Below are 70,779 nucleotides of genomic sequence, written 5' to 3'. Positions count from 1 at the left end.
CGGGCGACAGGCGGGACGCCCCAAACCCGCGTCCTCGGGGCCGGACACGCGCGTCCCTCGAGGCCCGGGAGGTGCCGAGACAGCCGGGTCGGGGCCGACACCCCCGCGGCCCCGATTCGAAGCCCCCGCTCCTACCTGCCCTGGGCCCCGACGCCGCCCCCGCGGCCGGGCTGCGAGGCTCTCGTCCTCTCCTCAGCGGAGGCGCTAAGTCCCGTCTGTCCCACTCGGGTCGGCTCCGTCCCGCCCCCGCAGGCCCGGCCGAAGGCCCCGCCCCTGCCCGGCCAAACAGGTTTCTGATTGGCTGCTGTTTCCTTCCCTCACGCTCGGCCCGCCCCGGCGTTGCCAGGCTCCGTCAATAGGGGAACCGCCCCCGCTCGGGTCCGCGTAGGGGCGAGCACCTTGCCCGGGACCTCGGTGCCGGGACGCTGCGCAGCTGGCGACCGTCGCCACTGTCGTGCAGCCGGAACCTCTAGGAAAGTTGCAGGGCCCTCGCGGGGCCTGCGGACCGGCCCCTCCGCGACGGACCTGAACTTGACCCGACTTCGCGGCCGCAGGTGATGCAAATGGCACCTCGCTCAAGGAAACCATGGGCGTGTCTCCTGCCGCCCGGCGCCGGAGGCCCGGGGTCACCGTTTCCCTGGCGGAGCTCGAGGAGCAAATGTCCCGGGCGATGGCGGTGTGGTGCGAATTTGAAACGTAGTTGCAAGTAACGCTCCCAACACCGGAGGCTTGAAATCCCAGAGCAGGGAAGCCTTTGATACGCCCAGAGCCCGAGGTCGGCCCCACGCCCTGTTGTGACACAAGCAGAAGCACTGCGCCTGCAACACGCTCCTGCTCAGGTATGTGCAGGGCGCTGCGCCTCCCGCGGGCAGCACCCAGTTTCACTGAAGCTGCGAGACGAGGAGGCGTGGAGCCTGTTTCCCAGGCGCTCGCTAACCACCCCACCCCACCCGCCGCGCCCCTCCCCCAGCCCGCCCACTCCGCCAGAGCCTCTTGGGTCCGGTGCCCAAACTCTTCCCACATCTGTTCACATAGAGGTACCAAAATAGAAGCCTGCCAGAAAGAGAGGTGTTTGGTTACACATCGCCCATGACGGTCACAAGCCAATTTAGCCACAGCAGTAAAAGCTGAACGTCCCAGACCGTCGTGAAACCATGAGTTGTGGACAGTGATACAGGAGTTACCTTCTATGATGGGGCAAAAAAAAAAAAGTCATGACAAGACATTTTTAAAATCTGACTCAATGAGGAAATAAATGTATTGTTTGTAGTAAATGTTGAACAGTGATCTTTATGGGCAATTCCCTCTCCCCCCGACTCTCCCAAGTTCTTACATATTTAGAAAACTTCCCCAAAGTCGTTTAAGATGAAATGTTGGGCTAGAATAGTGTGGATTTGAATTTTATTTCAAAAGGCAGATTTATTTCAGAGTTCAGAGTTTGCACTCCAGAAGGTTATTTGGCAAAAATGAGGCCGATTGATTACGCATACCAAGTATGAAACCAAAGCTGAGTGGGTTTCTATGGGTTTAATAAATGCATAACCATGTATGTATTCTACTGCCCTCTCATGGGTAAGATGGAGATATACCTAGTGGTAGTGTCTTTTTAAGTCTGAGATTAGGATGTTAAGTTTAGTGGTTTCTATTATTTTGATAAAGTAAAATAAAATCAGGTTCTCTAAGGGACCTACACATACTCGGCTAACAGAACTTCAACTTCAGAAAACAGGGAGGAGACTTAACACTAGGGCTAGTACAAACATGCTGTTGGGATCACACCTCTGCTTACGACAACCTGTATAGAATGTGGAGACAGACAGGAATTTGCTATTTTTAATTTTTTTTCCATTTGAAACGAACGTCATTTCTTTCTGAGATGTTTCATCAAATTCTCTTTTTCACGTTTGTATCCACTGATCCTATAACTTCACGTTGTGAACTACTTGAGAGTAGGGATGAAAGCTTATTCCTTATACCTTTGCTATCTAGAATAGTACCTGATGCTTTTGATATTCTATCAGTAATTGTTTACTAAGTAATATGAATGAAGTATCAGCCCAACCACTAGATGGCAACACAGTTGTATGTGCATAAGTATAGTCTGGCTAATTGGAATATGACTTCAGCCTGAGTAATAGGCAATTTCTAGAAACTTATGTCTTGTTTTGGTAAGTGACATCATTTAAAATGTATCACTATAAGTGACTATAACTTTATTGTCAATGAAATCCTTAAAGCTAAGAATCCTTTTGTAAGATAAATTCTCACTAAGTAGAGTAACTCATAAGTATAGATTTTCTATATTTACACCTGTTCTACTTTTGTCTAAGAAAGCCACTCTTCACTTATATCTGGTCAGAAGGACTTTTCAATGATCCAAGTGCCTAAGCAAGTTTTATTCTATAAACCAAAAGTTCTCCCAATAACAAGTCATTGCTTTTATTCCCGCCCCCCCCCCTCCCGCCTTAATAACTGTTTTGCCTGAGGTCATAGAAATTCTGGGATCAGACAAACCTAGGTCCCCACTGCTACTGCTCACTTAGGTGTATCCTTGTGCAGGTTATTAACTTCACTAACTTCAGTTTATTCATCTTCCCCGCTATAGAGATAGTAACACCTTCTTTATAAAGTTGTGAAACGAGTTAAATTAAATGATGTCAGTGGAATAATATCTAATACAGTCCTTGGCTTCTAGTAAGGATTCAAGAACTGGTAACTATTATTATTCACATGAAAATCTCACCCGTATATTATTTGGTTTATTTATTTTAGTCTCCTGACTTAAGGCCTTCGGCAATTAAATTAAGTTCATAACACCAGGTTTCATAGCGATAGGCCATGCGGATCTGGGCGACATTTGTCCTCCGGATATCATTTCCCATAGGGCCTTCCTCTAGGTAATTGTTGCCCAGGAACTTCGCTTTCTCCTATAAGAGAAAAGTAAGGAGAATGGTTGTTATCTCTTTGTACCCTGATATAGACAATCATTACACCCTCCACAAGGATTCCTTCCTTATGTTAGCCATTGGCAAAAGGGGAAAAAAAAGAAGAAGAAGAAAACGATTAAAAGCACTTACCCAGTGCCTCAGTGTGCATGGTCAGCTGAGACACAAGTGCATTTTATTTCCCTTGCCCAAAAGGCATGGCCAGAGAAATAGAGTAATTCTTTCTAGTCCCTGTCCATAGCAACTGCATGTGATTTGGGGGGATAATTTTTTCCCACGTGTATTTCCAACTCAGCTTTCAATATTCAGGTGACCAGATCTAAAATCCGAAGGGCAACCAGGCAAGGACAGGTCTACCTCGTGAGAAATTCCACATTGCAGAACGCTGTTCCTTGCCACCTCACACATGTCACAGGTACTCAGCTTGAAGACTTGCGCGGCAATGGCGTACTCTTCCATTAGGGGCTCCTTCAGTTATGTATTTAAATGAGGCAAAAAGAAAGCAGGAAAGAAAGGAAAAGAATGCATTAAAAGAATGGCACCTTGCACAAAAAAAATAGTGAAAGAAATCAATGTAACTTTTAAAATTTCTGGGTGGGAAACAACAGCCCAACAAAATATGCTTGTATCGCTCAAGATTCCATATGAGTACCTTGGTGAAGTGGAATTGCATTGGGTCATCGGTAGACAGTGAGATCATTAGCCCTTTCTGGAGGAAATCTAAGAAAGGATTTTTGGCATATTCTAGAAATAAGCTGTTGTTACTTAATGGCGACATAGCGATGGGAATCTGAGCTAAGAAAAACAGATACTGTAATACAGGAGTCTGAAAAGGAAAAGGAAAAGAAAATTATTTAAGGATGTTGGCAAAGGGATACAAATGAGAAATGTTAAAACCCCATGGTCTACCTCAAGTTTTAGCTTTCAAGTAATTATCACCTGTCCTTTAAATCCCCTTGTGAAGAAGAGGAATAGTTTTTAAATATGAATACTATTTAGAATAAAATGATGTGGGATCATCAGCTCTCAGAAGCGTTGAGCTGGATGGCTGTCTCTGGCAAAAGACCTCACCTAGAAACTTCTTTTTTTCTCTACAAGGAAGTTCTGACTCTCACGAGAGGCATTTTAAGACGTGCTATAACAAGGAACCTGGCAAACACTAGCGTAAGGTGGGCCAAGCTGCCTCTAAATTATCCTTTGTCAGAGTCCTAAAATGGAAGCCAGGCCACCTGCTAACCCATCTCGGCCGTCAATAGCGGGGTAATCTTGGGCACGTTCCTTCGCTTCTCTGGGCCTCTGTGAAATGAACGGCGCTAAATAATCTCACAACCAGTTTTGTTCTACTTTAACCTGATGTCAGTCCTGATAATGACCTGTGACTAGCTCCAATAAAAAGTCATTATTCTTTGTAATTTTGTTTTTCAATAACAGTTTACATTCAATCTTATTTTGGATTAGCTTCAGGTATACAGCATAGTGATTTGACATTCATATACCTTACAAAGTATTCTTCCCAATATTTCCTGTACCTACCTGGCATCATACATAGTTATTACAATATCATTGACTATATTCCCTATGTTGTACTTTACACATAGGTAGTCACAGAATAGTCTTAATCCCTTCACCTTTTCACCCATTCACCCAACCCGTCTCCCCTCTGGCAATCACCAGTCTGTTCTCTGTGTCTAGGAGTCTTTCAATTTTGATTGTTTAAAAAATGAACTATTATTAAGAGAGCCTCCGCCTCACCTTTTTTAAATTCAGGCCATGAGAAATGTTGTCTGCTGTCATGAATGCTGTCAGGAGATGGGTGAGCGCTCCAGCTTCCCCACAGTGAGGTCGGAACAGAAACGTATTCATGCCTCGTTCCCTAGGGAAATGGAACTGCTATAGAAGTCACAAGTGACTGACTAGGACCTGGCAACAATTCTGGGCATAGAGCAATTTATGAGAAAATTTGATAGGAAAATGAACTCTCTGGAAGGGTATTCAAAGGACATGGCAAAACCAGCAATTCCAAGTCACGATCTTAAGTCTTCCTAAACACAGACTTTTGAAAAATAGGCATCAGAGGACAGGAGGGTACAGAGGAGAGTCAGGATTTGATTACCTGAACAGAAACATCTTTAGTTTCCACAGGAAATTCAGCAGCATCCCCATATCATCATTTCTCCTACTCACACTTCAGGGGGAAACTTTTTCCAGAAAGCCCCAGAATAATATTCCTCTATTTATTCTTACTTAGATCTATCAAGAGGGGGGAAATGTATGGGGTTTTATAATAAATTGCATAGTTACTACTGTAAATTACTGTAAACATCCAAAGAAAATGAACTGTGAATGTTACTGGAGGCTCCAAAATGTCCATTCCTGCCCCTAAATAAATATAAGAAACTGGAGAAAAAGTCAAGGGGAAGACATGTCTGATTTGAGCCAGCTGGAAGCATCCCACCGGTGCAGGTCAGGCCCTTGACCGCCACGGGTGCCCATGCACCAGGAGAGAAGTGTGCCAAATAGATTCTCCTCGCTCCAATTCTCGTCTACTTACTTTCTCAGGCTGTTGAGCACCATGATGTTCGCATACATGTAGTAGGCGTAGTAAGTGTAAGATGGATTACTTCCCGTTGTCCACTCCTGGGGCTTGGGGCTCTTGGAGGAAAACATGTGGCCACTGTGTTTGGACTCATCATCCACACTGTCAAAGCCAGTAATCTGCCAGGAAAAGCAAACCAGGCCATGGGTTCAGTCTGACTTCAGGGTCCCAGCCCTCAGACAAACTTTCAGCTCCCAAAGGCAAGGACCAAACATCAGAGATAAGCCCCAGGGAGTAGTCCCGGCCAGGTAGGTGGGCTTGTTTGTGCGCAGCAAGATGAAGGCCGACAGGTCATGCTTACATGCTTGAGGAAGACACTGAGGTCTGGGTGAGCCTGGGGGTTGACGGTGGCCTCAAATATTGGCATGAAAATATTCTCCAGCATCTTCCCAAAGTGCGGAAGGAAATTCTTAGCTCGAAACACATCGCTAGAGGCAAGAATGAAGAGAATTTAGGAGGACAGGAAGATTTTTAGGACTGATAGCCCCAATTCGAGGGAACCAGAGGACCAAATGCCAGGTTCAGGAAAAGACCTAGTATGTCCATCTGGTACACTCTTCTTGGTTACCCATAAAGAGGGATTCAGTTGTGGTTGGGCATAGAAAGTATCAATTTCTTGCCTGATGGCCCCATCTCTTCTACAAATCCTCAGGTGGTGAGAAAAGCGAACCTTCACAGCTAAATCTAGGTAGAGAATGAGGAGTATAGGGACTATAACATAAAAGGTTCAATTATTTATGTGTGTGGTGTACAAGATGGTGCACATGGGACAGTTATCAAGAACAATCCCGATGTGTTGCAGCCAGGGGCAGTCTAACAAATTCTTATGATAGCACTCAGCATATGCCAGCCACTCTAGTAACGGACCAGAAATATTAGCTAACTTAATCCTCATAACAACTCAATAAGTTAAGTACTGGTATTACCCCATTTTAAAAATGATAAAACCAAGGCACACAGCTAAGTATGTGGTAGGGTCAGGATTCAAGCACAGCCAGTCTGGGTCCGTGCTCCTAAACACCACACTTACTGCCTCTCTGCTGTAATGATATTAGACAGAAAGTACTAATTCCAGCCCAAAAGTTACTTTTCTGGCTAAAGAGAGAGGATAAAATTCTTGTATTGCCACAGGGCACACAGAACATGAAGTAGGTGGCCAGAAAATATATCAACACTTATGTTAGATAAATACTCAGTGACACGGAACATCTCTGAGGGCAATGAGTAATTAACAGGTGGTAACACCATTGATAAAGACTCATTGAGCCCTAACTGGTTTGGCTCAGTGGATAGAGCGTCGGTCTGCGGACTGAAGGGTCCCAGGTTCGATTCCGGTCAAGGGCAGTACCTGGGTTGCGGGCACATCCCCAGTGGGGAGTGTGCAGGAGGCAGCTGAATCGATGTTTCTCTCTCATCAATGTTTCTAACTCTCTACCCCTCTCCCTTACTCTCTGTAAAAAAATTAATAAAATCTATTTTTAAAAAAAGACTCATTGAATATGGAGAACTTGAGCACTTGCTGATGAGACAATCAGCCGAGACGTGGTTCTGATACAAGGAAGCTATGTCCCAGTAGAGATGAGAATGGGAAAGAGTGAACTGGACACAGAGAGGAAGAGCAGGAGAAAGAAAGTGTATAGTAAAATGCATATACTTTTTAGTTAAGTTTTAATGATTCTCAATAAGTTACTTTGTGATCTATGTGAAGTCCTGTGTTTTTAAAAAACAAAACCAAAAAGCCTTCTGGTTAGAAATTTGAACTAATAGGATCTTCCTAACTTCTGTCTCAGGCCAGGCGTGCTGCACCCAGAGGGAACAGTCAGGCACCCAGGACGCAGGACCCAGGACGGAGAGCGTATTCCTGTCTTGATCTGCTGCCCGTTTCTTGTTTGTGTAGAGGAGGTGAGGCAGGTACGTACTAGATCCTGGGGACCTGGATCATCCACGTCATGTTGGGGCAGTGGATGCGGTTGCGGACGAACCAGGTGGAGAGTTTGCTCCACTCCTCAGGACTTCGGCCGTAGATGGACAGGCGGGGCTCGGCGTGCTGGTACTTGGCCTCCACCAGGTCTGCACCTACCTCCTGCAAAGCCAAGAGAGGAGTCCAAAGCCAGGAATTCCTACAAGTAAATCAGGGGGCTGAGCCTGTGGGGTCCAGGAGCAGGAGATGGGTACGAAGAAGAATGGAGGAAACATGAGAAGTCAGTGATAAACTGTCAAGGTTAAACTCTAAGCCTTAGGCTAAGGGAACAGAGTTGAGGGGAATCCCACGGGGAGAAAAAGGACATCATGGAGTCTAGAGAGTGAAAAAGTCAGACTAGGCATGATGAGATATCCCAGGCACCTGCAAAAGAAATCCAGCTTTTCATAGGCCCCCTACCTCCCAAAACACACGTCTCCCAACTCCACATGTCATTCCTGCTCCCTAATGCTCAGGCATGAAAATGAGGGTGGGTTCCAATCCCAACTCTTCCTGAATTTACAGCTCCCAAAGCCCGGGAGAGCCAGGTCCCTAATCCCAAATCTAATCCTAGGAATAGAGGTCTTTTAAAATCATCACAGCGGACATTTCAGAAGAAATTCTTATATTCATTTATGTAGTGCTTGATTCCAAGGATAGCCTGCTTTTTCCCTCCCTCCTTCCCTCCCTTCCTCCCTCCCTTCCTTCTTTCCTTCCTCTCTCCTCTCTCCTTTCTTTCCTCCCTCTCTCTCTCCCTCCTCAAGAGCTAGGCCAGGCACCATAGATCTGGTGGTTCCTTCTCACCTTGATGATAGTGGCGAAATATTCCCCGTCAATGTAATTGTCAGTCTTAAGGTAGAGGTCCCGCAGCTCACTTGCTCCTACAGGATTGTATTTGTCATTGAATTTATCAAAGCGCTGGAAAGTCTGGCGTCCCTGAATCAGGAAACAGGAACACACGTGTGTCGTTACCAGAGTTGCCTGGACACAGAGAGCTAGGGAATGGGCATGAGGAATGGGCCTGGTGGCAAGGGAAGGGGCTGGGCTCCAAGAATGGAATCTGAGACAGTTGATGAGTGAATAAACCTTAACATTGTCTGTGGTGCTTGCGGTCAGCATGGTAAGCCAGCATGGCTCTGAGAAGGGAGAGTCTGTAGGAGACAGGCATGTGGGGTTCTTCAGTGTTCGAGTGAAACTGACGTTATCTTTTCAACCTACAGCATGAACATCCAGAGAATCAACAGTCAGGTCGTAGGGATGCATTTTTAATTTAGCGAAAAGCTCCTTTAGGGTCAGCTTTTTCTCCTTGGTGCTATAGACCACTCTGTCAGCGTCAACGTGGTAAGATTTCTTGATAAAGCGCAGAAGGTGTTTCTGGTTCATGCAAGCAGCTGCATGGATATGGGTGTCCACCTGAGTGTACATTCAGAGAAAGAAAACCAGCAGTCAGCTTTCGTTATATTCCTCTGTTAGAGGCTACGGTGCCTGCAAATCCCACTGTGGTGGGAGGAAGGCATAAGTAACAAGGCTGTGACTTGACAGCTGTTGGAAAAGGCCCAGCAGAAAAACCAACCAAGCAACCAAACAAACAAAAAACCCAACCAAACAAAACACCCCTGGCACCTTTCTATGTCCTTGCAAGGATGTGAAGGTTAGGCTGGATGGAATCACAATGCCTGCTTCTGTTGTAAAACGTTACATCCAATTTACTTCCCCTTTACATCTGATCCACACAAAATTCTTGGGGACCATTCTCTACCCCTGAGACACATCCAGAAGTGAAGTAGATACCATAGTTTTCAGCCCCCAAGAGAGAAAGGATTGAAATTATGACAGCACGTATGAGCTATTTTTATAATTACAATTTTATAAGCTGAAGTATTGATAGGTTATACAGAATTTGGTCCCAAATCTCTGCCCATATATTTCCTATTCCCACTTCCTTGCAACCACTTAAATGGTCAGAACACACCTTGGAAGTGTTCCCAGTTGATGTGTTTTCCACAATCATTAGTTCATTGAGTGTCCATAATCCTTTTGTGAGCTAGACTGAGCAGATATGCTTCTCAATGAGGAATATGAAACTCCGAAATATTTAATCCCTTCTCCAATGTCTTCTAGTCAGGAAGTAGAAGAAAAAGGACTAGGATGAAGATCTTTCAGATCCTGAATAGTGGGTTTGAGGTTTTATTTGCTTTTGTTATTTCTGTGGTTGAGGATTATAACTTTTTATGACAAGAATGTGGTAAACCTTTCTATGTGGAACCCATACAAATGGCTTTTAACCTTTTGGACATAATCTGTCTGCTTTTAGTAAATTCCACTTAATCTACAGAAATCTCACATTAATCAGAAAGATGGTATCTTTCTTGTCCTGCTCAGAAAATACTAATTGGGTTAATGTTTTTGCCCAGGGACGACCACTGAGCAGCGAAACGCTTACCTTCCTGCAGTTGTAGAAATCCCGGTGGGGGTTGTTCTTCAGCTCCTTTAACTCATCCATCTCGTTGAGCATCTCATGGACCTGGAACTTGGAGGAGAGGAACTTCAGGCGCCGGTGGGTGTAGGTCTTTCTGTGAAAAATTAAAGCACATGATTCTAAAAAATTCCAGACATTTAAGGAAGTCACAATTTCAAAACCATCAGGACCCTCAACAACTACAGGAAACAATTATTAGAACAAACATTTCAGTTTACTCTGGGTCCCAAGGGCTTAATCTTTTCATCAAAATTGGACATAATGATGAGGGAGGACTTAGGAAGGCATTTCAAGGCAGGGGAGACCGTGTGGCTCAAGGTGAAGGCCCTGGCTTTGGAGTTGGCATCTTTGGGCTCGAAGCCTTTCTCAGTCAGTTGTGTGACTTTGGGAAAATTACTTAATGCATCAAAATCTCAGCCTGTAGAAGTGAAATTATAAATAAATACTTCATAGAACAATTTTGAGGAGTATAAGAAATGTACATGGAGGGTTTAACACAGCTTTTTAAACATCATAAGCACTTAATAAATACTTATGTTTCCTATCAATAGTTGGAGTAGTAGGTTAGATCTCACTAAACGCTTACACGGGTCCTTGGGCAATCAAAGCAAGTAAAAAATTCATATCATCTACGAAGGAGTCCAGGTTGGGGTAGGGAAGCGGCTTGGGCTCATCCTTGCTGGCTGCCGCTTCGCTGGGGTAGACGTAGACCACGCCGTCCTTCATTGTGAGGTGATAACCCAGGTTTTCCGGGAGGTTGTCTGTCCGGAAAGGGTCTTCTCCCTTCTTCACAGGAGGGGTGAAGACTTTCAATGAAACACAGAGGAATGTGTCAGCACACAGGATGAATGACCACATAAAAACAACCAACATATGAAGTACTGTAAAATCTCATTCGTTTGGAATGCTGTAATTGTAGATTGTTGTTATCCAGAGCTGATAAAGTTTATTTTTACGTTGTTGCTCAAAGGTGACTAAATTAGTAGTATGAAGTAACTATCATAGTTTTTATCTGGTATAAGAATAATTTTCAAGTTCTTTAGAAGTACTGTTTACATAACTGATATGTTATTTACAAATAATTTTAATTATTTACTAAAGTTGGTTATCAGAGGCTTCCTGTTTAGAGTGTTTTCTTAGCTTATGAAATAATTGCATAGAAATAAAAATAAAATGACAGTTAGAAAGTAGAGTTTGGACCTTTTCCTTAGTTAAACTAACCTTCTCTGTCAGTCTTAATGTAGAGACGATATTTTTAAATAGGCTTAATTATCACAGCAGTTTTAGGTCCACAGCAAAACTGAGCAACCAGGACAGAGTTCCCATGTACCCCTAGCCACCCCCCTCACACACACACACAGAGCCTCACTATCAGTCCCCCACCAGAGGTACATGTGTTACAATCAATGAGCCTACACTTTGTTATCACCCAAAGTCTATAATTTACATCAGGGTTCACTCTTGGTGTTGTACATTCTATGGGTTTTAACAGATGTATAATGACATGTATCCAACCTTACAGTATCACAGAATAGTCTTACTGCCCTAAGAATCCTTTGTGCTCCATCTCGAGTAGTTTTAATATACATGGAAATATAAAATAAATTTTTGTTGTAAGAATGACAATTCTAATTGTAATTATATTTCCCACATTTTAGAGCACATACACTTTCTGCTCAAGGAGGTAAGAAGGGATTATATGGATGAATGACCCTTCTTTCCACTGCTACAGTTTCAACCTAAGAAAGCCAAGAACAAAGTCCACACTGTCGCAGCCTTGAAAGTAAGGGGCCCAACAGGGGCTGGGATGGAACCTCCAACCCATGTACGTGCCCTTGACTGGCAGTTGAACCCAGGACCCTTTGGTGTGTGGGCTGACACTCCAATCACTGAGCCACACCAGTTAGGGCAGCGGTTCTCAACCTGTGAGTCATGACCCTTTTGGCGGTCGAATGACCCTTTCACAGGGGTCGCCTAAGACCATCCTGCATATCAGATATTTACATTAAGATTCATAACAGTAGCAACATTACAGTTATGAAGTAGCAACAAAAATAATTTTATGGTTGGGTCACAACATGAGGAACTGTATTTAAAGGACCAGAAGGTTGAGAACCACTGAGTTAGGGCATGACTCTGGTATTTTTAGACTGGATTATTTTTAATCTAGGGGCATATTTAATAGTTAGTAATTGAACCTAAAGATATATTCCATACATTGAAGAAGAGAATTACTTACCTGGATAGAAGTTCTCATTTGCTACCCAAGGCTCCCCATCAATGTTCCGCAGGTACTTGGAGGGGGTTTTAGGGAACCTCTGAAAGGACTTCTGCATGTATTTCTCCCGTATACACAGTGCCCGATACAGACCCTTACATACTATTTCAAAATCTTCAACTGTAACCTGCCAAAAACATTTCAGGGCATCAGAGTCATTCCTGTGGAAATCCGAGATGTGGGGAAAGCTTGTCGTTGGCACCTCCCAACTGACCTGAGTATTGCTGAGCCCACCTGCCCACGTGGTTGCCTCCTAGCTGACTCGGGCCCTGGGTCTCCCTCCAGGGGCAGGTCCAGAAGTTTTCCTCCCTCTTCCATTTCTACCAAAACTTACCTGTCGGACGAGTCTTTCCCTACTGTCCTGTGTTTGTTTTTGTTATTTGTTAGATAGCAGTGATTATATAGAAAAGATGATGAAAAGAACCCATTCTAACATGAAAAATCCTCCCTCTTGCCCTTCCTTCCTTCCTTCCTTCCTTCCTTCCTTCCTTCCTTCCTTCCTTCCAGGTAACATATAAACATTTTAAATTTGGGCATATGGAGAAAATATCTCAACTGAAAGGCAATGTGACTCTCATTGGAGAATTCCAACCACTTGCTGGTCAGTGAGGGCAATATTTTGGGATGAGTAGAGTGTCATGCATCCCTCAAATCCTAACATGCCTTCTGTAGCTTTAAATGGATCAGAACATCATCCTGTGAGAGCTCATTCTTTTGGATGATTTTAAAGAGAACTTTATCTGCGGCTAAAAGTGGAGAGATTCTGGAGTGAAATGGTCTTGGAATTGCTGGAAATTTCCTAGACCGGCCTATGCAGGCTTGTTCCCAGTGGTTCCCAGATATTGATTCTAATCAGTTGGACTCTTTAAAGAGCTGCTGACCTTGGCCAAGCGAGTCTGGCGTAGGTGCTAGGTCTGAGGGTCTGCTTTCATGGCGTGCTTGTCTCGCCACCTAATGGGTCACCAGTTTATCAGCTCCTCAAGGGTAAGATCTAGATCTTATTCACCTTCGTGTCCTCAGCACACCATACCTACCACAGAGTCGGTGCTCAGTAAGGACAGATTAAACTTAATCAGTTGTTACCAGAGATCAGTGACCTTGAGAACTTAGCCCTGGTTTCCCTCTACCTCTCTGTTCAGTTAACAGGGTGAAGACGGATCTGGGCACAGAAAATGAATAAACAACAATAGTGGTCATTGCACTGCTCTGTGACTTTCCAATACCTCAGGACCAACCCTAAGTGGGTCAGTTGCAGAGAAAGGGGCTGAGGACTGGTCAGGAAAACTATATTTGGAGCATAGACTGATGACTAAACAGCACTTTCATCGATACGATGCTGATTCTGCATGTCCATGTGGCAGAGATTTATTAACTGACCAACTGTTCTGGGTAGAGCAGGCAGGTCAAGTTGTTTATGCCACGAACTTACTGTTCCTGTGGCATCCTAGAGCCTGTTCCAAGCCACCCTCTATTATGTAAGCATCTGTAATGAAACTGGAGAGGACAGTTGGTCAAAGGGTAATAGCCCCATTAGAATTTTCTCACCTGTCTCTCATTGTCCTGCTTTTTTCTGGTCTCTCCACTCTTCTCTCTCTTCCCTTCTTTTTCCTGGATTGAGTCATGCTGCCTGTAGCCCTTCTCCCTATTCTACGTCTGTCCTGGGTCCATCTTTTCCCAGGAGCCCCCCTGTGCCTCCTGGAGGCTCCCTTTCCTGCTTGGTGATGCCCTCAGTGAGAACAGTCCACCAGCTGGTTCCTTTGGTTCTTTTGCTCAAATCTGTCCACTATATTGTATAACACACACACACTGCATTCTACTGCATATTCCCCAGGTGCAAGAAATGAGATAAAGGAGAAATTAACAAAAATATGAAAGCAAGACAGAAATATAAGTCCTGGCATATTGTTTTTGAAATGCAGTCATGTATAACACAGGGCAGGGGAGCTAACACCTTTCTCAAAAGGAAGGGGATGAAGGTAAGAAGCTGAAACAATCAAGCTGAGTGTCTTCCCAGCAGTTAGGGACCAGGAGCTACTCACCCCCGAGGCATAATCCCCGGTGATCTGCACTCTCTGGAAATCGGGCACCTCCTGGTAGGTTGGAGATGAAGAGATGTATTCGTCGATTTGGGACATTTTGGTGGACGATGTTTCACTTTGTGGAATAGACAGGTTAATAGTCTTCCGTCCGAAGAAACGCTTTTTTCTGGGTTTAAAATGAAAAAAATAAAAGGATTTATCTTTGTCTTCATTGGAAGTTTCATTGTGATAAATTGATGTTCACTATGCAATTTCATTTGGAGAACAAAAAGTGAAAACTAAATTGTGGGTTGGGTGTCAGAAACAGGATCCAACCATATGGGAGGAGATATCACATGACTGTTCCCTTCCTCCTGGAGCAGTGGGCTTGAGGGAACATTCTAGAAGGCTTTCAGCATGACGTTGTTCCCAGGTGCCCACCCCTAGCAGAACAGGCAGTCTGGGGACTGCAGTAAACACAGGATGCATCAGTTACTACCTGTGCATATTCTTTCAATTCTGTGAGCTTCTGTCTCCCATCTGCAAAAAATTGTGTACTGATGCCTTCCTTATAGAATTTCTGTACGATTTCATGTACATAAAATGCCTAGCACAATACCTGGAACTTACAAGTTGAATAATCAATATTACTTCTTCAAATCAGCAAGTACTTATTGATCCAAACCCGATGTTGAGTCCTATGGGGGATGCCAAAGAAGGTGGATTGTTGTTCTCTTTACAGACATAGAGCCAAGAGGAAGGCAGCAGAATGATCTCTCCCCCGTGGAGCGAGGGGTGGAAGGTTGGGGGAGTGCTATGAAGAGGAGGTTCCAGGTAAGTGGTTGATATAGGTCTGAGTTCTAAATCATGGCAGACACTGAGTAGTGGAGTCGCTCAAATAAGGGAAAATAAACAGATTTGTGGAGAGGGATCTATGGAAGTTGTTGGGAGGCAGTAATTCTGCATTATATGCATAGGGTAGGAGGGCAGGGAGGCAGAAATGGAAGGCTGTGCTCCTGGGCCTGGAGGAGGTCCGACTGGCTGGAGGGCAGGATTCATATCAGGTAGCAGAACACTAAGGCTGGCTAAGGTTGGAGTCTCAAGATGAGGCTCCCGAGTTCCAGTTCCTGAACCCATCAGGCGTACGTTGAGTGTGTGCACAGCGGCCATCAGCCCACTTTGGTTTGGAACAAGCGCATAGTAGCTCATGTCCTCTTGCTCAGGTGGATATGGCGTCTTCAACTAAAGGGAGTTGTGACTGAGGGTAGGAGGGCCACTGTTTTCTCCCGTTTTAGTGATTGTTCCCTTGCCCTAGTGTATATAAAGGGGGTTGGAGGAGAAATTTTAAATTTCTGGCAGAATTCTTCCTTTGAGTTGAACCATCATTCAGACACACTGAACCACCTGTCCTGACATTTCCCCTTCTTTGCGTCCCAATGTACTAAGTACCCCCCTTACACCACTTACCTCTTGCCTGCTGTGGAGGTGGACAGAGACTCCATGTGGAATATGTGTGCTTGCATCTCGAGATGGGAAATTGGACAGATGTCATCCACATCAAAGGGGGAAAGCTCTTGACGGCCCCCCTCATCTTTGACTTCAGAGGCAAACACTTTTTCAGCAAAGCTACGCATGGCATCATCCATCTCTGAAAGAGGTGTTTGCGTGTTAGTGTTCAAGCACTTCCGCAGAAGTCATCGAGGGTTTCTGCTATGTGTGAGGCACAGTGCTCAGGACTGCCCGGGGTGCAGGGCTCCCCTGCTCTCTGACCAGTGTCCCAGAAATGTGTGCGAGTTGCTGCTGCTCTCTCTTGAGTGGCTTGGTGTGGGTAGCTTGGAAATCCATGATCAGAAACACAGGTCCGATTCTTACGACACTTTTCAGGAGGCTCCTGAAGATGGGTTTGGGCTCTTGTAGGACTAGCACTTAACGTAAGATCACCTTACCTGACAGCGCTAAGTTTGATACCATGGTAACCATGCGGCATAGTCCTTCAGTTAGGTTGGAGGAGTGTTTTATTTATTTATTTATTTTTTTTTTGGGGGGGGGCGGGGTGGTTAAAGATGTACATAGAGTTGTTGGTCCCTGGAGTTTTTCTTCCTAAAGAGAACCAATGATCTGAGTACTTCTGGAAAAAAAGTGTACTTAGGGTCTTTCTTCCTCATAGGATAGATATTGTGTTTTTCTCTTATATTACAACCTCGTTTGTTTTCCCCCAAAATCCTGACAACTTAGGAAAATGCTGGCATAGGGGGGAAGGAGACCACTAAAATTTACTACCTAGTGTTGGGAGTCCCATTTCTGAGTGAGCCTTGGAAAGCCACTGTAACGTGCTTTAATTTTTCCATTCTTAAAACGGGTGGAAGGGTGACCTTTAGCTCGGCAATGAACAACCCCAAGGCTCTCAGGATGTAAGAAAGGGTGGTGATGGCGATCAGCATCCCACCGTATTTTCCAGATACCCAGTTGTTTCCATCTAAAGAGTCATTACCTCTAATACTTCTAAATGTCTCTTGGTTTTTTCCAGCAAAGCCTAGGTAGCAAATAAGGAAAATGGCAACCAGCTATTTGGAGCGACAGTAGAAGACGAACATTCTTCACACGATGACAAAGCAAAGTGCATGCAAAGAGGAAGATCCCCCACTCCCGCCCCATCAGCGTCTCTACAGGTCTCCAAAATGCCCCATTTCAATTCTATCTTAAGTAAGTGTAACGTGTTCAAGTCTCTCTTCTGCACGTACCAACTCCTTCACCTTCCTCTGTTTCCGTTTCCTTCTCTGTACCGTGGGGATACTAATGCCTACCAAACCTCGCTCACCAGGCTATCGTGACACAAGGTGAGATAATGTACGTGGAAATGCTTTAAGGGAAATAAAACACCAGAATAGCTGATTGGTGTCATTTGTAGCCTTGGTCAGACAGATATTTGGCATTCTGAGTTAGCTTTGGGCTATTAAAGGAATGATAAGTGACATGACTTAGTACAGGCTGAAGCACACATTAGAAATGACAGTCATTGATTCATAACTTCAACACCACGAACAGTCAGCCACTGTTCAAAACCTGGCCTGTCACAGCTGAGTAACAGAGAAGCCCTCTATGTTGGCTGAACTTCACACATCCATTTGCTCCATTAAACTCAAGCACTTTCTGAAACTGCAAAGCATCTTAAAGTGCTCTGAGTAGTTCTTTGGCAAGCACCACAATCCACGAAGGAACAAACAAAACATTAAATAGGTACATTTGATGGTTTGAGAATGCCTCCCCCACCCCACTGCCCACTGAAGGCGTATCATTTCTCCCTGAGCATCACCAACAAGCACATGCACCTCAAGAATGAATGGCAAGCAGATGTTAGAAGCTCCATGCATCACGAAGGGCCAATGGTAGCAGGCCAGTGGGTTATGATGATGAAGAAGAGGATGAGGATGAGGGTGCTGGGTCTGTGGCGATGCTGTTGGAGGCCTCAGCAAGGACGGGATGAAATGGATGCCCAGGAGCCAAGTCCTAGGTGCTTGAGATCTGGCTCTTCCAGATAAGCATTCATTCTCTGGGACTGCACACATCTATCTGTTTCATATTTTAAAATATGATTGTTTTTACTAAGATTGTATCTTCCTAAGCCACTAGAGACAGTTGAAAAGCAGAAATTCTACTCTCAAGAAGTAGTTTATGCATAACCCCTGGACACAGACAATATGCGTCAACGGGGGAAAAGAAGGAGGCATCTGTAATACTTTTCAACAATAAAGATGAAATTTTTAAAAACCAACAGCAAAACTTTAGTATCTAAGTGAAATATGCATGGTTAAGTTATTTCATAAAATCAATAAAATTGAATCAACTAAAAAAAAGTCTTTTACAAAAATCATATGGTTGATATTTCCTTCCACTGAATCAACCAGTTGTTTTGATTTCATGTAACCACAGCTGAAATTTGACTCGTAATTCAAGAGCTCTGCCTTTCAAAAATACTTCAGGGAGTGGTGGTTGCTGAAAGGAAAGCGTGAGGCTGGTGTTTGAGAAGAGGAGCAGATAAGATTTGGTGACAACCTGGATTCATGGCCTGAAGGACAGATATGCCCATGGATTTGTGCAGATCATCGCTGGGCTCTTTTCTGAGCATGTCGTGTGGGAGGGGATGGAGCATCTGAGTCGAACTGCCTTGAGGTTAGGACATCTATGTTCAGAGAGAGAACAGACAAGAGAACAGAAACAAGGAGTAGAGGGCGAAGCGGAAAGAACAGTGGCCTAAGGAGTGAGAAAAAGTGTCCGTGACCATGGGTGGCCTGGGGCAAACCACACAATCGGTGGTGTCTCAGTGTTCATCATCATAAAAGGCAAGCATTAATAATAATAATGTCAACTTCAGAGAATTGTCATAAAGATTAAACAAGAACAGAATAATATTGAATGTAAACTGTAACTGAAAAAAAGATTTAAAAAAGGAATAATTTTAAAACGACACAGTCCTAGCCAGAAGTTGGGGATTATTATTATTAACATAGGAAATGCAAGACTCGAGAAAAGGAATACCATGCTTGCTCTTCACCCAGCAGATCCAGAAAAGCATGCTTATTTCTCAGCAGTGCTTTGTCAATGGGGAGGAAGGACAGCTTGTAGGCCCTTCATCGCCCACATCTCATCTCACAGAGGAACTCAGAGGCAGACCTACCAACAGTCAGCTAAAGGACAAGTCTCATTTGAGCTGGAGGGGAACATACATGTAAAGTTCCAGTTTTATCTAAAACGGGCTTTTATTTTACCGGATCACAAAAATTCACCATATTATATTTTGCTTTGGAGTTGAGAGTTTACGAAAGCAAGACTCAATAGATCCCCTTGGCTAATCTATCTCTAAAGGAGAAAATGATTTCATTTCAAATTTTCAAATGAATGTCCCCTGAGATTCACTTTTTTAAAAAGAGGAATTTTTGGGGGGCGGGGGGGTTTGGTCTGGAAAACCCGTGAGCTCATTTGCTATGCTATGGGATATCTCTGGTCATTAGAGCTAGCTTTGCTGGCTCTCAGTGGTGTCATTTAATAAACACTGCTGAAAAACACCCATGTTTCTGGGATAGTATCTTTTAAAAATTGATACTTTGGCAAATGCCGGGGAAAATAGTCCCATATACTCACGTTTTTCTTCAGCTGTATGAAGTAAAATAAAACAAGACAATTTATATGAACAACTTTCAGAAATCATAGTGGCTATTCCTTAGTGCTTTGGAATAGAAATATGTAGAGTGGTACAAAAAGGGGTGTGGTGGAATGTGTTGTTACAGCTCACTCTTCCATTAACCTGCAATTTGCTGCCATCAAAAAAGACCTGGAAACATAGTCCTTATACAACTCTTCATTTTATTTTATTTTCTAACGTCTCTTTAAATTTTTGTTTATAATCATAAAGAGGTACTCTTTATAAAAATGTCATTTTAAAGAAAACCTGATCAAAAGGAATGGAAACTCTTACGTGATGCTGGTAGCAGGTAAACTGAAACAGCTAACACCTACCAGCCATTTCCTGAGAGTCTATCCTACTAAAATCATTCTTAAACACGAAAAAATATTTAGTGCAAATATCATTCTCAGAGCATATTCATACTTATAAAAAACTGTAAAGAACCTAAGGGATTACACAGCTTGGAATTATGTAGCTATTTAAAATTATATTTAGGTCCTGGCCAGGTAGCTCAGTTGGTTGAAGTGTCGTCCTGATACACCAAGGTTTCAGGTTTGATCCCCAGTCAGGGCACATACAAAGAACCAGTGAACTATAAATCGTGTGTGTAAAATCAATTTTTTAAAATGATGTTTAGAAAGGGTTTGGAGGACTATGGCAAATGATTAAGTTACAATGTTAAGCAAAAAAGAAAAGAGGCACCATATAAAATGACATGCAATATAATCACAGTTGTGTGTGTGTGTTTAATCTTTACATTTACAAAGAAAATAGATTGAAAAGAAAAACACCAATGTGTTAAAAGTGATATCTTTGGATGATGGGACTGTGGTGGTTGTTTTTTTCTTGTTACTACTTTCCCTAACTCCCCAGTTTCTCTAAATGAGTGTTTATTACTTTTACTTTTTGGTAGAATTCCTCTCTTTTTATTTCATGTGAAACATGTATTACCTTTTTAATGAAGAAGACATAACTTATTTTAAAAATTACTCTGTGTACAAACCTGGGTTGAACCATCAGAATACAGAGATTGGGTTAGTATTTCCATTATGGTCCTGATTTCCAGCTAATCCTGTAGCTGGAGACATTGTACACACCCTTCTCAGAAGCGTGGCAGCACAGGCTTTGCCTAGTAGCAGAGTAGATATTAAATACCTTACACAGTTTCCTACCGGGATCGTCAAAGTTGCTACCACATGATAGTTTTAGAAAATTACCTCCCTCCCAAAACTAAGGGGGAAAAAAAATCCCAAACTTGAAAAACCTTGTCTTGCCTCTTCCTGAAATGTATTATTAAGGCTACTATAAATCCTAAATAAAGGATCACCAGAGCTGATGTGATAGTTAAAGGAATGGTTGCCTATTAAAAGAACTGTGCTCTCCAAACACTGTTGCACACCTACCTGTAAGTTTCAACAGAGGCATTGTTGCTGGGATCCTTGATTCTAGGATAGCACAGTAGGAAGGAGGAGAGAGGAGAACGTGGGGAGGACTGCCCTACAGTAAAAAGGGCCCTGACTTTTATTTTATTTTTTTTGCTTTGCTCCTGTAATCTGACCCGTCTCGGCTAAAAGGAGCGAGATGAGCTTTAGACCTATTTATAGCTTTAGGCAATGGACAGTGAAAACCATGTGAAGCTTCCGATCTTTACTGTGGGATTTTAGAAGAGGTCTCAGTGGTAGGCCAGGAATTGCGTTCCAGTCCTCTCCAAATCGTCCTACAGAGTGAATGCTCTTCAAGTGTCATTTTCTTGTATGAGTTGATCCTGAGATTATTTCCCACCCTAGTGAAATACAGGGAAGTCTTCCAGGCATCTGGAAACTCGAGGTCCTCAAAATTTCAGGGATGAAAACAACTTTCTGAGGTTGGTGAATATGCTGGTATATTCATCAAGCCCTCAAGAGACTCACTTTCTCTCTCTCTCAGAAATATCCCTGACTTAGCAGAAATTCACCTGGCAGAATTTATTTAATTAATTAGCTAGTAGTTTACTTCAAATCTTATTGAAACTCAACTGCCATCTACAGTGCTCAATTACCCCTACTCTATATATTGTTATGAAAGAAATATACCTTTCTTTTGTATAACATTTTATAGCATACTAGAGGCCCAGTGCACGAAATTCGTGCACAGGTAGGGTTCCTAGCGGCTGCCAGCTGCCTGCTGGGGCCTCCCTTTGTTCCGCACTGCATCCTGGTGGTCAGCGCACGTCATAGTGAGTGATCAAATTCCTGGTCGGTCCAACTCCTGAGGGGACACTTTGCATATTTGGCATATATATATATATATATATATATAGTCACTTTGCAAACATTATTTTGACCCTAAGTACGATCTTGTAAGGGAAATAGTACCTTAGTCCTGCTTCCCAAATAAGAAAACCAGAGCTCTGGGAAGTGAAGTGTCTTGCCCAAAGTCATTCTGTTCGTAAATGGCAAAGCCAATGGTCTCTGGAGCGAAATATCATGCATTTCCCACGATAAAACAGAGCCTTAGTTATGGTTAAATAGGTGATAGTTACTGTTAGGTAAAGAAAGACTCAGCAGAAATGATGAATTATTAACATCTTATGTTCAAGACAGTAGCAACAGGTGGGAACTTCAGATTTGGAGGAGAATTATGGGCATAGGCTGGCTGACCTTTTTTTAAATAACTATTTTATATTGAAAATTGGGGCAAGCCTTTCTGTTGGCAAAAACTGAATATTTTAATGCTTAGCTTTATGATAATTATATTTCAATCAGCAATATTGGAACACATTATAAAGTGTTACTAAACCAAAATAAATGTATCATTCCTTTCCAAATCCTTTTTGTGACATTTCCACCTGGATTGCCCAATGGTATCTACAAATTGATTTATCCAAACCAAGCATTTTCCTCTCCAAACCTGCTCCTCTCTTATTGTGCTTTATCTTTATATGTTACCCTTAAATTTTCCCATTCCATCTGTGGCAGATACCCTAGTTATCTACTCAAAACTTGTTTTTCCAACATTATAGAGGTTCCTCAGAAAATTAAGATTAGGACTACCATATGATCCAGCAACACCTCTTCTGGGTGTTTACCCCTAAATATGAAAACATTTATTTGTAAAGATAAAAATGAAAATATCTTAGGAGACTGTTGTTTTCTTGGGAATTCCAGCTGATGCAGGTTAGAAAAATTATTGATTATCCTATGAAGAGTTCCTAAGATTGCATATAGTCTACTATGGTGTTTTTAAAAAAATAATTCAGTTTATTTATTTTTCCCATAAAATTTGAAGTGTATTTGATTCTAAAAAAAAAAAAAGAAGAAGCAGTTTCTTGATAATACTCAATGTTTAGTATATGGGGAAATTAGACACTCATATGTGGTTGGTAGAAGTTTAAAATTTTAGCTTTTCTGGAAGGAAATTTGGCAATACATTTATCAAAAACCTTTAAAATATGCATATCTGTTGATTCAACTTCATTTTAAGGAAATTACTATACAGGTACTCAAAGATGTATTTCAAGAATATTAATAGTAGCCTGGCTGGCATGGCTCAGTGGTTGAGCATTGACCTATGAACCAGAAGGTTACGGTTTGATTCCTGGTATTACTTTCTGTGTCTTTAAAAAGTTGTTCATGTGACTATTTCAGCTGTATGATAGACAGCATTGGTTGGAGCTAACATGGAGGCCTACCCATTATTTAGAACATTATGCCAATGGAAAACATTCAGAGTTCCGGGTAACAAATTTACAAGTGTGTTCTTAAAAAATGTTATTGAATTTATTGGGGAGACATTAGTTAATAAGATTACATAGTTTTCAAGTGACAAACGTTTTTAAAGGGGGAGATTTCTTGTATCTCATCCAGTTAGAGATGCCTGTAACCTGAAGTTCTCTGGGAAGACGACACTTCACAGCCATGAGCTGCACACGGGTCAGGGCCACCGCTGCCTGCCTTCTTTTGTTCAGAAAGCCCTTCTGCCTGGCTACTGGCTGGCGGAGGTCTCCCTCCCGCTGTGAAACCTGGCTCCCTCCTCTCCGAGCTGCTCTCCTCCACCCCCTCAGCACCCTGTCCCACATGGTTTTATGTGGCTCCTGGTTGCCCTTCACATACACTTCCAGGATCCGCTTAATCCTTTGTTACGTTGCTTCAGTGGGTGGTAGTCCAAGTTCATGACAACTTCTGGTTTGGGAATACAACCCTTTGCCAGCAGCAGCTAGGGACTTTTTTCTCTCAGTCTGTTAGAGGTGTGTAACGGTTATCTTATCCCCAAGGAATGAGTTTGAGTTTGGAGTATAACTACACCTGTGGGATTTTATGGTATTTTTTCTGGATTCAGCTTCATTTTCCTGTCAGTAATAATTTCCCATGCATGCCTAAAAATAAAGAAGTCAAATTTATAAGACTCATCCTTTTCCATGAGACAAACTGACTTTATTTCCTGTCTCTTGAATGGAACTGAAATTCAGCAGTTTGCTTTGAAAAAAACAATCTGAACTTCAAGCTGTGTGGGAAGAGAGAGAGGGAGGCATGCTATGGGGTCCATGCAATAATAACTGTGCTGGGCACTGTTCCAAGTCTGAAAAACACACACATATTATTTCATCTAATTTTCACCATAGTCTTTTGAGGTACTATCATTATAGAAATTGAGACACGGTTATCTGCATGTTACAGCTGAAGAAATTCAGGTACAAGAAATTGATTTGTGCCCAGCCTGTCTGGCTCAGTGGTTGAGCGTGGACCCAGGAACCAAGAGGTCACGGTTTCCCAGTCAGGGCATATGCGGGGTTGCAGGCTTGATCCCAGTGGGGGGCGTGCAGGACGCAGATCATTGATGTTCCTCTCTCATTGATGTTTCTATCTTTCTATTCCTCTCTTTCCTCTCTATAAAATCAATTAAAAAACCCCAAACATATTAAAGAAGAAATTGATTTGCCCGCGGTCTCACGGCTCGGAAGTGGCAGTGGTGGGATTCCAGCCCAGGGACTGCGGCCCCGCTGTGTCATGTGCTGCCTCACTTTGGTTAGTTGTGCACTAACCATCATTGTGCCCAGAGGACAGGGGATTCTGGACTAGACATGAGGAGGCGGTATAGTGACTCCCAGCTTGATAGATGGCTGTAGGAGTAGATTGGTGAAGTCAAGGGGTACTTCAACTTATGAAATCTTCAAACTAAATCTTGAATGGAAGCCTCAGTGATGAAAGTGGAACTGCTTGTTGAAGGGGGCGGGGCTGGGGAGGAAGAGCAGAGTCCCTCCCTCCCCCCAAAACACACACACAGACTTTCTCAAACATCTCCCTTAAGACAATCCTGGGGCTTTGAGCAGCATGGTTTGAAAACTACTAAGGAACCAAAAAGAGCACGAGATCTGAAATCATAAGACCTGGGTTCAAATTTGAGTTAAATACATCTATTTATAGTGGATTCAGTTTCTCATCAGTAAAACGGAGACCATTCCTATTTTATATGGCTGTTGTGGAGGATTAACTGGGGTGAGGTATTTGCGCACTTTGAAATTGCAAAGCAATAGATAATTTCTGTTTCCACGGAGCCTTGACTTGAAAAGCAGAGGCCCAAATGGCCATGAGGCATGCGTCAGGGTCTGGTGCATTGTGGGTAGCCTTGAGTATTTTCAGAAAAACTGGGAAGGAGGTGACCCTCGGGCAGTGTCAGAAGGGCGGCAGTTGGAACACTAGGGTTAAATAAGTTATGTCTCAGAGAAAACAGTGTCCTTTTCCCTTGAAACAATCACCAACCTGCAACTAAAAAATGTTGTTTTAGAGACATCTTCACTGAATATAAAAGATGAACGAGGAACCACTGGCTATCTGGTTCACTGCTGTATGCCCAGAGCAGCACGTGTCTAGGCGTGTAGTAGGTGCTCAGTAAAAACCTACTAAATGAATTGGGAAGAAAGGTCATAAGGAAAATTCACTCAGCCAGCGAGACAAATGTATTTTGTTAGGGCATGCGGCTGTGCCTCACAGCGAGATCTGAATGTCATAGCAGCTCCAGAATGATGGGGCGACAGGGGCACAGGCCTTGGTCATTTCAGTTCATGTGCCCTGTTAGAGTTTCACTTTGGACTTTAATATTGTCAAACCCCTCCAATTTATAAAACAAGCATAAACTGAGATTTCTTTATCTAACTTTCAAACTGTATTTCAACTTCATTCCACTCATTAAAAAACCCCACCATTCACTTCAGGGATGTTGGGTCTCAGTTGTAAATGTGAACTGATTTATTTTAAGATGTTTTAAAATAACACGGAGTTTCTCTTTCAGACCTAAATATTGATGTAATTCATATATGTCAAGCTCCTACAGACTGTGTCATTAGTGCCAGTTTTATTGCTTCCACAGCAGCCATTCTAGAAGATTGCTTTTCCTAACCTGGATAATATTTCAGGCTCCCCCATCTGAAAGACCCAACTGCTCAGTTCCAATCATGCCCTCCCCTTGGGCATGTAGCTGCCTCTATCTTTAGAAACATTTGGTATGAACCCCCAGGATAGCAGGTGCTTGCTCTCTTTATACGCCTCCAAAAACTTCATGGTAATCTGCATTTATGCAGGTTTTAAGCCCCCTCCAGTAGGTTAACAGATAAACTATTTTGGTGCAAGCGTGAAGCCATGAGGACAGTCTCCAGATAAGAATGATCAGTTCACTAGGTCTACGTCCAGCTCACAAACCTGAAACTTTTGTTCCTGTTGGCACTGCAGAGGGGATCTGAGATCTGCATTCTGCATGTTCCCAGAGTCCCCGTCTGCTTTTATTGAGGTACAGGACCACATTTCATTGCCCAGCGGTATTTTTAAAGCACCATGAGCATACCCTTCCCATTTGGGTCCTGGACCTTCTCTCTGTGCTCTCAAGTCATGGATCATTCAGCAGCTCTGCAAAATGATCCCCGCACAGCCTCTTGGCCCCTTTCCGTGTATTTATGGATATCAAATAACGATGCAACTATGCTGGCCTTTTAAGGACCTTCAGTATTGCCTGTGGTGACAACAGAAACCATTATTAATAGCACAGACACACAGGAAGTCCCCTCACATTCCAAATAAACAAGCTTCTTAGCTTTTTCATGTCTCTCTGCAGCTTCACTATTTTGTAATCCTCACCCAAGGAGATTTTCCCATTGACTTTTAGAGAAAGTGGAAGAGGGGAAAGACAGAGAAACATCGATGTGAGAGAAAAATGATTGGTTGCCTCCTGCACAAGCCCCAACCAGGGCCCAGGCCAGGGAGCAGACTGTGACCAAGGTACAGGCCCTTGACTGGAATTGAACCCGGGGCCCTTCTATCCACTGAGCCAAACCAGCCAGGGCTGCAGCTTCATTTTGCTGAGCAGAATAGCAGCTCTTATCAGAAGAAAACCTTTACTTTCTCAGATATTGTGGGGTCAAGTATCGGCAGAAGAAAATATCTGCTATGTAGCATCAGTGCTTGATTTAAGGGGGAAATCTGTCCTACATACACAAAGTCCATGATTGCTTCTTTTTCACATGCATTTTATACTCTTCATGGTAGCCTCCTGTATAAACAGTGTTTGTCACTTACATTTGGTTTTCTTAAGTTCAATTTGGCCAAATATTAACTATCGCCTCCCTATTCCCCTTTTAAGGAAAAAAAATAAAACAATTGAAGCCTTTGGTAGAATAAACCAAGGTCCTAATGATCAGTATTCCAGGGTTAGGTGGAGAAGCCCAAGTTTGATAGCATTCTTTTATAAACATGTCTCCTTAATTCGGGTTGGGAAATCTGAGATATCCTCATTCAACTTCCCTATTTTATAAATGAGGACACTGTAGGCTGGAATAGAAAATTATGGTTGGAACCCATGTTGTCTGGCTCCTAGCCCAATGCTCTTCCAACTGTACCAAGATGGGTAGACTATGCAGTAATGCAGATGGGACAAAAGATTTCCAGTGGTAGTTTTAAGCACTTCATATTAATGTGAGAGAATGTGACATATAGCTATGAATCATTGGGCTGTGAATCACCCCCAAGTAATCATTTAAAGCACGCTTTGACATTTTAGATTGAGATCAAATGAGGAACTCAGGTCTTCCAACACTGTCACATTCAAAAGTTTGCAATGAATATTAACTTTCAATAAAGGCACTTTAGTGGGGAGAAAAATGATAACTGAGCAAAGAACTTCCAGTTTTTATTTTTTAAACATTTGAAAAGAAAAACATTCAACCAAAGATTTAAAAATTAGATGGATTAATTTACAATAAAATAGGCAACTTAAAATATCAGCCCTTTCATTTAGGGCCAAGGAGGCCAATAGTTGCCGTTTAAACAGCAGAATTGCACAATCAATCATTTGACCTATATTTGATGGCACAGAAATATAAAAGTCACACAACACCCATTGAGATCCCTTCCCTCTAGAGTAGAAGTCATACAATTGCTTCTTAGGTCAGTACTCAGGCTTTTAAAAATCACCAGTTATATTTGAAATATATCTACAACTACTTTTATAACAAGAACACTTTTCAAACAATTCTCGTAGGGAACACCTTCAAATAACTGTGGCACACTGGACTGCTTAAAGAAACAACAAAGATGTAAAACAATGTACAAAGTTACAGTCCCCTGTTTATGAAAACAACCCAAATAAAATATTTCCCCTAATTAATAATCCTGTTTCTTGTAACCTGTTAGCAGAGATGAGTTACAAGAAGCAGAGTGCGTGCACCATTTTTTGGTTCTTTGTTGTAGCTGCCAGCTTAAGAGTTCATGACTGTAAATGTAAAACAAAATATGATTAAGCTCAGCAATTCTGGAATGGGAAAAAAACAAAATATCTCTTTAAAGTGTTTCTCTATTCTTGATTTCAAGTCAAGACAAAAAAATTCACAGCAGTTTAAAGGACCATGAACAGACTAAACACGGGGCCCACTAAAATACATGAGAACAATTTTACCCATTTCACTCTTGAAGTGGAAACTGTAACAAGTATGATACCATATTACCAAGTAACATCCTATAGGAAGCTGTGGGAGCAAATACAGCACTTAACAGGGTAGGCGTGGTAGCCTTTACACAGAACATCATATTTTCACACTCTTGAACGTGCAACCTTTAAAAAACAAAGTAATGTGTAATTTACAACAGCTGGCCAGGCACTTAACTTGGGGAGAGAGACTTTCAGATGTTGAGGTAAATTAGAATTGTTTTCAGCAATTACAAACATACTCTAAACACCACACTTTATACCACACTAACTGAAGCTTTTCAGCATTTAACTGTAACTTTGTCACTCTACTGTGCCAAAATTCACACCTAAATATAACTTCTTAAGAAGCTATTAAAAGAACATTTTCAAGTCTGAATTCTGGCCCCATTTAGATACTTCTGTGCTTACAACATACTTGAGTGAATGATAAGGGCTATGGGCTAAGGGCTATGGGCACAAACAAGGGCTATGGGCACAAGAGCCCCAGATCAGTTATCCTTCCCCCTAAGTTGACATTAGAAAAAGAATCATACTGTCAGTAACATACACGAGAGGAGGAAGAGGGAGACAAGGACAAATGAGGGCAACTGAGGTGACAAGCTTCAATCCAGCCTCAAGAAAAATGACGAAGTGCCTGCCTGGCCAGCGTGGCTCAGTGGTTGAGCCTTGACCTATGAACCAAGAAGTCACAGTTCAATTCCCAGCCAGGGCATATGCCCGGGGTTGTGGGCTCGGTCCCAAATAAGGGGCGTGCAAGAGGCAGCCGATTGGTGATTCTCTCATCATTGATGTTTCTCTCTCTCTCTCCCTTCCTCTCTGAAATCAATAAACATATATTAGAAAAAGAAAAATGACAGAGCAATGCTCCAAAAGCAGCAGAAACAAAGCAGCAGCAAGTTCCTGCTACCAGGTGTCAACAGCACTGTGAAAACTCAGAACGAACACGCAGGAGCACGGCTCTCTGAGTTCATTAAACTCTGGACACAGTATAGAGTGCTTCCTCTCTTCTGAACTCACTTCAAGGCCATGTGGAGTTTGTGTGATAAGTGAAACTTCATACCAGAAGACAGAGGACCTCAGTAAGTATTTAGACACTAAAAGACCAGAGCAGAAAGTGACCATTTTGGAATTAGGCTTTTATCAAAAGTTACCTAAGTCTATTTTTCATTAGAATTACCAGGATACTATTTGCAAATGGAAAAGCCAAGTTTCCCAAAGCCTCAAAACTAACAATTCATTATGGTTTCCATTCCTTTCTTAACAGCAATTCCAATTGAACGGCTTCTTGCTCTGAGCACACTCAGCTTCTGATAGCTCGCATGCAGACCAACTCATCAACACCTCGTCTTAAACTCTTCAAAGAACATAATGAGTCAAGAAAATTTTAAAACATTTTGATCGGAGGTACCCTCATTCTAAAAAACATAATGACAAAAATATTGGCTACATTTAGTTTCGGCTGAAAAAGAGTCTAGACCAGGGGTGGGCAAACTTTTTGACTCGAGGGCCACAATGGGTTCTTAAACTGGACCGGAGGGCCGGAACAAAAGCATGGATGGAGTGTTTGTGTGAACTAATATAAATGCAAAGTAAACATCATTACATAAAAGGGTACGGTCTTTTTTTTTTTTTTAGTTTTATTCATTTCAAACGCTGGCCGTAGTTTGCCCATGGCTGGTCTAGACACTTGGTTTCTGAAGACTGCTAAGCTGACCCTCCTCAGGGTACCAAGCCTTTTCCATCATGATAACGGACTTGTGTGAACTGACCTTTTCTTTCCTTGCAGGATAACAGCATGCATTCGGCAAAACTACCAGCCGAGGTTACTGGTGGAAGAGTTGCTCCCTCTCCCTCTGTGATGCTAACGGGCTTGCTCACGTTTTGAAGCGGTAACCCTGGTCCATTTAGCACCATGCTTTATCAACTGAAATAATGAATCAAACTGCAGTTGAGGGATGGGGGGTGGGGTGAAAAGGTGACTGAGGGCAATTATATACATCACTAAGATACCAAGATATGTACTGAAAGTGTGTCTATTAATATATTATGTCTGAGGCTTGAAAATCATTGATCTCAGTATTAAATAAAACAGCATCCAATGTTTACAATTTTGCACACCTGTAAATGTAGAGCTTTCTGATAGAACCCAAATTTAAATACAAATGGAAGTTCACTGATTATCAGTAAGCTAGAAGAAACAAATTACATACATTTCATAGTTAGTAACCTACAAAAAAAAGTGGAGCACAGGTAAAAAAACAAATGAAATATAATTGTTTCCAGTTTCAACTTTCTCTTGGGAGAACCTAAAAACAGGTCAAAGCCAACTTCATGTGGTAAGAAATGGCATCTGCTGCTGTATCGGCACATCTTTCCCGCAAAGGCAGAGAGGTCACAGACATAACTCAGACATTCACTTCCACGTGTAATGGTTTTTTAAACATCCGCTCCACTGAAGTATACAGACCACTTCTAGGAAAAAGGCACTTCACTGTGAAAGTTAGATTTAATTGCATGAAAGTCGAGAAGAGTAGGAGAGACTCCAAAGTCTGTATTCACCTTTGTATTTACGAATACAGAGCAGATGCCAGTTTATAGCCGATAACATTATAAACAAACCAAACACCAACATTAACTATATTCTCAGCAAAACAGTAATTTATGACATTTCCCCCCCAAATATAGTTCCAAGTTCAAAGTAAAAAGAAAAAAAAGATAATCACCAGCAGTTGCTACATTAGAGCTCAAGACATTGTTTTCTAGAGAATTTCATGTCTACAGTGTGGTTCTGTTTCAGAGCACGAATTGCTTTTCAGATGAAAAACCTGGGGTGGCAGCGGTGTTTGGGGAGAACCCAGAGTGGAAAAATATTGGGGAGTAACAAGAGGTTCATTTCTCTGGTCAGACAACCAAGTGAGGAGGTAGTTATTCTGAGAACTTCTCAGATAGAGAACATGGTACTGATCTATGGAGCATCGGGAAGTAGCAGGAGCTTCTGTGAGACCGAAGACAGCAACAGGAATACTTGTTTCTCCTCCAGGGAAGTCAGGACCAGGGCGTCAGTGCAGCTGAAACGAGATGGAACGTGTGTGTAAATGTCACCAGAGAGTGTAAGAAACACCAGGTGAAGAAATCAGTATGAATGACCCATTCACTTCCAAACGGATCCTACCTGGACAGTGGCTCTTTTCTGATGCTAGAACTTTAGAAGTGTCTATAAGAAAAAAAGACACACCATGTCATTATCATCTAGTTTTAATGCAGTGATTCCTCAAACTCCTGGTCAATGCCAAGAATGTGGTATTCATACATTTCATAAATAATGTCTTCTAATTTCTAATATTATTGAAAAGTAACCATGTCTGTAAAATAATGTTTAAAAAACAGGTTAAACCTCAATACTCTCAGGAGGGGCATTGTAAGGGAAACATTTTATAGTTGTAAGCGAGAAGTTATCAGGTAAATTACAACATAAAAAATAATAGCAACACTCCTCCAAACTGCCCAATTTGTAATTATGCCCAGAGACCACATGCTCACCTTGTTACATCACCACACAAGGCAACCCCATGCAACCTTGAGTCCCATCATCACTGCTGTTGAGTTTTTTCATTCGGTACTGACGTATTTCTCTTACTAGTGTGTAAAAGGCATCTTCAACACCCTTTAAAAGAAAATGAAAAGACAGCCTAAAAGACACAATCCAAGTTGTAAGCTCTCTCTCATTTCTTTATGTGGATTTAGAATTCCAATGATTAAATCACTAACTGATAAAATAGGGTAGCGTAGAAAGAGGACACCGAATTTAGTATTTCTATTGAATCACATTAAGAGACAGATATACTAATGGCACATTTTGCAAAAATAACATTCCAGCTAAGAAAAACTGGTAATGTGGGACATACAGAACTACCTGATGTAAAGATTCCATTCAGAAGAACTTAAACCCTAAAGAGTGGCTGGTGTTGGAGAAAAGACTAATGCTTACAAGTATCTTGAATCAAAGGTCTTCATTTTAGTACTATTTGTGCATGTTAATGCAGGAGTATAAATGCACACCAGGATATTAACAAGTTCATTTTGGGTTTAAAGCAAAGATGAAAATAGAACACTATTAAAAATCTGTAACAACAAAGAATGAGGATCAGAGCTCTAGCAAAGAGTCAATCAATCAAACCTTTCTGCCTTCAACAAACCCTTGCCAGGTGCTGGAAGCTGGACTCTACCTGTCTGGTCTTGGCTGAGGTTTCAATGAATGGAATCCCATAACTCTTGGCCAGTTCATGGGCTTGTTTTGTGTCAACCGTCCTTGTTGGCAAATCACACTTGTTTCCTACTAGCACCATAGGTACATCATCTGAGTCCTTCACTCGCTTAATCTGTTCCCTAAAAAAGGAATATGTTATAAGAATAAGCCTTTTGGAAGGAATAAACAGAGCAAAAGAAACCGAGCAAGTTTTATCTAGTCTATTAGCTTCTAGTAGTGAGTTTCACTCCCCTCCACTGTTTATACAAGACCTTACATAATGAGACGGGTTTAGGCTTGATTCAGCAGCTAGAGGAAAGCCAAGTACCAGCTCAACTTCTAGTGGAAATGGATGGTTAGTCTACTTTGACATGTCCTTATTAGGCTCCTTGATTCTCCAGACCCTGGCTCTGGATTTAATTGGCAACTCTGAATCGTACTCGAGATTAAGGTCCGAAGTGCAAAAAGTAAAGTCCACTGTCTCTAAATAACTTAAGGTTCCCTTGAGAGCGATGGCATTTAATGGAAGACAGTCTACCCACTTCTCTACATGGGTGGTGTCCAAATGTTTCCTTCAAACAAAATTATAGCTGGGTGTCAAGATAAAAAATAGAAGACACCAGAACTGCTCTTATGAAAGGTTCTGGAACTCCCAACTGACAGCACTTCCTTCAGTGACATTTAAGACACTGAGCAGTTTGGAAATGAATGCTCCAGATTCTCTTGACCAACACTGTCCAGTAGGACTTCTTACAATGATGGAAATGTTCTACATCTGTCATGTCCAACTATATCCACTAGTCCCGTGTAGCTATTGAACACTGAGTCAGTCAGTGGGTACTATGGCCAAGGAACTGATTTTTCAATTTTATTTAATTTTATTAATTTAATTCAGTTAACTGAAATAACCACACACTGAACAGCACTGCTTTAGACTCTACGCTTGGATTACGTACACAGCCGTGCACCTGAAATGCCTGACAGTGGGGGTAATGGCAGGAGCCTATGCTAAGGGATAAGACAGCCTAAAAAGAAAAATAACTTCTAGAAATTCAGCAAGTATTAGATGCTTGCTAAGTGCTGCGCATTTTATTAAGTACCGCTATTATTTCCAGAGAGGAAGTGGAAGACGGTAGAGCAGGTTTAGGAGAAAAAAAACCCCCACTGAATTCAGTTTGGGACTAGTTTGCTTCTGTGAGCAGACTTCTTCATACGGACAGGGCAGAAGCCAGGACTCAAGGTTGTAGGCACAACACTTGCACAGGCTTTTACTATGTGCACGACACCGTTCTGAACGATTTCATGTTTATCGATTCATTTAATTTTCACAACTCTTGGTAGAAATTATATCCTCCATGTTATAGATAAGGAAACTGAGGCACAGAGTTTCAGTAGTTTGCCCCAAAGTCCCATGGCTAATAGATGATGGAGCCAAGTTTCAACCCAGGCATCTATATTCTTAACCATTACATTATTCTGCTTAAAGAATATGGAGTGCCCAGCTGGTGTGGCTAAGTGGTTGAGCGTCTACCCATGAACCAAGAGGTCCTGGTTTGATTCCAGGTTAGGGCACATCCCTGGGTTGCAGGCTCGATCCCCAGTGGGGGGTGTGTAGGAGGTAGCCAATCAATGTGTCTCTCTCTCATCGATGTTTCTCTCTCTCTCTCACTCTCCCTGTCTCTGAAACAATAAAGAACAAAATATAAAAACATATTAAAAAAATAATAATAGCCCTAACTGGTTTGGCTCAGTGGATAGAGTGTCGGCCTGCGGACTGAAGGGTCCCGGGATCGATTCCAGTCAAGGGCATGTACCTTAGTTGTGGGCACATCCCCAGTAGGGGGTGTGCAGGAGGCAGCTGATGGATGTTTCTCTCTCACTGATGTTTCTAACTCTCTATCCCTCTCCCTTCCTCTCTGTAAAAAAATCAATAAAATATATTTTAAAATAATAATAATAATAATAATAATAATATGGAGCTAAGAAAAGGAGTCTTGGAGTTTTGTTCCTGGCTCTGCTACTAATAACAGTTAAGACTCCAAAAACCTAATAAACTACCTATTTCTGATTCTGTAAAATCAGAATGTTGTTTTCTTTTTTTATGGTCCAATTGAGCTTTGAAACTTTATGGTTTTACAGAGAAAGACAATCTTTACATTCCTTTGCCCAGCTTTCATCTTTAGCTACTCCCCAGCTGTTTCTTCCTATCATGATCTCTATGACTTACTGAACAATGTTTCTCAGGCGTTTTCCTCTCTGAAATTCCTTTGTGATCTAATAACACCTCTAGTTCGCAATCACTCCCACTAGCAAGCTTCCTTGATACACTATCACGCATTCTAGCCATGGTATATTACATAAAATAAATTCCAGCATTAACTTTCAGATTCTCAATGTCAAACAAATGAAAACCAACTCTTCCTGTAATGAAAAAAGCTGTATCATTCCTAGTGTGGCGTGTGCCCCCCCCCTCCCCCCGCAACAAAGCTTCAGAACTTAAAGATCATCCTTTCAGAAAACAATAACGCTCCTTGTACCTGTAGAGGTTAATATCTGCAAATGACTTGCTATTATTGATGGCGAATACACAGAGGAAGCCTTCCCCTGTCCTCATGTATTGGTCCCTCATAGCACTGTACTCCTCTTGTCCAGCTGTATCCAGTATATCCAATAGACAGGTTTCACCATCTATAACCACCTGTTTTCGGTAAGAATCCTGGGGGAAAGGGAGATTCCACTTTTACTAAAAATCACAGGAAATGCAATGCTACTACCAAGGTTAAGCAAACTACTACCCAAGTCCATTTCTCTCTCTCTGGTTTGTCCCTCAAACTGCTAATATACAATTACAAACAAAATACTTAATGTCTTCCCAGGAAAAAATCCCAAATCCTATATGCCGGCAGAAAGGAAAATGTGAACACTCAGTTCCCGGAAAAGGTGAACAAATGTGGTCATTGAAAAGGCAGCTCTACTGCAGCTGGACTGGGGTTAATCACTGCATGTCACTAAGGTGTGCACTGAACGTTTCGTATCTGAGTTGTTTATTGTACATTTACAATTTTAAACAGACCTCCACCAATTTAGAACTTGGCCCTGGTTACAGTGCCACTTGTGCTTATGACTAAACACAAATACTTTTTATTTCAAACAAGGTCATAATACCAAATTATTTTTTCTCATCATGGCAGATTGTACCTTTGGGAAATAATCCTCAATCAATTTCCTAAAGGTTACAAACAAGATATAATTCATTTCTTAAGTAGATCATATAAAAACATACTTTCAATTGGGCTCGAAGGCAGACATTTTTACTTGTATTTTAATACTTAAATCCTGGGAATTCAAGTCAAATAAAATAACCTCACCATTCTTCCTAAAAGATCTGGCTCCAAAAACAGAATTCAACCTAATTTCCCAGCCCATTAATCAGTTAGTTCCTTTGTAGCTCACTTAATTGCAGGACTGTACTTTCAAATTAAATAGAATTTACATCACCAAAACTTCTTAGAGCATGAAACATAGTTAAATGTCTGTTCTAAGATGAGCAAAATAAAAATTATGAAGATAGGTTTTAGTCAAACCATTTTATGATAATAGAAGTCGGAGAAGTGGTTATCTCCTGGCAGGGTAAGAGAGTTTACTGACTGAAAAGGGCATTTGAGAACTCTCTGGGGGATAGGAAATAGTATATTTTTTAATCTGAGTGGTGGTTATTATGTAAGTATATATATGATTAAAAAGTCACTGAGCTGTAGATATAACATTTACGTATTTTACTGTATGTAAATTACCCAGCAATAACTAAAACTCTGAAAAATATTAAAAGGTTCTGTCATCACTGAAGCTGTTAAGCCTAAAATAAAGTTTTGCAAAGAACTAATGAATAATTTTTAATAAGGATATGTTAGAGTGCATTAAACGCCCAGTGGCTGAGTGGTAGGAAGACCAGGGTGTGGATTAAAACACAATAATCTCTAGAGTTACACATTTCTAAATTGAATAACATTACAAGGCCCTTTACTGAAAGGGTGTATTTTGCCACTCATTGAAGCCAATCTGTAACATGAAGTCCCACAAAAACAATAGGATCTTTAAATAAGTACTATTTATCCAGTGCTTTACCATTCACACAAAAATTTAAACACATTTGACTTTCCACTTCATCCCTGTGTGGTAGGCAGGACAAGCTTATAGTAATTTAATAGATGAAGGAAATAAGGCTGAGAGAGAGAAAGTGATTGCTCAATATCACATAACTAAACAAAATGCACACAGGGACTGAAATCTTAAGCACAGTGACTCAAAATGTTCTTTCTACTCCAACCACGGTGTTGGCTGCTTCAACGAGCTAAGAAATTACAATTGCAGGACAACCAGATCTCTGAATCCTTTATCTCCATCCTGCTATATTATTCAGACAATCGCTCTACCTATCGCCTGTGCTTCTTTTAAAATAGAGTTGTCATATACGAAGAAACTAATTGAGTCCAACACTGAGTTTGCAAGTTTACAGAACTGTTAACACTGCAACTCTTTAGAAAATCTTCAGCAGCTCATAAAAAGGCACTCTTGTCCACACACATGGAAAGCTTTGCTTATTGTATTACCGAACGCAGTCCCCAAAATAACTTTCCACTTTCTTTCCTGACGATTCCCTTAGCTAAAGGGTAAGGGCGAGGGTAAACGGAAGGAAAAGAGGCAGGGGCGGCGGACTGCCGCTGGGCCTCACCTCTATGGTGGGATCATATTCATCTACAAAGTGGTTCTGGATTAGCTGGATTGTCAGCGCGCTTTTCCCAACACCACCTGCTCCAACCACCACCAGTTTGTACTCAGTCATTTCACACCAGCAAGAACCTGCGGGAAAGCAGCAATGAGGGTTAACCGGAGAGCCGCCTCTACAGCACTTCAGAGCTTTCTATAATCGATAGTGGCTAAACCGGCGTTTGGAATGTATCGGTCCCATGCACGTGACCCTCCACTCGGTTCCCAGCGATTCAGGAATGCAAAACCACGAGTGACCGTGGGGCTCGGGATGCTGAATTCTTCTTCGAGCTACCCCCACCTCATCTATTTTTCAACAGCCCGTGGGCCCCGCCCTCCGCCGAAGGTACAGGAACCCCCTTCCTGCTCCTCCCGCAGGGTTTCTCGGCGGCGGCAGGCTGCCGTCAGGCCGCCCTGCCCTTCCAGTCCCCCACCTGTCTCCCAGGATCTCCCCGTGGGGCTCAAAACCAAGGACCCCCGCCCCAGGCCTTTGTCTCTGCTCGCGGATTCCGCCACTAACCAGACGCCTGCAAGCTCCAAGCCCAACGCTACACACGCCGGAGCCTCACCTCAAGCTCCGGTGCCTCCGCTGCGGACGGGTTTAGAACCACCACCAGGAAAAATGTTGGAGACCCCGGAACCGCCATGAACAGCCCCCACCAGGGAGCGGCACTTCCGGCCCCGCCCGCTACGTAATCAGTCGGCGCCCCGGGCGCCCGAGTCCCCGCCCCGGCCACGTGGGCCTCCGACCCGAGAGTCAAGCTGCTGGCCGCACCCAAACCCGCCCCTCCCACTCAGGACATTTCAATAATGAAAGCGCTAGGTGCTGGTGTCTCAAAAATCAGTAAAACTTTATTCGCTTCCATTCTTTCGCCATTAACAGAAAACTGGAGAAAGCAAAAATGTTTTGTGTTTACAAAGATAAATGGCCTCTTTACCCAGAGAAGATCAAAACCTCAAATGACAACGGGGAAGATAAAAGCGCCCTCCCCCACATCCCCTGAGCTGACCCTTGTCATCTTAGACAAAGCTTCCAGTCCACTGGCCAGGGATCCTGCGTATGGCCAATTCAAGATGAGGGCCAAGAAATCAGACCAATCCGTTCCCGTGATATAAAGTTGAACAGAAGCTACACCAAGGGTCAAGTGCCTGCATGTTACAGGACACAGGAACCAGGCGGCTACTTATAAAAAAAACAAGATTCATTTCAGGCACAATTTTTTTATTTTTTTGTTTGTTTTGTTTTAAATCATTAAAAGAAACTGGGTCCTAGAAGCTGCAGTGATCTAAGCAGCAGCAAGTTTGTGCATTCGTCGTTTAAATACGTTTAAATTATCACACTGCTGGCACACCTCATTTGCATGAAATTCTGCACCACACATACTAATTGTGGAAAATTTACCCCCCACCCCATCCCAGGGAAAAAAAAAAAAAACTACTTTGGAAGATAATTCTCATTGAAATCTACCCAAAATTCGTTTAAGTGGACTGTGACAAGATTATAAATGATATGAAAAATAACATTTTAACATTTGGCCATCAACTTAAGAAAATGGTTTGCCTATACAAATTTTTAAATTTTTTAATATAGTCTACCCTCATATGGTCCTCAGAATTAAAGCATAATGAACAGGAAAGAAAAGGAAAAGAATGCAACTGAGTGCTAAGGCAGGACATCTTGCCAGAAGTAATGAAGGTAGAATATATGCTAAATATCAAGTGCAGAATTTCATACAGCCAACAAGGTAACAGTCTATATTTTTCACTTACACGGGCGAAGTGGATTTTGCAATTACCAGTTGCGTTAAATGCACCAAATAAAGCTCCTAAAATTGATACTACAAGGCGCCACCTTAAGTTTTCCAGGCTGCAACTGTGCATAATTTTAAAATGGTTTTCTTAAATTTATTTATTTTTTTAAACATAACATGAGGAAGGTGTTAAAACTGGTGTAATAGCTCAATAGAATAAGTATTCCAGATTTTGGGGAGGGATGAAGAGGGAGATATTCAGAACCCTTCACCAGAATCCCCCCAACTTGATCATCGTGGATTAATGATGTGCTTTGTGGATGTGGTTAGTCAATGACACCAGCCTGACGGATCTTTCTTTCTACACCAAATCCCTGTGAAAAAATAAAAGTGCAGTTAATGACCTCAGGGTATGACAATCACAGCACATTCACAATTCCAAAGTGAACTTCAAAAGCATTACTTTTAATCATCTTAACCACTACCAGTTTTTCTCAGAGGAAATCTTACATAGTAAGCCCTCCTGATCTATTACCTACAACTAAGTTCAAATTATCAGGAAAACAAAGAAATGTGCTTCTTACTGGTAAGCAACCATTATGTTGGGGACTGAACCAATATGTAGGGAAGGAGTCCTAACTAGTTATAAGCAATACTAATGCTCCGTAAGTGCTCTGAGATATGCTAAAATAGGACCTCAAGTATCATGCTGGTCTGTCACATCACAACCTTCCCTCCCCCAAAACCTTGTATACCCTCATACCATTGAGTTATCTGGTCCCCTTGGCTGACGAAGAACCATTAGGCGAGGAGCACTGGCATCATCCAGAGTGATGTTCTTCAAGCGATTGACCAACCTATCAGGTCGTGGAGCTGCAACAGCCTTGGGGCCCTCGCTGTAACCAAGTCAAGAAGTGAGAAGCAGCAACACGTGGTGGGAAGAAGCAAGTACTTACAGAGGAGTGTATTTTCCACCTAACTACCCAAGTGACTCAGTTTTAATGAGGGGGACTCTTGCCTCATTTAGCTAGCTAGCTAGCAGGACAGGACAGACAAGTTTGTTTATGTTTTTATTCCCAACTCAAGGTTTATTCCTGCATAGGAGCTGGAAGAATCATTTGGGTGACCGTCATCCCCAGACTGGTCTGCATCCAGAAAGACCAGTTTCACAGACACATAAAACAAGGTAGTGGATGTGAAAAACCTTAGAAGAGTTATAAATAAAGAAATATTTCCAGAGACTCCCAGCTTCTAGCATGGTAACAATGTTATTAAAAAAAACTCATACACAAAAACAAAAAAACACAGAGTCAGAACTGCTAATCTATAAAATTAGACTTTTAAGCACCATATAACTCAGAAATGGCTTAATGGAAAAACAAACAAACAAAAAAACCCACACAAAAAAAAGCTAAGCAGAATCCTTTAAGAACAAGGACTACATCATCATTTTATATTTAAGATCTATTATATAGCAAGTGCCTAATTAATATTCCACTGGGTCAGATTTATGAAACTAAAAGTTTACACAATGAAGAATAGAGGTAAAAGATACGAAGTACCAAGAAATAACCAAGTGGCAGTAGAAAATTAAGAAAAGCAGAGATGGAAAAGTGAAGAAATGTGATAATGAAGAGATTGCAAGTTGTCCAGGGAGATTGTTTTAATCCAACAACAAAAACTCACCAGACTCGCCAAACATTACAAGCGCTGCACTTGCCAGTGCGCTGATTAAGAATCACTGAGAATTCCACCTCATCTCCAGCCTGTAGCTCAATGCCATCCTGAACTTCTTTCACATGGAAAAAGAGCTTCTTGCTATCTCCTACTTCATAGTTAATGAAGCCAAACTGAAATTTAAAAACAAAAATACGTATCACAGTGGTAGAGCGCCTCACTTTGAATGAAGCACAATGTGTGACCCTAACAAGAAGGGGTTTACAAAACATGGTATTAATACTGATGCTCCAGTTCAGCTGCCTGTGCTAGAACGTAACAGCATTGTAAGTCAGCATAACTTGCCAGGGCAGAAATATAAATTTGAAATCACTGCCTTGACTATTATAGCCTGGCTGAAACAAGTAGAAAGGCTGCCCTGTGCCTCATATATTATATGAGCTAAATTTCTGAAAAATGTAAAATCTTTAGTGAGCTGTTACATAAACATATGCATTGTTTTCATCTATTCCAGAATTATTAAGCTAGGTTATGGTATTATAAAAAACAGCCATACAAAATATTTTATTTACAATACTGATATTTAAAAATGTCCTGGACTCAGAGGGATTTTCTTGAGATCTCAGTACCAGGAATAGATTTGTTTGCCCTAAAGCTTATTTTATGAACACTTCTACACATGGTTTCTTTCCTTGTGTGGCTTACAAAAGAATCTCTGATCTTTAAATCTTTCTATTCTGAAAATCTCACTCTAAGTTTATTTTCCCCATCATGTAATGTTAGTTATCAATACTTTTTTTTCTAATATCACCATCCCCCTGCCCCTTAATGTAGTTTTCTTCATGTTTATATAAGCTAGCTCAAATTATTAAAAAAAGGGTACAGTAGAATTAAAAACCAGATGAATGTTGATGAATCTCCCTTGGCTGAAAAAATTTCAAGGTTTGGTTACTATTTGGTTACCAATTCATAAAAGGATCAATTTCAGATCCAGAAATACTGCCACTTACCTGATCTTTCACACATTCCACAGTGGCCCTACGCAGAGGTGTGATGTTGTAAGCCATAGTCTGTGCATTTTGGCCCAGGACACACAATTGGAATTTGACACTCTCCCCTTTCTGCAGGCAATCCCCTTTGTTGGCCATTCCAACTATGCCAAATGGATAGACCTCACCTTTCATATCCCCTGTAGGGAGAAAAAGGTACAAAGACTAAAGGTAATATTTCACAACAGCCCTCTGCTGATGATCCTAATAAATTTATAAAAGGTTCCAAAAAGTATTTTTTTTTTGCCCCTGAGATATTCTACTTTAAAAGCTTCAATGAAATCTTAAATACTACAATGAAAGCAAACAAGAACCTGTAGCTCATTACCTTGCTAGTGAACAGTTTTAAATGACATTTATGAAATTAAAAATAATACTATCACTTACAATCTCATCACCTAAATATTTGAGCTTTTTAAGCACTAAGGGTTGCTAATATGATCCCCTGGATTATCTTCTTCTCAAGGTCACCTATGAGCCAACCAAAGTATTCCTGACCCATATTCAACTAGGTATTAAACAGTAAGCCAGGTATATGCAAAGACAATGTAAATAAATTTCTTTGCCATTCTACTTCCTTTCTTTGTTCTGATTTTGACACCCTCAAATCAACAGGCACCTTTTTCTTAAATCAGGGCTCAGCACACACTCTCTAGAGCACCGTCCTGTACACCAAAAGGTTGCGGGCTCAATTCCGGTCAGGGCAGCACATACATAGGTTGCAGGTTCAACCCCAGTTTGGACACAATAGATGTTTCTCTCTGACATTGATGTTTCTCTCTCTCTCTCACTCCTCTCTGCCTTCCTCTCTCTAAAATCAATAAAGAGTATTCCTCGGGTAACGATTAAAGGATAAAAGAGCTAGATGGTAAATATTTTAGGCTTATAGGTCATTCTATAAGTCACAACTACTCAACTTTGCTGTTGTAGTCAGAAAGCTACCAAAGACAATACAGGGATGGGCAGAGGTAGTTTTACAGTTGTTTGAAAATACAATAAACTGTTTCACATATTCATGACTATAAACCCACTTTTGCTCACCTTGTATGTAAACGAGGGGTCAGTTGTGTTTCAAAAAAAAACAAAAAACCACAGCCCAAGATGGTTTGGCTCAGTGGATAGAGCTTCGGCCTGCAGACTAAAAGGTCCCGGGTCCGATTCCAGTCAAGGGCAAATGCCTGGGTTGTGGGCTCGATCCCCAGTAGGGGGTGTGCAGGAGGCAGCTGAACAATGATTCTCTCTCATTGATGTTTCTATCTCTCTCTAACTCTCCCTTCCTCTCTGAAATCAGTAAAAATATATTTAAACAAAAAAACAAACCACTATATTTGCTGAGGTCTGCCCTAGAGTAAAATGTTGGCTGAAGGTCATGGATAAAAACCGGGCCAAAGAGTTCAGCTGCTTATCAATTCACCTGAATGGTGAATCTACTGAACCAAGAAAGGTGGAGAAAAGGAGAAAAAAAATGCAGGTGGAAGTAGAAGCTTCAGAACTGCAATTTCATTTAACCATTCTCTTGATTTTAGAGTCGAAAACCTTGAGGAGATACTTCTAATGTCAAGTCATGCAAAGGTTTAGAGGCAGTTGGTTGGATATAGTGGTATTAACAGTAACTACCAAATATTAAAAACTTATATGGATTGATATTTAATCTTATTCTGAGGTTGAAGATATTATCCTCATCTAAAGATGAAGAAACTGAGCTAGGGGAGATTTAAGTAATTTGTCTGAAGTTATACAGCTAGAAGTGGAAGAGATGGTGTGCAGATCTAGGTCTCCCCGACACCAAAGCTCATGGTCTTATCTTACACCGAGTTACAGATGTATTCCTAAATAAGAAAAGAACTATTCTCACCATCAAGTGGGAAAATGTGACCTGTCTAGTTCCAGAAATCTCTAGAGATTTCAGAAAAGTTTTATATATCCTATAGCCAGTGTTGAAAAATAAGTAGATCGAGGGGTTGGGAATGCAAAAGGAAGTAAAAGGGGCATTTAGAGAGGAAGAAGGGTGATTTGATATTCTCATGAGTTAGCTGCCCATGTCCCTAAGGCCCTTTTCGGGGTATGGTATCATCATGGCATTAGTTTAAAAGACTGGTTTGCTATAAAATGAACTCACATTTGGAGGTGGGTGCAGTGGGGCACTGGTTCTATGTAAAACACAAATTCCTAAGAACCTCATGAGGTAAAGGAATATGTTATGAAGGTTCATTTCTTTCTATGACCTACTCTTCCCCAGTCTATGTTCTCTCTGACTCAGACAACACAAGATTTCCTGTTTGTAAGCCAGGCTATCATCTTTGGTTGGAATTTCAAACCCTCTCATCAACCCAATTATTTTGGTAATTTTGCTAAACTAATTATTCACTGTTCCCTACTATCATTTCTATTGCAAACTTATTTTACACACAAAGTGGATCTTCCTGGGTGGTAACTGTTTGTGGTGAGGTGTGGCATCAGAATTCAGGGAGTTACTAAAGATGGGGAGAAAAAAGCAGAAAGTGGAAAATATAGGGAGTCTTGGCTTAGAGACAAGTAGTTCGTAAAATTCCCATGGAACCCTAAGTATTAAGGAATAGATATAGTGAATTTTTACAGGAAGCAAAAATGTTTATATAATTGAATGGTTAATTAGAGGAATGTGTTAATACCGATGTAAATAACCAGTGAATAATAGAGAAAAATTATAAAGTTGTACTAAATCAATTCGATTGTGAATATTTGGTTATCACAGACAATAAATGCATTTTTTAAGTGTGAGATTCTGTTCTCAGTCTATTTCAATATAACTCAGTTAGTTGCACATGTATCAGTGATATGTTCACACAGTAGTCATTTGTTTACTACATAAACCCAGGCTGATCTCATTTCCAGAGATATGAAAATAAAAGCCAGGCATGGGGAGGAAAGTCACTTTCCTTAGTTCAGTTTTTAAGGAATTTGGAAACAACTGTAACCCAAACCATCATATTTTTAAATCTTCAAAGTGCTCATCCAAAGTAAGGGAAACTGCAATCTGACAGAGATGCTCTTACCTTCCTCCATGATCTCAATCATTCCTTGGTACTCAGTCTGTGTTGGATCAACACTTCTCAAGGGGCGAATGACTTTACCGGAATAGATGGTAGGATCTGCTTCTTCAGTAATGCCATTCACTACAAAACAGAAGTGTATATATCTCACTCTACAATTTTATTTATACTCTAGCTCACAGGAGAGAGAGAGAAATCATCAGAACAAATGTTAACAGATGACTGGTTGCCCTAGCCAGGTGGCTCAGTTGGTTGGAGCATCTCACCGAAAGGTGATGAGCTTAATCCCAGTCAGGGCACATAACCAGGTTTCTCGTTTGATCCCTGGTTGGGGTGCGGGCGGGAGGCAACCAATTGATTTTTCTTTTTTACACTGATTTTTTTTCTCTCTCCCCTTCCCCTTTCTCTAAAATTAAAAAAAAAAAAAAAAAAGATTGGTTGGTTGCCCAAGAGTTGCTGATTTATTCACTGCTCCCCACCCCCCCCATTCCCAAAACATAGCATGCACTTAATATTTATTGAACAGAAATGAACATCCTTGGCTGTCATTTCTCTAGGTCTAAACAAGATAAAGTATTATTTGGGGAGTTTAGATAAAAGTCAAAAGTGCAGGCCTTTAAAAAATTGGAGATGTTAAAATAGCAAGGATTTTCTTAAGTTTCCATTATTTTTCACATTGACTCATTCTTTTCCAAAATGGTCTTCTAGAGGAATGCCCCTCTCCTCAACCCTGGGAAGATTTATATCTTGGAGTTATTTTTAAAAGAGATATTGATGCTCTGACCAGTTTGGCTCAATGGATAGAGCATCGGCCTGCGAATTGAAAGGTCCCAGGTTCGATTCCGGTCAAGGGCATGTACCTTGCTTGTGGGCACATCCCCAGTAGGAGGTGTGCAAGAGGCAGCTGATCGATGTTTCTCTCTCATCCATGTTTCTAACTCTCTATCCCTCTCTCTTCCTCTCTGTAAAAAGTCAATAAAATATATTTTAAAAAAAGATATTGAATTGAAAATAAAGCAAATAATCTAAAATATCTAAGATGGTGGTTCTCAAACTTCAGTGTACGTCAGAATCACCCTGAAGGGTTTATTAAAACAGACTGCCCATCTCCAGGGTTTCAGAAGGTTGGGTGGGGTCAGAGAGCCTGTATTTCTAAAGTGGCCGGGGGATACTGCTGGATTGGGGGATCACAGCTGGAGAACCACTGATCCAGAACAACTGGATTTTTTTGCTCCCTCTCCCAGCCTATTATCCCTCATTTCTCACCCAAAACATAGACTGAATAAATTACCTGAGTGTGTTTTGTTGACTTTTTCTGCACTGACTTTGTTGCCTTTGCCTTTGGACAAGCTGTACTCGACCATGTCCCCCAGTTCCAGGCTATCGACATCACCAGAGAACTCACTGAGGGGGGAAAAGGAAATGACATTTGAATAAGCAATAACCACAAGCAACAGTAACAAGCAGCCTTTCTTTCTTGTGTAACAACATTCACGGTGTGCCTGGCTATACTGCTTTAAGCACATTCTATGAACTGGCTCATTTAATCCTCGTAAACAACCTGTGAGGAGGTACCATTACCCTCAGCTTCAAGATAATGAAACTAAGATACCAGGAGGTCAACTTCATTTGATAAAAGTTACACAGATAATAAGTGGCAGAGCCTGGATTCAAACTTAACTGCCTGGTTCCAAGAGCCCATGCTCTTAACCACTATTCAATCTTATAACATCAAATGCATACGTAGCAACATATAAAAGAGTAGTCTTTCACTGAACCAGAAAGGCTCCTATCCAATGTTCAAAACATATACAGGCCTTTCTACATCTTTCTACAAAAGGAGATGATTAACGGTTCACTAATATAAAATTTGGGATTAAAAAATATGTAACTGCCCAATACTAAATGTTTTTGACTCTAAAATCAAAGGATGAATAGTAAGCTGTAAATTCCTAAAAAGGCATTTCTTACCTGTAATGGAAAAAGATTTCCTTATCATGATTGGCTGTTTCAATAAATCCAAAATTATCCTTCAGAGTTGCCACATAACCCAAGAGCCTCTTGGAGTTAGAATTTCGACCTAAAAGTCGCACACAGGTTGCAATCTGCTGTCCAGGCCTCTGTTTGTCACTAATACTAAATTCAACCTGTGGAAAAATAAGGATGCTCATTAATACCATGTCATTTCCACACCAAGCTCTTAACTTTGACTATGCTTTCCACTCCAAATATCCTTTGTAAATAAATTCTTAATTTCTCTGAAAGAGGGCTATCAGAAAACCAGACATACTAAGTAAGAGAAAAATGAACAGCAATATAAAATCATTGGTGTGAATTCACTTTGATAATGTTTCAGTGGCTGTTTTAACTTTCTTACTAATATTAATTTTATCTAAGCTAACTGATTTAGGCATATCTTATCTAAAATGTTTAAGTATTGGCTCCGTAAAGAGCTTAAGAGCTTGCTAGACCCTGTTCTGAGTAAACTGCTCTTAAATAGGAAGAGGTTCATATAAACTTGTAAGCACATAAAATTTTATTAACAGCACCATCTACTTGTGAAATTCCTACTATACTGGTAATAACTATTTTGCAGAATTAATAATTAAGATGACAGCCCTCAATGGTCCCTCTCTAAAATAAGCAGGATTATCTTACCTTATCCCCTATTTGAGGAGAAGTAGATCCGTCCACATCCTTAGCTTGAAAAGCAATAGTCAATTTCACCCCACAATCATCATAAGCAATAATACCATCCTCAGCCTCCTAAAGAAAAAGAATGCAATGAAAAGAAGAACAAAAAAGCAATATAAAAAGTTATAGTTCTTATAGACCCTTGAGCCAACGAATTGGCACAGTTGTAAAAATTTCCTAATCCAGGATTCTAACAATAATAGATTTTTCAGATGAATGAAAGGCAGTCTTGCCTTAAGCCACAACTGATTCAATTTGCTGTAATTGGTTTCTTTAGTCTTAAGAAGCTAATTTTTGCTGTTGAGGGAAACCGAATTGAAAATTTGTTACATGCCCATTCCATACTATTCATAGCTAATGAGAAATCAAACTGAGCATGTATTTTCAACCAGGTGGAAATTCTACAGGACAGGAAGACTTTGTGTCACCTATTTTGAATATCCCAAAGTACTCACAGTGTTTTGTATATAATGTTAATCAATATATTTGCCAATGCATGAGAATTTGCAGTTCAGAGTATTTGATATTCAAACAGGTGATTAAGCTATGACATGCCAACGTTTTCAAAGTAACACTTAAATCACTGTCAATTACCAGACGTGATGCTAAGGATCTGACTCCGGTTAAGTGAAGAGTGATATTGTTCAGGGAATTCAGGTCTGACTCCAATGTCATTGACTCTTTTGCCAGTTATCCAATGCCACAATCTCAGCATTCATTTTTGCTCTCTCTCTACCCATTAACCTCAATATCCAGTAAACATCTGACAAGACAGTATATACCAAATCTATTAAATAGAGATAAGATGATCCCTCTCTAATGTACCTTCTTTTGTCTATAACCATGCTCTCTGTCTCTAGTTCAAGAACTACCTAAACTATTAAATACCAGTAATTTCCTATCCAGCCTCTTCCATCTTTTGTCTTTCTCCACCCCCATCTAGGGTTCATACTAATGCCAGTATCTTCCTGAACTGCACACCCGATGTCACTTTCCAACAGAAAACTTTTTCTGAGTACAGAACAAGGTCTAAATTCTTTAGAGTAGCCATCACCACCTTCTTAATCTATCTGTATCCTGATCTTTCATCCTTATTTCTCCCACTCACCCCACCAAAGAAAAAGTACCTATCTTCCTGTCAAACTACTTGGTGCTTTCTAAAGAAACCCTGAATTTTTCTCTTCTGTACGTCTATTGTAATGCATGTCCTTTCCTCATTTATTTCCACCTATTAAATGTCAATACTATAGTGAAAACATCCCAGATTCTGCTAGTTTAGAACTTCCCCAAAGTGAAACTGACCTTTTACATAAACATTTTATATTCTGTATGAATTACTTGTTTCTATAAAAGCCTCAATTTTATTTACTTGACAGCAGATTCAGTGGACTTTTCAATAAATGAAGCTCAAATGTGTGGAGTGCATCTACCTAAATTTGAAAGTTCTAAACTGCTTGGAAGAATGTACTGTCATTCTAGCGGGGGTCATTTTAGGACATTTGGCAGTACCTAGAGCCACTTCTGACTGTCACACGGGGGAGAAGAGAGATACTGGCCTCTAGTGGGTAGAGGTTAGGGATGCTACTAAACATCCCACAATGCACAGAACAGCCCCACATCCACAAAGTATTATCCAGCCCCAAATGTCCATAATGCTGACATTAAAAAACTTTGCTCTAGTTTAGTTTAGTTAATATAACAGGGAATTCTGAAAGATAATATTCCATTATTGTGTGGATAGTGTTTGCCTTTAAGCAGAAAAGGAATAAAGAGCTACAGAAATTATCGATGAGGTAAGACTTACCTTTTCCTTGCCTTTATTTGGGCTAGTGGTTTTAGGATTGGAAAAAGTGGCTTCTTTTTCTACAGTGCCCAGAAAACGATGATCTGAATGGGAATGGAATGAAACCGTGCCCTTGGGAAGTTTTTTAATCCTAATAGCATGATTTCTTTGGGCAGAGAGCATATCCTACAAGTAATAAACAAAAATAACTTAAACTGGAAAAGAAAGCATAAAAAAAAACCCCACTATTACTTTTCTCAAAAACTACTCACAGGAACCACAGTAAACTCTACTTCATCTGCAATATGGAGCTGGTTCCCATCCAGAATTTCACTATAGTGGAAGAACATACGAGCATCGCGATCCACACACTTGATGAAACCAAAACCATCTCTCATGGCAGCAATTACACCCTGAAACACAAATAATAGTTTCACTGGCTGTGAAGCTTTTCAAAACAACATTCAAGCATGCAAACATAATCAAGTTAAATTAGGAATTCTTTGACCCAAATTCTGTATCCACATTTTAATTTTTCCTTCTATCTTTTTTCATTTTGAGAGTATGTTTATTAAAGCTGGGGACAGTGAAACAAGGAAGGGCTTAGGATAGAAGCAGCAACAGGAGAGAGTCTAGGCTGGGCTGTTTTGGCTGAGAAGTCAGAGAAAAGGGGGCCTTGGAGACAGCTTCGGGGGGTGAGTTTGGGACCAGCTGCCGCTGTCCATTGCTCCCCTGACTGCAAGTCTCGTGGGGTCCTTAGAGTTTAGGAAACATACACCTGTGAGGGAAGATCTTACAAAAACAGTTTGGAAAAATCTGCTTTCTAATTGATGGACTCAAATCTTCTCAGTCTTCATATTTAAGGGCCAGATAATCACTGACTCTCAAAAGACCCTGAAAATCATCCTGCTCAAATTTCCATTCTAAAACTTTCCCACATCTCTACAAGGTAAGTAGCAGAGCTAGATGTCAAACCTAGACGGACTCGCACTGTGTTATTAATCACCTTAACAAGGTAACAGCCCAATATCGTCATTAACTTAAATAATTTTTAATATAGTATTATAAACTTGAATACTCCACCACTCCACCTTCATACTGGATACTTATAACAGCCAACACTTACCATTTCTCTGGCTTCATTAGTGAACTGAAATGTATTTGATAGAACTTCTATGTTGGTTGCTCGTTCTAATTTGTCACGTCGATCTGTTGAAATATTAAACCTAACATGGTCGCCTTCCAACAGGGTCACCTTGGATTTTGTATCTTTGTCTCCAAAGGGAAGTTCTTTAGGAATCACAAAGTTAACTTTAATGCGTCCTGGCAATGGGTCATTCTGATGAGAAGGAAAAACTATTTTTAGCTGGAGATTTCCCATCCTTCCTAGTTCTAAGTCAAACAAGAAGAACACAGCAAACCCATGTTATTTATAATAGTTCCCTAAAGGGAAAAAAGGGGTCGACAACTTAAGTCCACTTTGAAAGCTTTGTGTTCTATGGTAACATAATAAAACCATGAAATCACAACACTACAATAAAGGTCCTGCACACTGACACAGAAGTTTTAAGGAAAACTGTTGTAGTTTTTTATGTTATACCTTTCCTTAGCACTATCGCCGACCCCCGGCCCACTCCCAGGTCTCATCTCCTTTCCCCCACGAAAGAAACAAATAAACTGGCAGTGGGTGGCCTAGTGGTGGGAACAAATGTGCACCAAAATTGTTGTTTTCCATTTTAACAAGCATTTCTTTTGTTCCCTTTTCCTTATAATATATTTAAAAAAAAAAAATAAATAAAAAACTACACTCATGGATAAAATCAATGGCTTCTCATTTAGTTTAATTATACATATCAAGAAATATTTCATTGCTCAACTACCACATAATTACATTAATCAAATGGGATAAAAATTCTGTTACTGATGAGGCAAAGAAGACTCTCCAGAAAAAAAGACCACTTACCTGGTTTTTACTGGTAACTTTTGGGATAACTTTGGTTACAGTTCCTTCAAAATGTTCAAAGCTGATATCTTCAAAAATGACTGTTCCTTGAGGCAATAGTCTGACATCTGTTGCAACTTCTTTACCCTAAATCAAAAGGGGGTGGGAGGGAAATGTCATTCTAAATGTTTCCTAAAAATGTAATTCATTACCGATCTTACAAAGCCAAATAAAGTTAGTGAACTATCTTACATTTCTGTCCTTGATTGTGAATTCCACGTCATCTCCAGGCTGTAAGGCTTCTAAGTCACCCTTAAATTCACTATAGTGAAAGAATATCTCTTTTACAACATCACCTCTTTCAATAAAGCCAAACGCCTCCTGAAGCCAAACAAAAAATAACATTATATACTGTTAAGCGTGTGTATTTATGATTACAATTTACAATCAATAAGCTTTTTCATAAAATTATACTGCCATGAAACAATACATTTGGTAAAGCCCAATACTGTCAATTAAATGGCCCATTTTAAAGAACATAATGAATTAGTAACCAAAGAATTTTAAGAGATCATTAAGGTTAACAGTAAAATATTTTCAAAGAGGAAAAACAAAAGCCTTATTAAGTTTGAAGTATAAGACTTAACATAGTCCAAGAAAAAACTCAAGTTTCTCAAATTGATGATATTTACCTTCATGGCACAAACTACTCCCTGACAGCGGGCTTGTTTCTTTTTCAACAGCATAATGTTGCGAGCACTTACAGCACCAGTACTGGAAGGGAATAATTGGGTGGGGAGGGGGGTATCAAAGAAGGGTGAAAAAATGCATTGGCTTGGTTAGATCTGATGAGTCTAGAGGAACAAACAATAAACTAGTTTTCTGAGGCCTCAAGAATTCTATCACTAAGAGCAAATGTAAGGTTGATGACACCTGATTCTCTTCACATGGCTTCATATGCAAAAAACTTTTGCTCAAAATCCCTAGCCTTCTAAAGGAGGAACATATATGTAAGCATTTTTCTCTTGGGACTGTTAAAACAACACCATGGGTACATGATGTTCTGCTTTTCCATTAAAACAAAAGAAATAAAGCCACAAACTACAGGCAACCAAAGATGGGGAATGCTCGTTTTAGGAAGGTCATTCATTAAATGCACATTTGAATAGGCATTATGTGCTGCAAGCAAAGGTATTGGAGAGAGAGATGAATAAGAGATGGCCCGTTTGCAATGACTGAATTTAGTAACTATTTCAATTTTTTTTCCTGATTAAACAGCCATAGAAAGATGAGTAAATGCAGTTATTATAGGAGAAATTTGCTATGCGTTAAAAAATGATTCACTTTCATTGAAACCAGTTAGATACATCACTTGCTGCTACATTGTCCCCATCTTTGAGCAGTAGCAATGTACATTTGATTTCGTTTTAAAGATGGCACAGACTATAAGATGCAATAGTATTTGTTGATGTAGTTGCTTTTTAAGAGCTGTAAACCACGCAATTACTTCTCTTAATTCTTCATGAAGAAATTGTAACTCAATTGTGCCTTTTACTTCAAAAATCAAACAGACTAACAAAGACACAGAAAAAATTCCTACTTGCCTTTGCAACTTACTGAAGTGAAAAGGTTTTAGACTCAGATTGGGATTTAAATATCTGCTATTGAAAACTTTAGGAAAGTTACTTTATGAGAATAAACCTCAGTTTACAGGTGAACAAACTTATCAGGTGAAGCTGTCCTGAGGATTAGCAGCTATTTCATACAATGCTTGGCACATGTAAGAACCTGATAAAGGTTAAGTAAAGCCCTTTCATTGGCTCCCCCCTCAAACTCAAGCTCTATTCTCTGGTTTCCTTCTTGAGATTAAATTGAGGTATTCAGACTAAACTTTGTAATATCCAAACCTACAAACTCAATCTAATTCCTTCTAGTCTTACAAAAGGTAAGGCTCAAGGCTAATGATTCTGCACATGCTCTTGGGACTTTTGCTGTTGGAAAGTGCATTCCTAGCATTTTCCCAACTTCCCCACTTTTAACTTCCTTCTGTACTTGTATTTCCCATCTCCCCAACCCCCAAATAAAAACAATCATCCCTGGGCATTCCTAACTACACGTTCCTTAACTGCTTATGCCTGGAAATCAACAGCTCTACTTCCTGCCCCTTACTAGCTCCTCTCACTTATAGGTGTAACTGCATATTCAATCTTCACCCAGAAATACCCACAGATACCTCAAATTCCAAATGCCAAACTAAGTATAATTCCTTTCCCACCCTTATTTCTCCACTTGACCACCCCTGGCCTTTTTGTGTTGGGCCCTCATCTTTCCTATTAACTCTCGTATAACTCCTCTAGTTTAGAGCATCCCCACTCTCCAAAAGTCTACCTTCTCCACCACTTCCAATAATCTAATGCTATCATACTTAAACTCCTTCAAAGATTCCTATGCTTATGGGATAGAGCTCAAGCTTCATCTTCCTATGATCCAGTCAATTCAATCAACTCAAAGTATCCCCAAAATACTTCCTCTACCCAGGACACTCTTTCTCCCCTCAACCTTCCCTCAAAACTTACAACACTGATGCTTTTGCAAAATCTTCACCAACCTCTGGAACAGCTAGCTCCTTGAAAACTGTTTTCTAATTATCTTCCTATTTCTGACACTCTGTACAATGCCCATCATAGAATGCACCTCCTCAAATACTTAGTGATTAATGAAAAGTTTACAAGATCATAAAAATTATCTAGAGTTACAAGCTAGGTTTATAACTCCCTTCAAATTTCTTATTGCGAAAAAAAAAATCATCTAGGTAGGGGGAAAAAAAAGAACTTACTGTTTATTGTTATCAATTACAAAATTTATTTTATCTCCGGTTTCCAGCTGAACGTTCCCTTCCACGTCTTCAGGGGTGTAAGTCAGATAAAACACTTCCTGTGAATTAATAAGTTATTATTACTATATTGGCAGGATGCATGATTACGGTATACTGTGACTTACTTTGTTAAATACCTCTTAAACTGGCATTTTAAGCCAAATTCCTTAAAGTTAAATGCTTTATGACAAGCACATTGTTGTATTCATATAAACACACACTTCCCCTCCATGATGCTGATGACTTCTGCGAGTCCACAGCTGAGCAGCAATCCAACTTCAAAAAGCTTACACACGGGAAGCGTTTGCCCAGAGACTGTAGTTACATTTCAAAAGACCAATTTTTATATAAGGCATTCCAAACAAAAAAGCTGGAGTTAGTGCTTAAAAGGAACCAGAAAAAAGATCCCCTCCCTCAACCCCCCAAAAAGTGAGTAAAAGGAGCATTTTACCTTAATGTTCTAACTAAGGTCACACGTGGGCAAGCTAAAACACTTGGAAGTCCTATAGATTTTTTTTGTTTTTAATTTTTTTATTATGCTGCACTCAAAGCCTTAGAAACCAAATTTAAAATTGATTTTATCTACTGCAGCTTACGTTTTCTATTTTGAATTAAAGGACGCTTATAGATCACATGGTGGATCAGGCAAAGGTTTAAGAAAAATACACAAGTTTACCCCATTACGTTCGTAGCATACACTCCCTGTTGGACTCTGACCCGGGGCAGCTGGAGATTTACTCTCTAAGTTGTGAGGAACAGCGCACACAACCTACCAGTCAAAAAAAAAAAAATTTCCATTGCTAATCATTTCAGGAGCAGCACTGTGCAATATAAACTGAATTTTAATATCCTCTATACTATACATAGGGATGCATTTTAATATGATCCACAAGAGGATGCCATGCTGCCAAGTTTCGAACTTACAGACATAAATTGACTGTAAGTATAAACTGGGTTATTTGTAAAAACCCAAATTGAGTCTTGACCATTTTTAAATTTCAGGTCAAGAAATGCCAGTGCTTCTGATATAATTTTAAAATAATCATCTTTATATACTACTATAGCTCTCTTGCGTGCAAACTGAGGAGATGGGGAATCTTCCTTTTCTAATGGGAAAGATATGCAAATGCAGGGCCCGAAGAAAACACAAAGCATCAAAGTCACTAACTTGTCCATTCATTCGGTCTTCAGGGAGGATTTCTTGTTTTATCTTCACCAGTTTAACAGCAATGGGTTTCCCAGTCCGCCGGTCAGATGATACTTCGAATTCAACATCATCTAAAATAAAGAAAGTGCTGTGTTTGTTGTACTAATTTTGGTAAAATGGTATCTCACGTTCAAGCTAAACTTAATGTAGCATTTGAGCTGCCTTATACTAGTGATTCCCCAAGCGCGGTCCCTGCACCAACAGCAGCCATTACCTGGAAGCTTAGCAGAAACACAAATTCCCGGGTCCCACTCCAGTCCTATTAAAAAGCAATCTTTGGGCAAGCAGTACAGCAATCTACGTTTTTAACAAGCCTTCCAGGTAATTCTAATATACATTGTTTCAAAACCATTGCTTTAGACTAAGCCATATCTTAGTTTTCATGCCATGTATACATGCTGCAAATAAGGCAATATAACAATCATGACCTTTGGCAAGTTTTTTTTAACCTCTGTACCTCATGCGTATAACGAGAATTAACCGAAATAATACTCTGATAGGGCTTAGAGTACTTGGCACACAAAATATTCATGTTAACTATTCATACTTTTTTTTCTCAAAGATATTTTTAAAAACACACACTGAGACCTGGTAACTTCAGTCCTTTAATCAACCACACATTTTCACATGTAAAAATGGCTTCTCTGGTGTCAGCCAAGATGATTTTTCATATAGTGCAAGTGGTGAAACTGTGAGAGTTATTTTTTCAGGTACTACCAAACTAGTACCTGGTAAAATAATCAAAACTAACATTAGAAAAGTTGAATCTTTCTATGGGCCTAAAATCAAATATAGTATAGAGAAAGAGTCATTATTAGGGGAGTAACTTAAATCTTCTAAGTATCTATTTAAAAAATATTCAAAGATATCCTTTAATCAGTCAAAAAGACAACACTACAATAGAAATCATAATTCTGCTAGTTTATATGGACATACTCCAGTAATTGGTAGAATTAAAAGACCCAAACTAACACTCTCATGAGCAAGTTGATATGGAAATTTGTGATTGGCTTTTAAAAAAAGGAGAATCAACAGATTACCTCCTACTTTTAAGTCCTGCAGGTTGCCATTATACTGTGAACAGTGGAAGAAAAGTCTAGCTTGACGTTCTGAACACTGAATAAATCCGTAAGAGGTTAGCAGTTTTTCAATAACCCCAGTTTCACGCAGTGCTGCTGAAGTACCATTGGGGTACCCATTGTGTCCATTGTTGTGGAGAAGGTTTGGATCAAAGCTCATCTGTTTTGAAAAGAAAAAGAACTCAATATATACAGATCTGTACATTATCTCCACAGCACAGGTCTAATTAACAAATCACTATATTTTTAATATAAAAAGGCAAACAAAATCAAGATAAAATAGATAAGAAGGAAGAGTATGGGCTTTTATTGTTAAAATGCAAATTTAGCTATGAAAACATTTCAGAGTAAATATTTGAATTATTTGGTAAATTGCCCCAATTTATGGCCGAATTCTTGCTTACTAGAAAAACAGAATTTCCAGAGGCTAGTATTAAGGTAAATCAATGACATAAGTAAAAGCTGCCTTTATGTTAACTTTAGCAACAATCGTAAAACAATTTGGTAATTAATATTTGAGATGGCAACGTAAACTTATGAGCACACTTCCTTAAGAAATTTATTAACACTTACTTTGAAACTTAAATAGAAACCTTAATACTATTTCGTAAGCCATACACCTTGAAGACAATGACTAAGTTAGTAGAGATTAAAACAATAAACTTTATATGCAATACTTATTTCAAACCAGAAAATATCAGAATGCATGCATGCTTAGGTCCTTTAATGGAAAACAACCCAAAATAGTGAGTTAGAAAACAAGTGTTTTCTAACATAAAACTCCAAGAAAAAAAAACACCTGAAAATGTTCTATCATTTCACAGGTGCTTTTAAGAAGTCTTCTCCTGTTTTAGACACTGATAAAATCTCTAAATGCTATTGTTTTTATGGTCAGATAAAGCAAAGGAAAATGTTCCTTAGAGAAAAGGGGAGCTATTTAGATGTAATGCAATGCAACCTGTTTAGATCATCAAATAATGTCCTCACATTGGATATTTCATTTAACCATAAAAACACAATTATTTTTGGTTTATAAGCATTTCACTTAAGTGCAAAGTTGAACATTAATAAAAATGTTTTTCATTAGAAAAAAAGTACTAAAGTTCTAGAAAGATAAAGCCAGGTACAAATACTTAATGTGTGGGATGGTCAAATCATGCAAACCAAAGCTATCACATCTGTAGGTGGTTAAGTTCTAGTTCTTTCATGCTTATTATTATTCTGTGTCTGACATGTATTAACTCATTTAATTTTTACAAAAACCCATGAGAAATATTATCCCCATTTTAACAATGAGGAAACAGAGAGAGGCTAAAGACTTGCCAAAGTCAAATGGTAGTGATGTCAAACCAAGAAGTCCTAATGTCTACAATCGGGGCTCTAAACTAGGGCTTCTCAAGGTTGTTACCTGGCAATCTAGTGATCTGGTTAAAAATACAAAATCTGATTTCAGTGAGACAGGGGTTTGAGATTCTCCACTTCTAACAAGCTCCCAAAGTGATACTTCTGATTCTTGGACACACTTTGAGCAGCAAAGCCCCACACTACTAAACTTATCTTTCAAGGTTCAAGGTGAAGGAAATGCTAGGGAAGTTAGAAAGTGAGTTTGCAAGGTATTTTAACCAAACTGAGTAGCCCTCCAAAGTCATGCTCTGAACACAAAGCAAACAAGCTGGGGTGACTGCTTCCCTGACTTACAGATCTCTGATACATGGGGGTCCTCTTTTGTTTTTTTGTCCCAGATGAGGTAGAAGATGAAGATAAAGGTAAAGAAAGTGAAGGAGGGGATGCAGGAGGGGGATGAGAATCTGATGACACAGTAAAAACGTTCTCCATCTTAAACAGCTGTGATAACATAGCACAATGTTTATAACTGACTTACATAGCAAAGTAATATTCAGAATACAAAGATGAGGTTAAAGAAAAAGCACTTCTATTTGAAATCCATTTCAACAGAATGAAATGGAAACCTTGATATTTAGTCTTTTACCCTTTTGAATAAAGACAAAGCAGTATTCGATTTTTACTATCTTACCTAACCCAGCACAATCAATCACTAACCGTCTAAAATTATTTATTTTTAAAAACCAGATGAAGAGGTATGAAGAAACAAATAGGAAAAGCAAAAGATACAAATGAGCATTCTCTTCTTTGGCACACTATCCTTTATCACTATAAAGTGAGGAATCCTTTCTGAATTTCAAGCCTTTACAGTAGGTCCTCAGGTTACGTCGGAGATCCGTTCCTACAGCCCGACATAACGCGATTTTTGCTCTAAGTCGGACCCACCTACATAAGCACCTACGTCACTCACATGGAGCACATACACAGTAGTAATGAAGTGAAATAGTAAAAAAATTTAAAGATAACAATTCCTGACCTTTATTTGTGGTAAATAATAAAAAACACAAAGCACATATGTACATATGTCAAAATGACGAAACTTTTAAAAAAAAATAAATAAAGGGGAAATGGCGACATACACGGAGTCCAACGTAACCCAAGGACTATTTCTATCCACTTTAGAAAATTTAGGAAGATTAAAAAGGAAAATTGACATTCATAAACCTAACTTCCCCAAATTACCATTGTTTAACATTCCCTATTAGCATACTTCAACTCCGGATTACAGCAGATGATACAGTAAATTTCCACAATTTATGTTGTAATTCCAGCAAGTCCCCACTTAAACTGATGGGGACCTAATGCCATTCCTGAAGTCACTGCCCCTTCCTTAATTTTCTAGTCCTGCAAGAGCTATTTACCTCAGTACTCCCAGTTTACAAGGGCCATAGACCAAAGAACAGCTTAACTAGAGGGAGGTCACTGGCGCCACCCAGGATGGACATTAAATACAATCAAAGTTAACCATCTAACCAATTCTTGAGGGGGAGAGGGTGGTGAGAGTCCACTACAGAAGCTTGGTAGTTAGGAAACGAAGAAACTCAGAAATATATAAAGAGAAAATCACATTGTCTAAGTTCTTAGTTCAGGATCTGGATCTTAGAGTCCCCTGAACCAGCAGCACTGCTTTGAATTAAAGACTTTTCCTGAAACCTCCGAGTGTCCAACTGTCTTCTTCCACGCCAATTCTGTAACAAAATGTCCCCATTTTTACAAACAGTTTCTAGCTTGGACAACTGGATAGACTATAAGTCATTTCCCTCCAAGCTTATCTTCACATTCAATTGGTCACCAAGTCCTATCACTTCTCCAGTAAAACACCTAGCTAGCATCTACCTTTCTTTGACTATACCCTAGTGCAGTGATGGCGAACCTATGACATGCGTGTCAGAGGTGACACACAAACTCATTTTTTTGGTTGATTTTTGTTAAATGGCATTTAAATATATAAAATAAATATCAAAAATATAAGTCTTTGTTTTACTATGGTTGCAAATATCAAAAAATTTCTACATGTGACAGGGCACCAGAGTTAAGTTAGGGTTTTTCAAAATGCTGATACGCCGAGCTCAAAAGGTTCGCCATCACTGCTAGTGTTTACCTTCCTTATGCTCTAGTCCAGCCGTGGGCAAACTACGGCCCGCGGGCCGGATCCGGCCCGTTTGAAATGAATAAAACTAAAAAAAAAAAAAAAAGACCGTACCCTTTTATGTAATGATGTTTACTTTGATTTGCCCACCCCTGCTCTAGCCACTACTCTTAACTGGTCTTTCCATCCTCATGTATCTCTTAAAAGTGGACCTTTTTATCTTTAAAGATATACTTCTAAACATATAACTTTAAAATCTGAAGCTCAGTTTTGAAATACAAAATCCATTAAACTCTTGCTTACAAACATCTGGCAACTTTCCGACAGAATAAAGTCAAATATGGTGGGCCCTTCAGAACCTGCCTCTAGCAAGCCTCCCTTTCCACTTACTCTCTCCAACCCCACAAAACTGTACTCTCTCCACTCTGTTCATGATGGACTACTCAGTATATACCATGTGTTTTCACTTCTGCCAGAAGACTCTTCTCTCTCTTAACAAAGTACTGCTCACCTTCAAATGTCCCTTCTCTGTAGGCTTTCATCCTAGGTTACAAAGACCTCCACACAAATACCATTGTAATACAACGGGCATTCCTACCTGAAACCCTAGCTCCTAAATAGTACAGATGGAGTTTTTCTAAGAGACCAATAAACCAAGAGATCTGCATATAGATGAATAAATATAATCTTACAGGGGGAAAAAAATCTCAATTTTGGCCATAAAAGTGGCCCCATCTAACAAGACAATAATTTAGTCTAGTGATATTTCAACTCGATAGTTGAAAATATGGTTTTCAGAATACTTTTAGAAGAGAACCGATTAAAAAGATTTTATATCTGATCAAATAATTAGGAAATCGGAATTATAAACTGATTATTGTCCATCAGGAAACTACAAACCTACCTCGCAGTGATAATCAAATATTGCACTTTCAGTAGTATTTGCTGATTCTTCTTTTTCAGCACACGTTTCAAAGGATGAAAGTTGCTAGTATTAAAAAAAAAAAAAAAAAAAAGGAGAGCGAGAGAAAATGATCTAGCAAGCTAATAAAGAATACATCTGCTGCTGCACCGGGCAATCTCACAGTACAGCACTGAAGAAAACAAAGACTACTAGCAGCGTTGGGAAGTGCTCTTTCAAAGCTGTTGAGTAGGCACAAACTTCTTGTTTCAGATCAAGTGTTGTGTCTTCAACTTAAGTGTACTCTTCTTTGGTCTTGTTGGTTGTTTCAAGTTTGTTCTTTGCCTGATCTGAACTTGAAGCAGCAGTTTCAGGTGGTAAAGTCTGTTCTGTTACACTTCATACTAAGAGATAAAAAAAAATAAAGACATTAAATATACCATAACTTCCTTAAAGAACCCAGGACAGAGGATAGGTACAGGTACAAGCTCATTTCATTAACTTAGAATCAGTGGTCAAGCAAATAATACAGGCAACTTAGAAGCACATTCATTTGATGTTATTTGAGCAATCTCTCATGTGCTAATGGATATACCTCCTTTAACATCATATACTCAAAACCAGAAATTATTTCGGTCATTGTTGACACCCCCTCAAGCTCTAAGTTCCATAACGTAATATTTAGTACAAGTGTTTTATAAACATTTAGCACTATATTAGGTACTGTAGAAAACATAAAAGAAGTTCCTGCCATTAGAGGGGGTTTATACTCTGCTGAGAAGAGTTATACATGGAGAAAAAGCAGAATATAGGACGAAAATATCAAAAATTAATTTGCTCAACTAATATTTGGGTGCCCACTATGTCATATACTAGAAATACTAGGTATTGTTTAATCACCACTGTATGTGTATCAAAGCAACATGGTGAGAAAAGTCAAAGAGGGCTTTTAAACTTTTTCGGTCCAATGTCGAGGCTGACTCGACAGACCAGGCGCTAGGAGCAGATCCAACGTCAAGTTGGTGATTGAGCTAATTGGCAATTTCTGCCAGGGAACTACTGCAACCAAGAGAGGAAGGACTTCCAATTCGGACCAGACTGTTTGAATTCCAAAAATAAAATTGGACTGCAAAGGGTTAATAAAAGGTGGAATTTGAGCTTAATTTGGAGAAATGGGGAGATTTTAAAGAGAAAGAAAACAGCTCAGGCATGAAACATCACATAAGCCAAGTTAGAGTATGCCACTAAATTCTAAATCCCCTGAGAGCAGGGACCATGTATATGTTCTACGCCCAGCATCAAGGGAGGCTTATTGCATGAATGACTGTGGTAACAAGTGTGGCTTGTTTTCAGAGGAATCAATAGGCTAGTCTGGCTAGGACAGAGGTCTGGATTAAAGTGAAATGGGATATGTGGTGTGACAGGTGTAGTAGAGCCAGGCTATGAAGCATTTCAACTTGAGATAACAGGAAACCGTCTTAGTTCTTTTTTAAAAAAAATTGATCTCAGAGAGAAAGGGAGGAGAGAAACATCAATGATGATAAAGAATCATTGATTGGTTGCCTCCTGCACGCCTCCTAATAGGGATCTTGATCCACTGAGCCAAACCTGCTAGGGCAGTCTTAGTTCTTGATAAGAGAGTATTAAGTCTTAAAATGCTTTGGGAGATGACTTAGTGAAGGAAAAAGAGAAATATTAATGAGCTGTTGCCATAAATAGATGAGAAATGTCTACAGAAGAGAAACAATTAAGATGAGATGACATGGAAAGAGAAATGAAATATATGTATAAATAAAAAAATTGTGTTTTATATTAGCTATAAAAATTATTTTGCACTGATTCAAATGTTAACTAAAATGATTATCTGGGAAGAAAACGATAGATTTGGTCTTAGACAAGCTGAAAAATGAATATATATTTGAAAAACATCACAAATAAGAACCATAAGGGAAAAAAAAAACACCACATAATTCGGCCAGAGGCCAGAGTTGGTGAAATAGCTTAGACTAGCACAACTCAATTCTAATCACCGATACTAGTAAAATGCCAGTATCAAGTTATTTAATCTCACTAAATTTAATATGCAAAATGAAAACTTAGTAATAACTGATTTGTGACCATTTCTTTTGTGGTTATGTCTAATATCCCATGACATTACATTGCTACTTCGAATATCAACTGTTACATTTGTCCAAACAATTTTATTTGGATCATTCTCCTATTACCCAGACTAGATACTTATTCTTAGAGCTATGGCTCTCAAATCACTTGGGAAGACTTAAAATATACCCATGCACAGTACCCGTTCAAAGAGTAATTTAACTGGCCTCAAGTAGGGCCACTTCTGTAATGACTGATTCCTACCTCTCCACCTCCACACCCAACACTGCAAGTCTTAACAATATTTCCTTAAAGGTATCTTTTGTATTCATCTTATTTACTAAATGACATCATGTTAATCCAGGTGTCTAACACATCTGCCAGCTTCAGTGTCAATCCTCTCCATTTTCTGTCAAATAATACTTCCCAGACTGATCTAAAACTCCAATTTTATCCCATCTCCTTGTCCAAAATCCTGTGATTTTTCCAGCACTTTTTATGGGAAGGTCTCAATCCTGGCTGCATATCCAACCAAACCACCACCTGGGCAACTTTGAAAAAAAAAAAAAAAAAATCAAAGCCTGAACCCCACCATGACATTCTAATTTTTCATTAGCTTTAGCTCCCAGAAGTTGGTATATTTTGTTTATTCCCTTTCCCCAAGATATTTCTGACTTGTAACCAGGGTTTAAGAACCACCACTCAAGATACCTATGTTCTACCTTGCCATCTTTACCTTCTATTGCTCTCCAGTTCTTTTCCTAGACAAGTGCACCCGCTCTTCCCTAATCTCTAAACACCACTCTTGGGAGATTCTAGAATCCTCCACTTCTTTGTGCATATGGCTCTTCCCACATAGAATATAACTTTGCCATCTTCAAGGTGACAAAAAAAGCCAAACCCACAAACAAACAAAACCCTTTTACAGGCATGGACTTATTACCTTAATTCCCACTATGTAACTCCTACTGCTGGTATCATTCTTTTTGGTATCAAATCAATTCTGTACTTTGCTTACTTCACGTTTATGCATCTTGTTCCTCCAATTTAGTTCAAAATTCCGAGAGGCAAAAATCAAGTTTATTTATTTCTCTATTACAGCCACCTTTAGTGCCTAACCCAGCACTTCTAAACTTAACCATGGCAGAAAATAATAAAGCAAAAAAGTAGTTGATTCATAAATTTTTGTTTTGGCTAACTATATAGTCTTAATTATCCAATCAAGAAATAATCTTTTGTCAGGCCGGTGTGGCTCACTGGTTGAGTGCTCACTAGCTCAGGCACAAGCCTGGGTTGCAGGCTTGGTCCCCCATGGGGGTTGGGGGGTGCAGGAGGCAGCCAATGGATATTTCTCTCTCACTGATGTTTCTTTCTCTCTATCTCTCTCCCTTCCTCTCTAAAAATCAATAAAAACATTTTTAAAAATAAAGAATTAATCTCTTAAAAACAGACGGTACAATGGTTTAACCTTAATAACTTAGATCTATTTATGAACCCAAAGACCTCAGAACTGCTATCTGATGATATCGATGAGAATTTCATCAAACTACTAACAAGGTTGTGTGTATTATGGGACGAAGTATCAAAAAAATTTATCTTAAAAAATTTGAACTGATTTAACCTAGTCTAGGGTGTTGTATTATGTTAAGAACTGCCAGGTTTGCCATTTAGTAACACAGAAATAAGACACTTCCAGAATCTAAAATCTGAAGCATTACAGGGCCAGTCTTAGGCATTAATAAAGCCTATTAGGATATATTAAAGCTCAAGCAAACCCACCCAAAATCATGAATAACTCAGAGTGGCTAAGTTTCATTTCATTAGTTAACTTCACAGTTATGACATTTCCATGATTAACTAAATACTTTTAAATCAAATTAACATTTAATAAAACACAAGATATCCATTAGGTATTTTAATAAACTTGGCTATCCACTCATCATTAACATTATTAAACCAAACATTTAAGTTACATGAATTACAGAGCACCAATCAAAAACTAAGGACCAATTTAAATGTGGATCCCAGTCTCCCTGATTGCTAAGTAATCAACTCCTTTTTCCTTTGCTCTGTATGGAAACATTATCGCCAACTACTATGTCACATTGTTTTGGGAGTTAAAGCCAATTCCTTTACTTGAATTGATAAATCAAATAGTTAATCCCTATTTCACCTGTCTTAAATTTATCAACACCTATTTTGTTATTTACTAGCTCCCCCAGTTCCCTGCTTTATCTCAAAAGCCTAGCAGAAGCCAAGCACATAGTAGGAAACAAGTTAATAAATTGTTTTGATATCGGTAATCCATCTAAAATGTATCACATAACCCAGTTTACCATTTGACAAATTCTTCTCAAAGTCTGTACAGCACTCACTTGGGGAAAATGTTAATGAAAGACTACACCATTTTACAAAAGTCTCCCCACTGCGCTGGCCAGTGTGGCTCAGTTGATTGGAGGATCATCCTGTATACCGAAGGGTTGCAGGTTCAATTCCCAGTCAGGGCATATACCCAGGTTATGGGGTTTGAACCATGGAAGGGTGCTTACACGAGGCAACTGTTTGATGTTTCTTCCTCTCTATAATCAATTAAAAAATAAAACCATATCCTCGGATGAAGATTAAGGAGAGAAAAACAAAAGCCTCCCCACCATCTAACCTACTTTTTTTCGGAGTACCTTCTTCCTTTGAGAAGAGGGAAGACCCACAGAGGCAGCATGGGAATGAAAAGACTATTGTTGATTTACATGAATAATATTCTTGCCTTTAACTTTCCAGTTCATATTTCTTGGTGCATTAACCCAAGTTAAAATATAATGCATAAAATATATATACATACATATATATATATTTTATATATATATATAAACGCATTTTGCTATAATCTGTACAAACTGAAGTGCTTAACAGGTTTTAATTCACTTTTACTTTAGTATCTATGGAAAGTAATTAACCAAGCTCAAACAATTTATGTCATCAACATATTGAATGGAAATGAAATAAAAGTCAAATTGTTCCAACTATCTTTCTGTGCATGCTTAGTAATAATTATGCTGGGTTGTTAGTTACCTTATCAGCTACTAAGTTTTTTGAAATTAAATATACATCTATCACTTAACTGCTTCTACATACGCTAATACTTGAAATGGGACAAATGCCAGTGTGGGAAGAAGCTGAAGAAATGCTTCAGACACACAATCAGGTAACAGTGTAGACCGGCACTGTCCAACAGAAATATAGTGCAAGCCATATATGTAATTTAAAATTTTCTAGCAATCATATCAAAGTTGAAATAGGCAAAAAGTATTCAGGTGAAATTACGTCTTAAGCAAATATATCCAAAATGTTATTTTCCACTTGTAATCAAACTATATGAGTTTTACATTTCTTGAAATCTAATGTTTTGCTTTGTTTTTTACAATTACAGCACATTTCAATTCAGAACTGTGCACAGTTCAAGTGCACAATAGCCAGACATGGCAAGTGGCCACCACATTGGTCAGAGCAGGTGTAGACTGACGAGGGGAAAAGGCGTTAGCATGCCCAATAAAGCAACAGTAAAAAGTAAGGCCCTTGGGCAAAGACTGTCATTTTTTAAAAAATATTTTTTTATTGATTTTAGAGAGGGAAGGGAAAGGGAGATAGAAACATCAATGATGAGAATCATTGATGGGCTGCCTCGTGCACGCCCCCTACTGGGGATCGAGCCTGCAACCCAGGCATGTGCCCTGACCGGAATCGAAACCGGGACCCTACAGTCCGAAGGCCGACGCGCAACCGGTTAGGGCTGGAAAACATTTTAAAATCAAGACAAAGGGATTATTTAAAATCCTGATTTGGCAGAAAGGATTTAAAAACAAGAAATGATGGGATTTAAAAAAAACAAGTCATTCCTATCACAGCATCTTCACCATTTAAGACATTCAAGGGATTAAGTCTTTAAAAATAGTTATAGGCCTGGTGGGTGTTGTTCAGTGGTTGAGCGTTTACCCATAAACCAGCTGGTCGCAAGTTTGATTGGGTCAGGGCACACGCCTGAGTTGCAGGCTTGATCCCCAATAGGGCGTGCAGGAGGCAGCAGATCAATGATTCTCTCTCATCACTGATGTTTTTAATTCTCTCTCCCTCTCTGAAATCAATAAAAACATATTAAAAAAAACTTTGTTAAAAATGATTATAAATCTCCTAGCTGTAATCCTTCATTATGAAAGAAATCCTACAATTTTTACAGCACTGCATAAGACAATTTGGGTCAAAGGTCTCAAAGTAATTTCCCTGATCTTGAAAAGGCAAAGCTAAGAAGGCACATCAATTCTTCATGTTTCTTTAACAAGAAGTCAAGATTTTAATTTTGGGGGGTAATACAGTTCTAAAATTCAACTCCTTAAAAATGGATACAAACAGCATTTCTATGTTTCAACTACCTGGTCAAAAGAATCCTTCTCACAATAAACTTAATGCCACTGAACTGTACACTTAAAAACAAAAAAGATTAAAATGGTTACTGTATGTACATTTTGTCATAATTTAAAAGAAACTGTTTTTTTTTTAAGGTTGCCCTGCAGTGTCTTTAGGTAGAGTGACAAAAAAACAGGAATAGAATAAAGCATGTCAGTTTTCACACTCATTCTCTATTTGCTAGGAATTCACCAGAATTTTCAACCTCTCTAAAGGTCATAGTTAAGTCAGAACTTATTTACAAAAAAAGGAATCTATCTTCTGTGCTTCAAATACTTTACTTTTCAACTCAGCTGCTATAAATACTCATCTCGATGGTAAACATCCAGAGCAGCTGCAAAATCATTCAAACCACTACCATCTTTTATTTCGGGCCTAGGGCTAAAAGGAAACAAAAAGAAACAAGATCGAGTATTTATCTAGGTCTTATGACTGAGGCGTATGCCTTTTCGAGTATATAAGTCCCCTCTTTACCTACACCAAGAATACCCATTACTGGTTAGTATCAAAAGGACACCAAGCTATACTGCCCCTCAATGTAGTATTGAGAATGCCTGCGTTCTAGAAACCCCCAATGAAAATTCCTCAGCCTGTGATCTAGAATAACTTCTATTAGGTGAACTATAATTTGGTACCCACATTTTATAGACCAGTAGCTCCGGAAGAGTTGCCAGTTCACAGCGTCTTGATAAAAAGCTAAATCTCTCAAAGGAAATAGATTTAACTACCCGTGTCTTTGAGCGTCCTCCCTCCCCCTTCACCCTGTCCCCCAGCAGTCTAACGAGGACCACTCCCTCATTTTAGGTGCAAAAAAGGAAATTGTCTAGCACACTTCAGATTTTTGTGTTTGCAGATTGGGAGGCTGCTTTAGAGAGCGTTCCCTGCCTCACTTCCGAGCCAAACAAGAGAGGAACCATCTGGATGTTTGCAAAGGAAACCCTTAAAGCAAACGAACCGTGTCACTGAAAAATCGTACCGATAAAACATCGGACGGTGAAAACCGAGGAAGTCTCTCCGACCAGGGCTCTAAAAAACCAACTCTACTTAGAATGACGAAGCCGAGCCGTCCATTGCACAATGTGGGGCTGGCTCTTGCACCGTAAGTACTAGAGAAGGTGGTAAGGAGGATGGTTCCACGGAGCTCTCAGAGCACGCCCTAACTTCAGGGTAGAGGGATGAGCCACATGCCTAAGATTAGGCTCTGCCTTTCTCCAACAGTGGAAGGGGAGGCGAAGAAAGGAAGGTTGGGTATAGAGACCGGAGAGGCAGATGGAGGTGATCGGAGGCAAGGGTGATAATTAGGCCGTGCTACAATGCCAGATGTGGCCGGGGAAAGGTGTCTCTAGGCATTTCGATGCAGCAAGGCATCAGCCCGTACACAAAGGAGGCGCCAGTGCCGCACTGCGCTCTGGTACTCGTAGTCAGATCCCCAAACCGATGACAGGGGGCGAAACTATCGGGTCCGGGGCCAGAGCAGGCCCTTTTCAGCCTCCGGTTCTTCCAGCCTCACACAAAGGACCGCGCCACCACCCCTCAGCCCCGCCCGCCGGGACTTGTAGTTCCCGTTCCCTCGCCAAGCCGCAGAGGAGAAAGCGGCCAGACTACAACTCCCAGCAGCCTCCGCGGCCGAGCCCCGCACCCCTGCCTCCATCTTGGCTGCGGTCGGAGCCTCCATTTTCGCTCCCTCCCCCCCTTAAGTCACCGCCACCGCCACCACGCGCGGACGCCTGGTCTCGACTCTTCGTTTCGGCTCTGCGGCCTGACGTGAGGCCTCTACAGTCGAACAGGGGCCGGGTGGGAAAGCCCGAGGCGGAGACTCAGGGTGAGATTTTCCCTACCCGGAGCTCTAGGAGTGCCCACCTTGACTCAGAAGTCTCTCCCGTTAGTCTTGGTCTTTTCATCCGCCCTTAGTCTGGCTCCTTGCTACCCACAATTGGACCCTAGGGTCGTACTCACCCCAACAGCTCAGCGCCCCCTCTCCAGCGCCGCCATAAGCAGCACGGCCCGGTACGTAGGAATAAATCTCGCTTCTCTCGCGAGAGTTGCGGGCTTTCAGCGCGTGCACAGGAAGGGGAGGGTAGCGCCTGCCTCATAGGCTTGCGCACGAGGGCCGAGTGACGCCCACGGGTGCGCTGCGCTTAACCACAACCAACATGGTGGTTACGTTCCACTACATTCCCTCCCCCACAGCCTGCGGGAAGCAATCTCTGCGTTTACTGACTCCGCGGGGACTCTGGGGGCGGGGTGGCGGGTGACTTGGGCGCTCTGATCTTTGCTGACCCGAATGTGCTTTCAGCAGCTAGACCTGGGTAAATGGAGAAGGCGAACAACTTGGAGGGCAGATCCGGGACTGTCATATGAAGGATTTCTCTTTTCCCAGCAATGATCCAAAAGCTCCCCAACCCCCAGTTTCTTCTCGCAGTGTAAGCCTTCTCTCTCGTCTGTTACATTAGACTGGAATTTTCATTAGTAGAGAGTCAGGTAATTTGGAAGTCTTAAGTGAGACCTTGGTCTCCCAGAAACTACCTTGCTAGCAACAGACGGACGAGAGTGGGCAAGGAAGCCTAATCATTAAAAGAAAAAAAGATCCTTTAGCTGACCTTTTTGTTACCAGGGGATATTGGTAGTGTATCAGGTAATCAGAGAGGCTGAATCAGTAACCAAAAGGTTGAAATCAGAGCAAACCATCTTGAGTTCTAAGAGGAGGCAGTACCCTACTTGTGATGTTCAAAGATTTCTCTCTCCAACTCGGTTGCTATTCCAATCCGATACCACCTCCAAGGTGCCTTTGTTCTCTTTTATGTCTTCCCACGCTTTCCTGGGCACAGATACTTGCCTCACTTTCAGTGCTTTCATAGCTCACTCTATTGTGATTATTAGTCTATTATAGCTAATGATACTTTAGGACAGGGCTTGTGACCTTCATCTTTGCAGTCCTGGTTCCTGACAGTGCCTGGTGTAGACAACTCTCAAAAGCTTGTTGAATGAATATCACTGAACAACAGTGTAAGGAGTTGTTAGAAATTGAAATGATTGTTGAATGAGTATCACTGAACAACAATGTCAGGAGTGGTTAGAAATGGAAATGTTCTGTTGGGGAAGTACAGAATGTAAACATGCCAAACCAGCTGTTTCAGTTTCCTTTGACCATTTCTTAAAATGACATCTCTCTCTCCCAGCAATAGATCTAGTCTGGATATTGTAATCTAATGTTACAGAGAAACTGCCCTGGGCTCTTGCTTTAGAAACAAGGTCATGTGGAGCTGGGCTAAAAGTAGAATTAGGTCTAAGAGCACACATTCTCAAATATCACAG

General features: G+C 40.4%; 4 protein-coding genes and 1 long non-coding RNA gene across 20 annotated transcripts in view; 1 reads left to right on the top strand and 4 right to left on the bottom strand.

The window, feature by feature from the left end:
• Positions 1-238, bottom strand: part of DENND2C (DENN domain containing 2C) — a 49,888-nt gene extending 49,650 nt beyond the window's left edge. For 6 of the 7 annotated variants that reach the window (XM_006092488.3, XM_014458948.2, XM_023757030.1 and 3 more), the window contains exon 1: positions 136-238. The gene's annotated coding sequence lies outside the window, so the exon portion shown is untranslated. The remainder of the gene's footprint in view (positions 1-135) is intronic. The other variant, XM_023757027.1, reaches the window with a different exon arrangement.
• Positions 239-399: 161 nt separating this feature from the next.
• Positions 400-18,667, top strand: LOC106697763. 2 transcript variants are annotated; one of them, XR_002830152.1, is made up of 5 exons: positions 400-839; positions 7,337-7,452; positions 9,916-10,058; positions 15,019-15,110; positions 16,804-18,667. It is a non-coding gene; the product is annotated as an uncharacterized LOC106697763 (long non-coding RNA). The 2 variants fall into 2 exon arrangements; XR_002830151.1 differs by having other exon boundaries at positions 7,332-7,452.
• Positions 2,652-15,937, bottom strand: AMPD1 (adenosine monophosphate deaminase 1). The gene is made up of 14 exons (XM_023757031.1): positions 15,744-15,937; positions 14,298-14,463; positions 12,220-12,385; positions 10,567-10,786; positions 9,945-10,074; positions 8,720-8,914; positions 8,306-8,437; positions 7,461-7,624; positions 5,843-5,969; positions 5,497-5,660; positions 4,698-4,818; positions 3,598-3,771; positions 3,303-3,413; positions 2,652-2,927 (listed from the first exon to the last, which is right to left on the bottom strand). The coding sequence occupies exons 1-14, from the start codon at positions 15,920-15,922 to the stop codon at positions 2,769-2,771; spliced, it is 2,208 nt and encodes a 735-aa protein (XP_023612799.1). The 5' UTR covers positions 15,923-15,937; the 3' UTR covers positions 2,652-2,768.
• An 8,919-nt stretch (positions 18,668-27,586) lies between the features above and the next one.
• Positions 27,587-38,705, bottom strand: NRAS (NRAS proto-oncogene, GTPase). 6 transcript variants are annotated; one of them, XR_002830147.1, is made up of 8 exons: positions 37,993-38,705; positions 37,389-37,516; positions 35,194-35,372; positions 32,637-32,796; positions 31,951-32,074; positions 31,583-31,624; positions 30,180-31,478; positions 27,587-28,533 (listed from the first exon to the last, which is right to left on the bottom strand). XR_002830147.1 is itself a non-coding variant. In XM_006092484.3 (7 exons), the coding sequence occupies exons 2-5, from the start codon at positions 37,497-37,499 to the stop codon at positions 31,955-31,957; spliced, it is 570 nt and encodes a 189-aa protein (XP_006092546.1). In that variant the 5' UTR covers positions 37,500-37,516; positions 37,993-38,705; the 3' UTR covers positions 27,587-31,478; positions 31,583-31,624; positions 31,951-31,954. The 6 variants fall into 6 exon arrangements, 1 of the variants encoding a protein (XP_006092546.1); XR_002830148.1 differs by having other exon boundaries at positions 27,587-28,194; XR_002830146.1 differs by having other exon boundaries at positions 27,587-30,334; positions 31,134-31,478; positions 37,993-38,114.
• Positions 38,251-69,561, bottom strand: CSDE1 (cold shock domain containing E1). 4 transcript variants are annotated; one of them, XM_006092480.3, is made up of 20 exons: positions 69,421-69,561; positions 60,910-61,310; positions 56,474-56,672; positions 55,395-55,504; positions 54,903-54,995; positions 54,188-54,285; positions 52,044-52,125; positions 51,604-51,732; positions 51,373-51,498; positions 50,536-50,748; positions 49,682-49,822; positions 49,431-49,595; positions 47,591-47,698; positions 46,904-47,079; positions 46,224-46,336; positions 44,936-45,055; positions 41,862-42,040; positions 40,861-41,024; positions 39,938-40,070; positions 38,251-39,548 (listed from the first exon to the last, which is right to left on the bottom strand). In XM_006092480.3, the coding sequence occupies exons 3-20, from the start codon at positions 56,670-56,672 to the stop codon at positions 39,501-39,503; spliced, it is 2,397 nt and encodes a 798-aa protein (XP_006092542.1). In that variant the 5' UTR covers positions 60,910-61,310; positions 69,421-69,561; the 3' UTR covers positions 38,251-39,500. The 4 variants fall into 4 exon arrangements, with proteins under 4 accessions (XP_006092542.1, XP_023612793.1, XP_006092544.1 ...); XM_023757025.1 differs by having other exon boundaries at positions 69,325-69,469; XM_006092482.3 differs by lacking the exon at positions 54,903-54,995 and having other exon boundaries at positions 69,421-69,560.
• Positions 69,562-70,779: the final 1,218 nt, after the last annotated feature.

Source organism: Myotis lucifugus, unplaced genomic scaffold (assembly GCF_000147115.1).
Source record: "Myotis lucifugus unplaced genomic scaffold, Myoluc2.0 scaffold_101, whole genome shotgun sequence".
Classification (NCBI taxonomy): Eukaryota; Metazoa; Chordata; class Mammalia; order Chiroptera; family Vespertilionidae; genus Myotis; species Myotis lucifugus.
Note: the sequence above shows the minus strand (reverse complement) of the source record. Positions and strands in the feature narration are given on the sequence as shown.

Excerpts from the sequence above, each read along its gene's own strand:
- CSDE1 (XM_006092480.3), bottom strand. The coding sequence starts at position 56,672 with ATGAGCTTTGATCCAAACCTTCTCCACAACAATGGACACAATGGGTAC. Across the intron at positions 45,056-46,223 it reads AGTCAACAAAACACACTCAG|TGAATGGCATTACTGAAGAA; the intron begins GTAATTTATTCA and ends TCTGTTTTGTAG. Across the intron at positions 42,041-44,935 it reads GATTGAGATCATGGAGGAAG|GGGATATGAAAGGTGAGGTC; the intron begins GTAAGAGCATCT and ends TTCTCCCTACAG.
- NRAS (XM_006092484.3), bottom strand. The coding sequence starts at position 37,499 with ATGACTGAGTACAAACTGGTGGTGGTTGGAGCAGGTGGTGTTGGGAAA. Across the intron at positions 35,373-37,388 it reads AATATGATCCCACCATAGAG|GATTCTTACCGAAAACAGGT; the intron begins GTGAGGCCCAGC and ends CCTTTCCCCCAG. Across the intron at positions 32,797-35,193 it reads GCAGATATTAACCTCTACAG|GGAACAGATTAAGCGAGTGA; the intron begins GTACAAGGAGCG and ends TTCCTTTTTTAG.
- AMPD1 (XM_023757031.1), bottom strand. The coding sequence starts at position 15,922 with ATGGATGATGCCATGCGTAGCTTTGCTGAAAAAGTGTTTGCCTCTGAA. Across the intron at positions 14,464-15,743 it reads ACCTCCACAGCAGGCAAGAG|AAAAAAGCGTTTCTTCGGAC; the intron begins GTAAGTGGTGTA and ends TTTTAAACCCAG. Across the intron at positions 5,970-7,460 it reads ATCCAGGTCCCCAGGATCTA|CGATGTGTTTCGAGCTAAGA; the intron begins GTACGTACCTGC and ends TCTTGCCTCTAG.